The following is a 72089-nucleotide window of genomic DNA, read 5'->3' as shown; positions in this document are numbered from 1 at the left end:
GACTGAGTTGACTTGTTACTATCCAATACAGTGTCCCCCTTAGGCAGTTTGACACCAACCATTTTGGCCTCCATCTGAGTAGCCCATTCCCAGGGGACTTGGGCTCCAACCACGTGTGGCTGGAGGAATAGGGCTCTTTCACATGGCAAGAAATATAACAGCTTTCTGCAGAATAAATCACTATTTCTCAGAAGGGGGCTGTGGGCCTAGAAAGCACTCAAGAGCTTCAAGGGTTTCTCCTTGGAGTCTAACCCTTTCCATGACAACAAAGCTTGAAAACAGCAATTTTGAAGTAAATTGTCTTCTAATATTCCTTGTATTAGTTCTAGACCTGCTGTAATGAAGTACCACAAACTGGATGGCTTAAAACAACATACATTTATTCTTTTACTGTTTTGGAGGTCAAAAGTCTAAAATCAAGGTGTCAGCAGGCCACGCTCCCTCTGAAGGCTTTGGGGAAGAATCCTTCCTTGTCTCTTCAAACTTCTGCTGGCCTCGGGCATTCCTTGGCCTGTGGGAACATAATTCCAATTTCTGCCTACTTTTATCTTCATGTGGCCTTTTTCTCTGTGTGTATTTCTTATGTCCTCTTCTGTCTTTCTAAGAGCATCAGTCATTGGATTAAAACCCACTCCAAGTGAGCATAACCTCATCTTATCTACTTATATCTGCAAAGATCCTATTTCCTAATAAAGTCATGATCTGAGTTCTGGGTAAACATGATTTTTTGGGGGGGGAACTAGTCAACCCACTACATTGCTTTAGTTAAGACTTTTCAGTTGAAAATTGCAAAAAAATACTTGAGGTGTAATATGTTAAAAGAAAAAGAAAAAAAAGAATTTAATTTACAGGACAGAGGAGTGTTTTAAGAATCCCAGGGCAGTAAAGCAGTCAGCCTCAGGGGGAACTTATCAGAAGTATCAGCCCTCCTCTCTTCCTCTCCTTGCAGTTTTCTCCTGCCTTTCAGTTTCATTCATTCTCTAGACTGGCCTTCTTTGCATCTCCATGTTCTTGGCAGGCAGCAGATGGCCAACCCACTGCTCTAGAGTTTACATTTCTGTTCAAATGACAGGTTCAAATTGAATAGTCATGGTCCCAGTTGTAAATTCTCAGGAGAGAGAATCTGGCTCATCTAGGATTAGGTGTTCAATCCTGGTCCCATCAGTTGTGCGTAGGTGGGTGGGGTGTTAGAGTCAAAACAACTGGGCATTGGGAAGGCAGCTCTCAGAGAGATGAATCATTGTGAGATGGGTAGATAACCGTCTAAAAAAGGTCTACACATATCTTGTGCTTTATAGCATTTAGCAGCATACAAAGTTTTCATGTATACTCTCATTTGATTTGTGCAAATCCATCCGGAAAAGGGATATTGGTATTTTGCCCACTTTACAGATCCAGAAACAGACTCAGAGAGATGAGATGACTAGCCTATCAAGATGGTCAGTGTCAGAGACCAGACACATGTCTTCTGACTTCCAGCCTGGCCATTTCATATCACCAAGCAACACACAAAAGTAACTGACTTTGTAGTTTTTATTACAAGCCAATGTCATTTATGCATAGGTTTATTTTCCAAGTTTACAAATGTACCTGCAAAATAAAAATTTAGTGGTCTGAAGATTATGGCCATTTTACTCTTGTCTAACTCATCCAAAGTTTTTCACATCTCTTGTTTTCCTTCTTTTTTCCCAGGTCATAGTTTCTTCACAACTCCAAGCCCCTAAAACACCGTTATCTCCCAGGGTTTAATATACTAAAATAAAAAAGGAAATCATTTTCCTCTTAACATTTAAACTCAAATCTCTCCTCATGTGCATTTTATGATTTCCTTTTTACTAATTCTGGCATCCAATAAATTCAGTGTTTGAGGAAATGGGGCATCTTTGCAATCCTTTTATTCATCTCTTACTTTTTCTCTGGGGCTTGTTTCTCACAGTCACAGATTTGGGATCCCTCTTCTTATTTCTTCACTCATTGGATTTCCTAATCCTGAAGCTACTCAGAAAATTATTTTGCCTCCTGTTTACTAAAACTTCATTAATTATCCTGGTCTTGTTTAATTTCCTTGAACTTTCTGTCTCTATTTTATATTTAACTTCTTTCCATTGTCTCAAGGAAAAAATCATTCCTTTTCTCTTTAGAGATCAAAGTTTTCTCTCTTAAAGCTTCCTAGGACAATTGACCTCACTAATTTCTTCTTTCTACTAATTACATCTTCTTTCTCAAATGCCTCCTTCTCCCTTGCTTTCACTGTTGGCTTCTCTCTTTTCTTTCTCTAGGATTAACAACAATCCCAGCCTTTGCTGGATTTTTCTGTCCCTTTCTGTCTTTGTAGCGATTCTTCTTGAAAAAACAGTCTTTGCCCACAACCTTCATTTTGTTCTCCTCATTCCTTCCCTTTTTTGTCTGGTCTACCTCTCCACTATTCTGTTGAAATTTCACTTTTTAAAAAATGTCTTCTACTTCTCTCCTCACTTTGTTCATGTTTTCATTTAAATAGTCAAACATAGTTATAATAACTGCTTTAACACTCTTGTCTACTATTCCATCCATCTCTATCATTTCTGGGTTGGTTTCCTTTGAGTAATCCTTTTTTCTGGTTATAGGTCACAAATTCCTGCCATCTGGCATGTTTAGTAATTCTTTATTGGATGCTGTACATTGTGGATTTTACATGTTTGAGTGTCTGGATTTTGTTGTCTTCCTTTAAAGACAGTTGTGTTTTTATTTGCACAGGAAAGTAAAGGTACTAGATCCTTTGGAGCTTGTTTTTAAGCCTTTTTAGAGGAGACATAAAGTAGCTTTTATTTCAACAATAGTTTAGTAACACTATTAAATTATGGCCTTTCCAGGGTCTCTGTTGTATCAGTGGAGCTTCTACTGATCAATAATGACTCCTTTAAAGTGATAAACTTCAAATTTACTGATCAATGGTGACACTCCTCTTTGGCTAGTCAGAACCTGAGCAACCCCAGCTGTGTGTACACTCACAGCTCCCCAACATCTCTTTACCCAAAGTTTGGTGTTTTACTGTATTTAACTTAAAATGAGCCCATACAGATTTCTGGAATTCTTCCTTTAGGTTGCTTTCTTCTCTGTGCAACTCTGCCCTACAAATTCTAGCAGCTTCAGCCCTCCTGAACTCTGCACTTCATCATTTCACCCTAATGATATCATTGTGTTTACCATGGGAACTTCTTCCCTGCTCCATGGCCAGGCATGTGTGCTAGGCAGAAAGCCAGGGTGATCTTAGGGCTACCTTCTCTCAGGCATCACAGCCCCACACTACCTGCAGTCCAAAGTCTGAAAACAGTAGTTTCGTATATTTAGTCCAGTTTTCTAGTTGTTCAAGGTTTATTTCAGTTCCAATTATTCCATTATGGCCAGAAGTTGGAGTCTCTGAAACTGCTCTTTAGAAGAACAGTAACTGCTTCTAAGTAATTCCAAAGTTATTCCTCTTGTTCTTGGGGCATCATTTGAGTAGCTGTCTTCTTAAAATTCTCCTTGCTTATAACCATCTTACCTCATTTCCATTCCTTCCCTACTTGTTATTATTTTCTTCCCCAGAGGGCCTCATGATTAGGCAAACTCAACTATAAAGCAGTTCCTAGTGATGCTGATAATTTCCAGTTTGATCAGGGAACATAGTTGCAGGAACATGGCAGTGGTCTCTAGATAAAATTGTCACGGTTAGCATTTAACAAACATTTCCTGTTGACTTTGAGCCCACTATACCTCACCCAGTTATTAGTAGGATGGTTGAGAGTTGATTGTGTTTGACATGTAGGTATTTCAGCATGAATGTTATTATTTTCCATTCTCATTTTGGGAGAATTCTGAAGATTTTCCTATTCTCAAGAAAGTATGGTTAAATACTTTGAAATTCCAATGATCACAACATCTTTGCCAAGTTTTTTGTAATCCATTTTTTTCTTGATTTGTCCCTTTCAATTTGTATGACTTCCCTGCTGGCCTTCCCAGAGCAGACCCAATATTTATTCTTCATTCCTTTGCCTAAGTGTTTCTGTTCTGTGTAGTTTAGCAATAAGCTAAAATTTTCAGACCTTGTTTCTTATTTCAGATAAGATTTTTATGTAGGCTAATATCTTTATTGTAAATTATGTTTTTCCTTCATCTTGGTTAATGATCCCAGGCAGAGGCATTCATAAATTCAAGATGATTATGCTGCCACTGAGACTGAAGCCTCATTTTTGCTCCTGAACACATTTCTATTAATTATATATAACTCCTACATATAGTCAATTTAGAACAAATTTAACTATATTGAAAAGATGTCTGTGATAAACAGAATAAAAAATAATGTAGTGTTCCACATCTGTCAAACGAAAATGACTCAGAAACTCTGATCACTTGTTGTAGCTTTTATTGGTATTAGATGACAGTAAGATAACCAAGCATCAAGTGAAGAATAATTATGTATCTTTCAATTATTCTTCCAACTTTCTTTGAAGAAACTCGTCAACACAGGCTTGATGCCTTGAGAAATAATATCACTTTAAAGGAGTCATTATTAAATTCAAAATGAAAACTCAGTGTTTAAAATCCAGGACAATTAAATATTTGCTTATCCTAGGAGTTAATTTATTGTCCTTGAGACCTCATTTCACCTACTTTAAGAATGTTTAAAAACGGGCAGACTGATGTAAAGAAAATTCCCTCATGGTAATGGTTTACTTAAACAAAAAGTGTTTTTAAAAATCCTGTGTTGTTTTGGATGGCTGCCTATATTTGAAAGAGAATTTAAACTGAAGTGGCATCCACAAATATGCAATTAGAAAACTGATTACAAATAATAGAATCTTTGCCCTAGTTTGTAAAATGATGGTTGAGGCAAGGGTATATGCTAATGTAGTTGGAAAGAGGGGAATACAATTCCAGAGCCCCAGGAATGAGTAAAAAGCAAGTCAATCAGGGATGGAGAAATAGCAGGTACAAAGTGGTACATTAGGGAACTGACTGCAGCTTCATGAAAAAGCATAGTGAATTGCTTGGTCAAACCCTAGGGAATCATGGTGCTCAGGGAGGCCCATCAAAGAGGAAGGGAAAAGAGTTTGTGCTGGCTCCTTTTCACCTACTGTCTTTCTTTGTTCAAAGTGGAGTTCCCAGGGTAATAATTTCCCTGCATTCCTGAAATGTGTAAACCAAGATCCCTCCAGGCAGCCTCTGGAGAAGCCCCGAATGAGGCACAGTGCTGCCTCTGAGTCTGGAAGTGGTGGGAGGAGTCCAAAACTCCCTGCAGCAAGTTGAGCTGGCTTGAGACTCATGGTCCCACTGCAGCTCTCACTGTGTGGGTGCAGTGGAGGCCATGCCTAAGATGGCCCTCACACCAGGGAGGTAAATACCACCAGGCTTCACCCTTTAATGAGCAACTTGGAGGCCAGTGAGGCAAATCTGGGTAAACATATAAAATAGGTCAATATTCTTTTTATTGTTATTCAGGCCCCCATCTCAAAATTCCATTCAGAACACACTTTTTGAGCATCTCTTATTTGTTCCAGGGGCACACAGATCAAGAAAATAAGACCCCTGGCCTCTTAATTAACTATAATTTAATATAATAAATACAAAGACAGTAGGACTTTAAATGAGAGAAATGAATTCTGTTTAGGAGAGATCAAGGAAAGCTACAAAGAAGAGAACATGGATGAGAAAGAAAGCTTTGCTAATCTTGGTAAGACATGTGAAAGGGAAAGGTGAAGACTAGTGAAAGATGTAGAAGATAAGTAGGAATACAGAAATAGGACTATCTATGACTATTTGTAGCAGTTGAGGATGTCTTGCCCCTGAAACTTTCTACTATGGAAGCCACATATAGGTCAATGTGGCAATTAACAAAAAATCCAACTAATCACGATTTAAAGCATAAGGGCACTCATTATTGACTTGGTAACTTCAAGGCAGGCCATCCCAGAATAGTTCTGGAAACAAAACAGTGTCACCAACTACTGCTTTTAATAAGCAAGGGAACTTCCATAGGAGGCTGGTCTTGGGTGACAGAAAGTCTAGGAGATCTCTATACCTGACCACCCAAATCTTAAAAGTTTATATAAAGGCCTTAACTGGATTCAGTTGCATACACAGCCTAGATGGTCACAACAACAGATTGCTTTCTCCAGGTTGTATCATTGAAAAGGCTCCAACTATGAGAATGGTGAGCAGAATGTACATTCCAAGGACAGGAGGGGTGCTAAGAGCTTCTGATTTCCCCAGGGACAGTTTTAAGGTCAACTGGCAGTTATGTCCTCTTGATGACCTCATCTAACACCAAGTACCAATCTTTCTTCTGCTCTGCCATCTTCAACTTAATTGGCTTTCATTCTTAGACTTACTGCCTCCTAATCTCAAAATGATTGCTGTAGCTCCAAATATTACATGTTAATGAGCAAGTTCCATAAAGAGAGGAAGGAAAGGGACAAAAGAAGCTTTCTCCCCAAGCATTTCTGTGAAAATTAATTAAGGTAAACATCATGTACATGGCATCAGGAAGTCTGCAGGAGAAGTTCTCATGTCCCGTACTCCTCGCAAATCTCAGCTCCCACAAGAAGAGATGGGGGCCGTGTTGCTTCAGCTACTTCACCACCCAGCAGGAAGAAGGCAGCTACCTTCTGCCGAGCTATAGCTCAGCCCGTGAGAGACTGTACTACTCAGCCAATGAGAAGCTGTGGACTTTGTTTACTTCAATGGCCTTTTTGCTTGAAAACAGGCATCCTAACTCAGCCATTTTCCTCTATAAAAGAGTGTTCCTTCCCTCTGTTCTCCCAACACACCTATTGTTCTACTGTAGCATGCATGTCCTAGATTGCAATTTTCTGCCATTCCCAAATAAACCCATTTTTGCTAGCAAAAATAACTTTTATTTTTAAGGTAAACACTTCTTTATCAAAGAACTCTTTCCCAGAGGCCCTTTGCAGACATACTTTTATACCCTATTAATCTAAAGTGGTTTGCATGACCCTCTCCTAGATCAATCGGTGGGTAAATAAAGATGGCCATTAATTTAAATCAATCAAGATGTATCCTCTATGGCTGAGTACATTATTGCACATTAAAATTGGCTTCCTTCTTGGTCTTGCTTCTAGCCAGTGTGCTTTCCTAACAAACAAACTGATGATATCACTCTCATGTCTGGAATCCTTTTATGGCATTTCTTTGTGTATAGGGCAAGTCCAAGTTCCATGACCATTCCATTCCTCTTCGTATTAACTCTTCACTTTGATCTTCCACTCTGCAAAGAGCACTCCATTTTGGACACATGATATTACATGAAATTCTTTGAATGCACCATGTTTGGTTTTTCCTCTGAAGTGTTGCCTGTATTTTCCATTCTGGTTTTCCTCATTGTCTTCATAGCAACTATAATTTATCTTTCAAACTTAAATGCCCCCTCCTCAGCACAACTTCCAGGATGTATTTCTTCTTTCCCCAATAGCACCCTGTTTATACCCCTTTTATGACACTTACAGCCTTGTGGTAATTACTTATTTCTTCATCTATCTCCTTAACTTGACTGAAAATCCCCAGGCCATGCCCAGAACGCAGAAGCCACTTAAAAAGTACTGGTTAAATGGAAAATCCCTATGGATGTATGCTATCAATCTCAACTAGGTCTTTGATTTGTCATTTGCTGAATCCTGAATCCTGACTCTGGGAGTGTTAGAAACACTCCCCACCCTCCCATGGCCCACGTACAGTCTTCACTTCCCTCCTCCTCAGCAGGCAATCTCAGCATCTATTTATTTTTTATTTTTTTCTCAGCATCTATTTCTTAGAGTTCATTTATTACATCAAGTTTAGACTTCTTAATCTTCCTTCATGTACCTCAACGATCATTCCCAACATTTAACATTTCTGTTTCTCACTCTCTCCATCCCTCTCATCTGAAAGGAAAAAGTATCTTATCTCCCTAAGGATTTGTAGGGAAAATGGAAGTTCCTATGGCTAGCATCCTCACCTGACCCTAATCTACTCAATGATGTAATTGGCCTACTGCATTGCCAGTTTGCCTGTGTTTGGCAATGGACACACATGGTCCATTAGAGGAGTCCTTGACCAGGCAGGAATGGCCCTCTGCTATTACCCCCACCTCGATCACTGGCTGAGAGCTGTCTGGGAAGACCATAGCCTTGGTGCAAATGCCATGGGGTGGAACCAGAGGTGTGGCACCTGAAGCTGTCAGCTAACAGTGCCCCTCTCAGGAGGTTCTCCCTGGGAATGGAGTGGTGCACCTCCACCACCACCACAAATAGACCATGACTTTGTCTATGGTGTTAAGCAAGATTTATTAAAGGTATCCCTCTTCCTCCCAAAGAGATAGGCTGCACATCTGCACTGAATGAGGAGAATGTGCCACAGTAAATTTTGTTCCTAAGGCCTTAGCATTTATAAGGCAGCTGGTTTAGTCTTTTGTTATTTGTGTCTATATAATACTGGAAAAGAGACTTGTCCCATGTCTCAAATTAAGTGAAGACAAGTTGTTATTATGCATCACAATAAGTCCACAGTTTCTGCCCCCAGAATGTTAATAATATGGACTATAACACATACACACATTTTTTATGACTACCTATTACCTCCACAGGGCATTGGCTACTGGTTAAGGGAACCACCTTCCTATGGAGAAGCTTCAACTCCAGAATCCAAGATCTTTCAGATGTTTGAAGAATCCTCTCTTGGCAAATAATGGAAGGGAAGAGAGGAAATGTCTGATATTTGGTGTCATTTCACCAAATAAAGAGCTCTGCCCAGTGCTTGCAGGAGAGCAGACACTGGAGTGAAGATGAGGCTGGAGCAGAAGCAGACACAGAGATAGACTTGCTGGATGCAGATGTGACTCTAGCACTTGACCTGCCACAGTGAGACTAAAGCTTGGTGTAAACCTTTCTGTGGGTAAAATTGCAATATTTCCAGAATCTTTCACCTGGCCTTAGTGCATCTCCATTTTTGATAGGTGTTTCCAAGGGGTGGAGAGAAGTAGTCCATCTCCATATCAATAGCTGATTACAAGGGCTGGGGCAGAGAGGGCATATCTGGACAAGAGAGGTTTGGTGGGGCCCCTTTTGCAGCTGGGTGCTGAGATACACAGGCGAGCAGAAGTGGACAACTGCTTGCAAATAATAAACAGGTTCTCCCACTTTATTTCTCCCTTTGACTGATTTTGGCTTCAAAGGTTATTTGCCCTGGGCTGGGAACATATTTTCCCCCAGAGTTACACTCCTTCAATGTTCCCCTCTTGTTATTTATTCTCATTGAATTCAGAGTGAACTTGCCCAGAGCTAGGAATCCCCTACAGCCTGGAGCTACAGGATATCATAGCTTCACCCCCTCCTTGGGCCTCCCTCTACAGAATCTTCAATCTTCCCCTTCATATCTGCTAGCACCCCAGTCTCTAAAACACTCCTCAGACTGCTTACTGTTGTACTGCCTTACATCTCAAAATATTCTTGTTCTATCATCAGTGCCTTCAGACCTAGTGGAGGTTGCTAGAACTGGTGGCTCAAATACCAGATACAGCCTCTAGAAGTGTTTCACTTACTCTCACAATGTTTTTAAAATTGGGAAATATCACTTAAAAATAGGATTTTGGTCTTTGTAAAGGTCAGGCAGTTGGCTGCACTGGTCACTCTTTCCACATGGCAACAGTGGTCTGGGTGCAGGTGCTCCTTTTGAGTAGGCATGTGATCACTGGGTTATCACAGTCTCCTCTGACCCCTTTTGTTCACTTCTGCTACCTGTCAGGTCCTTGTAAGCATTTGAGTTTGTAACCCCTGGTGTAACTCCAGGGGGAAGGAAAGCCCAGGGTAAAATACCTCTAAAACTGAAATCAGTCAAAGGTAGAAATAAAGTTTAAACCATTTATTGCTTACAAACTGGAGTCTGGGGCCATCTCTCTTTCCTGCTCTGGCAGAAGCAAACCAGCCTTTCCCCTAACCTCTCAGATTCAGATAAGCCCTCGGTCGCCCAGGTAATTATCCACTGATATGGAGATGGACTGCTGTCTCCACCCCTGAGGATCACCTGGTGATATGCAGTGCACTAAAGCCATTCTAGTCTCCACCCCTGAGGAACACCTGGTGATATGCATTTGCACTAAAGCCAGGTGAGATATTCTGGAAATATTACAATTTTACCCACAGGCAATCCCTCCAGAAATCTCACCTTAAAATTTACTCATTCCCTCTGGGCGAAATATCCCTGGCCAGAAAACTGGAGCATTGTGAGCAGACTAATGACATACAGTAGCAACAGCAATAAAATCATGGTAATCCTCAAGCCAGAGGATTCAGCTAGGTTCAAAGTCCTATGCAGATTAAGTCCAAAGCTCATCCATTTCAGCCATCATGCAGCAGCTGCAGCCAGGGGACACATCAAGGCCACAAGGACTGTAGAAGAAAATACGTACAATAGCAACAGCAATAAAATTATGATAATCCTTAAACTGGAACATTCAGATAGGTTCAAAGTCCTATGCAGATTACGTTCAAAGCTCGTCCATTCCAGCCATCATGTGGCAGCTACAGCCAGGGGGTGCATCCAGGCCACAAGGACTGTAGAAGAAAATAACTGTGATCTTTGGGGGCCATGCTGCTGTTAATTCAGGAATACACACGAGGCCAGCTTATAGGCCTTTTCCCCAAGGTGCCAGAAGGGCCAGCCAACATCAGTGCATGTGTCAAAATGTCCAGGGCCACGTCCATTCAACAGTATCTCCAGGGTTTAATGCAGTAGGGGCTGGCAGCAGGATGCTGCTCTGCTGGCCATATCCTGGCTTCAATAACTCTTCTTTGGTTTGTACATACAGTGTATAGGAGAGGCAGCAAGGTGTGTTAGCATACCCACAGGGCTCAAAGCTCCTTTACATGGTTTTTCATTCAAACACCATAGCACTGCCCATAGGTGAAGTGACCAGTCCATAAACTATTGGCATCTGACTTCAGGCCATATTTCAACAAACTGTTGTACCTCTCTATCATGCCTACCCCAGTAGGGTTATATGGTACATGAAATTTCCACTTTATTCCTAATTGTTGCACCCTTCCTTGTAATGCATGTCCAGTAAAGTGGGTGCCTTGATCGCTCTCAATCACCTGCAGCTGGCCATAGGCTGCAACGAGACGTTTTAGGCCCTCTTGGCGGTTTGCTGATCTGCATGATGTGCAGGAAAAGCAACCAATAGTCCAGTAGCTGTATCCACACAAGTCATGGCATACTGATATCCTTCTGATATGGGCAGAGGCCCAGTAGAGTCTATTTGCCACCTGAGGAGGGCTATTGGCCCCCTTATTATTGTCCCATGTTGCTGAGGGACTTGGTGTAAGTCCCCCTGAGAGCACACAAGACACTCCTCTCCACGGGCTCGGGGCCTCTCCTTGGCCTCCCTGACCTACAGGGCTCTGGCCAGCAGCAGGAGCAGCAGGAGCAGCAGCAGCAGCAGCCTTCAGCTCAGGCCACAGGCCAGCATCGTCTGGCCAGCAGCAGTGGTGGCACCTCCACAAACACAGGAGTGCAGATACACGTCCCTCAGGGCGATCACCACTTCTTCCCATCATCTCTAGGGGCAGCCCACCCAAAGATCACACCCATTATGACAGATTTCGGGTCCAGAGGTCCTGCTGAATACTGCCAGATGTAACTCCAGGGAAAGGCAATCCCAGGGCAAAATACCTCTACAACCGAAATCAGTCAAAGAGAGAAATAAAGTTTAAAACCTGTTTATTGCTTACAAATTGGAGTCTGGGTCCACTCTCTTTCCTGCTCTGGCAGAAGTAAATGAGCCCTTCCCCTAACTTCTCAGGTTCAGATAAGCCCTCAGTCACCCACGTAATTACCCACTGATAGTGAGATGGACTTCTGTCTCCACCCCTGAGGAACGCCTGTTGATATGCAAATGTACTAAAGTCAGGCGAGATATTCTGGAAATATTACAATTTTATCCTCACCCTGCCAGAGTTTTGGTTCTATCCCTATCTTTCATCTGGAAGTGCCTTCTTAAAAGTCACTCATAAAAGATTTTCCAATTATGTGTGTTAAAAGACAAAACTTGACCAAGTAAATTTGAAGATCTAAGTGGTTTTATTAAATGATTCGGAATCAGGCAGCATCCCATCTAGAAAGCAGAGAAATGCTCCAAGTAGTTGTACAAAATGGAGGGTTTTTACAGACAGGAGGCTGTGGCAAAGAAATATCAGCAAAAGAGAAGATTAGGGATTGTTTCAGGTAAGGACACCCTCCCTTAGAAGAAGCAGGGCGGTGGGTCGGGAGGGTCTTATGCAGATGACCTCATTAGTGATCAGGAAATTCCAGAATGACTGGCTTACAAATTCTACTCCTGGGAGAGGCTAAAAGTGCAAGTAAGCCCTGTTTGGTGACTTGGCCTTGGAGAAGTGACCCCATGTTGGATCTATGGTTTTCTTTTTAACATGAGATGCACAAGTGTTTGCTTCCTCCTTACTGTCCTTGAGATTTCTGCATCTTTTACCTCTCTAGCAACCACATCTAGCTTAGCTGCACATTATGTTCCTGGCTCTCTTAGGCCTCTAATGCTGATTTTGCTGGCTGTTTTCCTCCTGAACCCCACACAAAAGCTTTTCCTAAGGTTGGTTCTGGAGTGTTCTATCTAGAACCCCACTCACTTCCATGGGCTCACTGAGTCATGTGACTCTTGCCATCTCCCTCATCATGTGAGGAGCGGCCAAACTTTCTTTTTCTAATGTCTCTTCCTCATGTTCTTTTCACAGATATCCAGTGATCTGGAAATATCCTCCTGGGTGTATTTTTAGTACCTTAGATTTGAGCCATCTGAAACATTACTCATCATCATGACTCCTGCCCTCTTTATCTGACCAGACCAGGTTCCTCCTGACTGGCTCACTGTTGACAGAGTTCTCACAGTGACCCTAACTGCAAAGCACTTTGCCTCTTTTCTTTGACCTCCAAAGTACTTCTTCAAGCCCTCAAAACTCCTGGCCTCCCAACTGGCCTCCCTGTCTTCTGCATCTCATCCCTTCCACCCTGGCAAAATCACTCTTCTGAAACACTGCTTTGATAATGTCTTCCTGCTGCTCTACATTCAGTAGCTGAAAAAATGAGACATATAATTATTCAAGATTCCCATCCCCATTCTTCTCAGTAATCCAGTTACATTTAAACTTGAAAGCAGTGGCAGTTCACCCTCACTACACCATTCTTGGTGTGTCAGAAACTTTAGTTTTTTAAATCACTTGAAGAAGAAAATCCAAAACGTATGACCTTCAGCCATCTGGGTTCAACCAGGTTTCCAAGTTTATTTCCCACCGTTTCCTAACATCTACCTCATGTCACCTAGACAACCTGAAATTCACCAGGTAACTTGAAATATACCTCATGCTTTCTCCCTTTGCTGATGCAGGTCAATTGTTTGGAAGGTCCTCCCAGCATCCTTCAAGGCCCTTCTCAAACGTTTCATTGGTAATGCCACCAGTCACACACATTCTTACACTGTATTTATGGCCAGGTCTTCTCTGGTCCACTACATTGTAAACTCCTTGAGAGTAGGACTGAATCTTTCTCCACCATTTATCCCATCAGAGTGCCCAGCACCTGGCATCCTTTCCATCAACAAGCACTCAGACAAGCCTTCTACAGCAACAGACACTAAGCCTGGTGCTGGCGTACAAAGATGAATGAGGCACAGCCCGATGGGGTTCTCATTCAAACTGGTGAGAATGACATTTAAACACATGACTGAAGGATGATGAGCACAGGAGAAGTAGATACAAAGTAAGAAAGGATTAATTGGTGGAGGGGTAATTGAAAATGAGAAAATGAGGCCTCAGAAATTGTGACATATGAATCAGGCACTAAAGGAAGAATGGTCAGAGAGGCAGGCAGGAAAAATGATGGAAGTGAAACTTGAGTCAGCTCTATTTACAACCTGTTGGCAACTGTGATGGTGGTAAGGTAACAAGGCTGAAGAATTAGCCCAAGTGTATTTGGATTATGTAGGCTTACTTTGGTATGAAACAGATAAGCAGGAGTTAACTATCACATAGGGATGGACTCTACCAAGGGAAATAAGTGGTGAGGAAGCCAGCTGAAGTCACTCTCATTCTTGGCTATCGGGCTCCCTCCAACACATGCATCACTTTGTTGACGGATGAATGTTTTAGACTAGCAGTTATTTATTAGTGATATTTTAAAAAGAGATATATAGAGGTGGCAATCAAAATTTGGTACAGATCAGAAAATAGTAAAAAGTGCCTTAGACAAATCACAAGCACAGTATCTGTGGTCTAAACCGACTTAGACTTTGGGTCTCTTCCAGCCTCTGAACATGACTTGAGCAGCATTATCACCTACCAAAGCTGAAGTCACTGCTCAATCAAGTTTCCTAATACATGGCAATTGCCAGAATCTTTGTCAGAAGACTGACCTTTGGTTTTTTTTTTACTATGATATGCAGCTTTATTTGACTAAGATAAACAAAAAAGCCAGAAACTTCAAATATAACTGGTTTCACTTGATCATGTTAACTGAAATCTCTTCCTACATGAGAAAAGATTCCCCATCAGCAGGTTGCTTTTGAGACATCTGGCTTCAAAAGCTTTTATTGCCTTTCTCCTATTGTAAAAATATTAAGTCAAGCATTTCTGGGGAGGCATGCAGCAAAAACGCCAACATCAAATTAAGTTGGGCTGATTTCCACTGGGACTGTTTCCACCAAAACAAGTATTTGCTATTGTTTTTACAGAAACACCAATAAATAAATAGTTCTAGCAAAACAGCCCATAGATAGTGACCAATAAAATTATTTCTTCATTTTAAAGCCAGTCCTAAAACATCTAGTCCTAAAACACAGAACTACTAGTGGAGAACACTGATAATTAGACTTCAGAAGCAAAAGATTAATAGTCACAGGAGTTTGAGCCTCCTGTGTGCAGCCTTCATGCCTTAGTAGTTTGTCATCCTTTCTCAGAACCTGCAAAGGTATTCAACCATGATCTAGATGATTTAGCCCTGACCGGACTGGGTACTGCCCCTCCATCTCCCACCAAATGCATTCATACCATCAGAATTAAGCACTGGAGACCTGACCTGAAAGGGACGTGAACTGTCAAAAGATGCCTTGTAATTTCAAATCTAGACCCCCTGGTGAAATCAGCATCTGTCATCCAGTGGGAGGGCAGGGGGTCTGTTTACAGGGAGATGGGCAGGGAATGTGAGCCATTGTGTGTCTTAAGTTGCCCTTTGAACCAAATCAATGGAAATCTTTCCTTACCTGTGATAAGTGCCTCCACATGCTGATAAGCACCTTTAGGAAGTCTTCAGCATATTGATAGACCTCACTAGGACACTGTGTTACTGAGTTCTGGGCCCTACAATCACTCTACAATATGCCTCTCAGGCAAACTCCAGTTCCCTAGCTATAGGACCGTAAATAGAAAACTCAGGAGAATTTCTTTTTCTTTCTCTTGATTGCTAGATAACAAATTAGACACATCAGAGGATTGAAAAGACTCTAAGTTGTATGATTTTGTGGGCAGGAGAACAACTGATTAACCAGGTTGAATTCTTTGTACCTGTTTGCTTTTTGAAGCACACTGTACAGATGAGAGTTGGCAGGGCAGCAGAAACAGAAAGCAAGCTGGGTGCAATGACAGTTTCCACTCTTCTCCACAGAGATGGAACCATGGGCCTGAAGGATCCAGCTGTCTCTGGCTCCCAAGGCTGGTATAATGGCTCTGTTCTCACAGAAGTGCTGACAGAACATGACAAATAGAAAACACATATGAACTGACCTTCCAAAAATGTATTTCAGAGCTTCCTAATCTTCACAGGAATCCTTCAGAGTGAGCAATGCCACCTTCAGGCAGTGATGCAAATGGCATTGAAGGAAGGGCTGCTGTTCCTGCCTGGGATCCTCTGGGCATTCCCCCACTCTGTTCCCCTAACCCCACCCTTCCTGCATTGCCCTTCCAGACACCTTTTCCCTCAGAATCCATTTCCATGTGGTCACCACCCTGCATACACTCTTTTCTCTAAACTGTCCCCATACACATACAGTCTCAGCTTTTAGATCTATCACCTTTTACCAAATATGGAGGCCACTTGTCTCCCATTTTTGGATCCATATATGCTTTGAAATTGTCACTGTCACTAGATGCATTACTAGCTGCAAATACTTTTGTGAGCCTAATGTTGGTTTGGAACCGAGTACACAGGACTCTTGCCCACTTAACATAAGTTAGAAATACTGGAATAGCAAGGTACAGAGGCTGACTGGAGAGACAAGTTTTCATTTTCCTCTCTTACTGCCCTCAGGGTCCCTGGCTCTGAGGGCAAAGTACTGCTCCTTAGGTGTGTGAACGTGGGCTTACACCAGGCATGATTCTATGGCTTCCGAGTCACTCTGCTCTTACTCTTTGTGGACTCCTGTCCGCATCCTGAAAGAATCTGGGTGGGATTTCCCAGAGTTTTGCCCTCCTGATGATGGCAATACTTTGCGGAAGACTATCTTCCTTACCAAGTTGTTGCTGACTCACAAGTTATGGCAACATTTTCCCTGAGAAAGAAAGTCACACAAGTGCAAAATGGTGCATACAACTCCCAGTGCCACTGATGAGCAATCAACTACATCACCCCAGTTAATCCCGAATCAGTTTAGCTTCAAAGTCTGAGCACTTCTCAGTGGGCCAAGCCAGCTCTTGCCCTGGAAGTCCAGGCGAGTCCCCTCTGGAGAACTTACAGCATTCTCCTGCTTCCAGACACAGCAGGTCAAGAGACTTATTTTGAAGAAAATTAAATAGAAAATCTGAACAGAAGTGAATAGAGTTTTGGAACTCAAACATTTGAATCTTTTTCTGTTCCTTTGTCACTTGAGACTAAATCAATTGTCCAATTTGTGGGATAATAAAAAAAATGCCCTCTATCAGAACATGCAATTGCTTTGATATTTGAGTTTGGCAAGTGAATAGAAAGTGTCAAATATGCAGTTTGTATGCCTTAGCTTAGTTCAGAGTGATGCTGATTTTAAGAGATGGGTAATATGTCAATTTATGTAGAGTAGATCAATGAGGTTTATGGGTGTGAAATAATTCATGTTATTTCAAAGCTAGTAAATGGTAGAGCAGGATTCAGTCTGGCTTGTCTGTAATAGAGGCTTTGACATTTTTGCATTAAAGGAGTTAGGGGCAGCTGTTGGATGGAAATGTGGGCAGAGCACTTTTCTGGAAGCTGTGTTAGCACAGCTCTCATTGTTTTACTCAGTGTATTTATTTGGATTAGATCAAGTGGGTAATGGAGAGCAGGAGGCCCTTGGCCTCCCCACTGTAAGCTAATTCTCAGGCTGCCATTGGTTTTCTGACTCCGAGATATACTCTTTGAATTAATATACTTGCAATGTGAAATCCCAGGAAGAAAATTTTAAAGACAAATGTGCAATTAGTAGATTATTAGTAGACCCATAGATTTATTAACCCAAAGTTCAATCCTCTGCCTGCTTTTTGAGTTCATTCCATATCACTACCCCTCGCACATTTAGGGTACCCTCGCAACATTATGGGTATATTTTTCGGTCTCTAAGGTCCTGCTTTTCACTTTTAGGTCTGTCTTTCTATGTGCCCATCCCTGTTCCTGGACACTCCCCTTCTCATCCTTGCTTTCTCCTCTCCCTTCACCTACGCTTCCCCCGGAAGAACACATGTTAAGTTTCAGCTTCAATGTCACCTCCTCCCTCCCATATCCTCCTTCCATAACACTCATCATGCCCACCAACTTCAAGAGAGGCACTCAGGAGCCTGACCCTGTGCACTGACATTCTGACTCTGGCTGACCATGCAAGTTCAGGTACTCACTAACCGTCTCCGTGTTTGACTTTTTCACCTTTAAATGTGGACGAGAGTGGCAGCTGAGCTCTGGAGGGAGATCCACCCACGTGCACTGAAAGAATACCTTTCCAGCACTTACAGCAAACCTGACTTCTGGCAAGCCCTCCATCCATACTATTACCATTGTTTACAGAAATAGGGGAGAGACTGTCACTAGGCTGGCCACCACAGCCTCCTGGCACATGGCACAGTGTCTTTGAATATTTACTGGATACATGAAACTCCAGTTGCACACACCAAGCATGTCCACTGCTTCTGATCCCACCACCATCATCTCGTGTCTGGATTCTGAAGTCAGCTCCTGACCAATGCTCTTGTTTCTGTCCTTGCTCACCTCCTGTCCAGCCACAGGGTTCTTTTCCAAACTTTAAACACATCATGTTGCTTTTATGGTTTCCCATCTCACTTAGAAAACAACTAAAGTCTCTGACTTGATTCTCTCTTATCCACCTGTCTTCATCTTCTATGACTGTTCTCTAGGCTCCTCACTTGGTTCCAGCCACATCAGCTTCTCAGGTGATCCTCAAACACACCAGGAATTACTCTTGTATTTGTCAGTTTTACCCTGGCTGCTCCTTCTGCATGGATCTCACTATTTCCAGAGATAATGACTAACTAGCTCCATCTGCTCCTTCATGTCTTCTCTAAAGCCAGCTTCTCAATAAGGCCTACACAGTCATCCTGTTAAAAAGTGCAACCACATTAGAAAAATAAATAAATAAATAAAGAGAACAAAAGAAAACTTCGGGAGATGATGTTTATGGCATAGAGAGTGGTGATGATTTCAAGGATGTTTACAGATCTCCAAACTCATCAAGTTTATACATTAAATATGTACAGCTTTGTATGTATCAATTATACCTCACTAAAGTGCTTTCGAAAAAAAGTAACAGATAAAATTGCAGCCTCATCCGTGCTCACCCCCAGCACTCCCAAATTCCTTGCCTTGCTCTCATTTTCTTTAACTTAACACTCCCAACTCAATACTTCAGTCAACTTACTTATTATTACTATGTTTAATGTTTATTTTCTGACTTTCTCTTCTAGAATGCAAGCACCATAGTGCAGAGACCTTTATTTACTCACTGATATACTTTCAAGTGCTGAGAACAGTACCTGGCACTCACCAGGTGCTTAATAAAGATTTTTGAAGAAATGTTTACAGATGCCTGCATATGTACATAGTACATAGTTTCAATTTATCATTACTATTAGGTTGGTAAGGTTAACCAGGAGGCCAACTCTTCTAGGTGAGAAAAGCAAGGAATTCTTCATTTTCAAGTTTGACATAATGCCCTATATAGATTACATCTAAACGGAGCTTTTCAACAAAGGGACTTTGCCCAAAGCCCTATCATTGCGCAGCGTCAACACTGTCTTTGGCAGTAAGGATGCTCTGCTGTCTGGGTGTGGCCCCACCCATGTGGTCTTGACCTAATGTCCCGCTTAGTTTTCAGATGTGCCTGAGCAGCTCTGAGGAATGGCTTGTCGGTTCAGGTCTCACCACGGAGAAACGTTTCTCATTAGCAGGTATGGAGATCTTTCCTGGGCTGTTTATCCTCCTGCGACTCAAAAAAGCATTCTCCCTCATAATCTCTCTTTGTTTTTTAATGGAAATGTAGTTGATATGCAATCCTTATAGTCTCTTTTGTCAATATCTTTTTCCTTATCGATTGCTAAAAACAAAGTGATAATTTCTTAATTTATGATTATAATGGTGATTTTGGCTGAGTATTTCAATCCCTTTTCAACTACTCTGTGGTACATAAAATAGTTTTTGACTTACTTATATTACAAATAGAAATATGTTACTGTGTAAGTTATAGGACAGTAGATTTGGTCTCAATGTAAGAAGTTTTAACAAATAGACAATCAGGATATAGAATGGGCTGACTCTTATTATATAAATTATCCTAATCATTGGAGACAATTTAACTGAAATGCCCAGAAAAGGCAAATCTATAGAGACAGAGTGAAAATTAGTGGTTGCCTGGGCGTAAAGAAGAGAATGGGAGTGACTGTAAACTGGTTGCTTTCTTTTAGGAGTGATGAAAATATTCTAATATTAAAATAATACAACTCTGTTAGTTTATGGAAAGTCATTCAATTGTACAATAAAACGGGTGACTCCTATGGGGTGCATTCAGTTCACTAGGGCTGCTGTACCAAAGTGCCAAGCCAAGGCGGCAGCTGGGTGGGCTCCCTCTGAGGGCTGGGAGGGAAAGGTCTGTTCCAGGCCCCTCACTGGCCTCTAGGTGGTCACCTTCCTCCTTCATCTCTACGGCGTCTTCACCCTGTACAAGTCTGTGTTCAGATGTCCTCTTCGTATGGGGACACCAGACATATTGGATTAGGGTTCACCCTAATTAACTCATTTTAAATTAATTCCACCTTTAAAGACCTTATTTCTGAATACACTTCCATTCTGAGGTACTGCGGGTTAGGACGTCAACATATGGGCTTTGTAGTTCAGCCCATAACAATACAGGCAGACCTCGGGGATGTGGATTTGGTTCCAGGCCACCCACCGCAATGAAGTGAATATTGTAATGAACTGAGTCAAATGAATTCTTTCATTTCTCTGTGCATAGAAAAGTTACATTTACACTACCCTGTAGTCTATTATGTGTGCTATTAAGTACACTCTTAGACATGGTATCATGTCTAAAAGAAGTTAAATCTTTTATTTAATTATTAATGTTAATTAAGTGATTTAAAAATACTTTATTGCTAAAAAAAACGCTCACCATTATCTGAGCTTTCAGGGGGTCATCCTCTTTTTCCTGGCCTTGTCTCCACGCTGATGGCTGACTGATCAGGGTGGTGCCTACTGAAGGCTGAGACAGCTGGATTAAGTTCTTAAAATAAGACAGCAGCAATGAGGTTTGTCATGCTGATTGACTCTCCCTTTCATGAATGACTCCTCTGCAGCACAAGGTGCTATTTGATAGCATTTCACCCACAGTAGAACTTCTTTCAAAATTAGAGTTAATCCTCTCAAACTCTGCCTCTGCTTCATCAACTAAATTTATGGAATATTCTAAATTGTTTCTTGTTATTTCAACAATTGTCACAGAATCTTTACCAGGAGTAGTTTCCATCTCAAAAAACCACTTTCTCTGCTCATCCATAAGAAGCAACTCCTCATACTTCAATTTTTACCATGAGAGTCAGCAAGTCAGTCACATCTTCAAGCCCCACTTCCAGCTCTAGTCCTTTTGCTATTTCTACCTCACCTGCAGTTCTTTCCACACAGTAGCTGCACAGCATAATAAACCAAAGTGCAGTACAAGGAGACATGCAAATTATATAATAAAATTCTTTAAGTAAAACAACTAATATTAATTGAACACTTAGTAGGTACTATGCTAAATACCTTACATTTATCGTCTAATTTGATCTACTCAATAACACTGTGAGGTAAGTATAATCATGTCCACTTTACCCATGAGGGAAGTAAGGTTAAATAATTTGTCTGTGGTCCTAAAGCCAGTAAGCAGTGCAAACATGATTCAAACCATATTAGTCAGAATAGATAGTCTACACTTTTAATCCCTATGTTAACACCTCCATGTGCTGGGGCGTCAGGTCCTCCAACATCAGTTTTGTAATCTCAATTGAATGCAAGAGAAAACTGAGACTCAGAAAAATTAAGCAACCTGCCCAAGTTCACACAGTCTATAATTGGGCTTTCTCCAAAACTCAAGCCATTTCTAAGTATGATGGTATTTCTCGTTTGATATAACTGTGGCTCTCACCGTTTTGATGGGAGATCTCCAGGGCAAGAAAAAGCCTCTTGACACAGAACAGATTCTCAATAGATAGCTGTGGAATAAAGAGAACATACGGAAAAAGGGCTAGTCTATATTTTTAACTTCACAATGATGGTCAAAGGAATCTGCTCATCCTGGAGACCTGAGCTGCCCCAAGCCTGCAATTCTGGAAACTAATTGGGCAGCAAGTCAGTGGAATCATCTTACATGTAGTTCATGATACAGACCCCAGAAGGTATCTCTGGGCTGAATATGTTTGTATTGGGAAATGGGCATCCTCATATCTGCTGGTACAAGTGCCAACTGGAGTGAACTTTTCATGGGGCAACCTGGCGATGCTTCTCAAAAACCTTACACACACACACGCACACACAAACCCTTATGTCCCAATAACACCTCATCTAAGAATCTGTGTTAAGGAAAAGATTGGAAACAACCTAAACATTCAGTAATAAAAGAGTAATTATGGTATAGTCATAGAACATGGTAATTATGGTGCAGTCCTGATCGATGTTGCTTTTTATTATTGTTCTAGATAAAGGTCATGATATAAAGCAAAAAATAAAACCAGTTACAAGGCAGTTCACAGCAAGAGAAATGCAAGTGGCCAGTAGGTATATGAGAGGATAGTTAATCTCATTCAGAATGTAAAGTGATGCAAATTAAAGCAAGAAAACATTTTTCACTATGTTATTGACAAAGAGTTGCCCAGTGGGTAGGGAAATAGGCACTCTTAAGGCACAGAGTTGTTGAAAGTATAGATTGTGACACATTTTGGGGGCAATTTGGCAATTAAACTTAAATTTTTTAAATATATACCCTGTTTTTTGACCTAGCAATATTACTCCTAGCAATTTTACTCTGTCCTATAGAAATACATATATATACAGATATATTCATTACAGCACAAATTGTGGTAGCAAAAAACTTGGAAAGAAGTTAAATGTTCATCAATAGCCAAATGATTAAATAAATGTTAGAACATTCATGGAACATTCAAACAGTGAAACATAGGCACACCTTTAGTGATGTCAACCTTGATGTGCTTTTTTGCAAAGGTGTTTATATTAGTCAGGGTGCAGCCAGGAACACAAAACTCACATTAGATGTCAAAGGAATTTAATACAAGAATTAACTACAAAAGTTTAGAGGCAAACTATTTTATATCCAGAGGGTGGGGATCCAAGGACACAGGCAGCTTTCAGGTGAGGCACAGGCAGGCAGGGAGTTGGGAGGGCAGGGTCAAGTTTCCTCTGTCCAAGAGATAACTCAAGCATCATTCTCTTATCCCTTTCCTTTGTGGGGCCTTCATAATGCTAGACAATCTATTTTCCTGAAAATTGTCTAGTTATGGTCTAAAGGAAAGATGCTTCAAACAAACATTAATACAAGCTTTATAATGTCTCAATAGAAAGTTATATGCATGGTTACTAATACTAGATTATTCTGTGTTAACTGTCAACTGTGACACTATGTATAAGCTGCCATACAGATAAAGGAACCAGAACAGAATAATAGCATTGATTATTTCTATAATCATCATGATTTTCACAACCCTGAACATGCAATAGAAGTAGACAACAAACTTTTATTTCTGTTAGTAAAGTACTCAAACACATCCCTAAAATATTTAACTTTTGAACTAGACCTTTGAACTAAGCAGAAAGTAAGCATTTGCCCTCTCCCATACCTTAAAAAAACAATATTCATTATATCTACTAGATGAGTGTCGGAATAAAATCCATATTTGTCTCATTCTAGTATATTTATGTCTTTTAAAAGCCCAGAGGGATGTTAAAATATTCCATTAAGACTTTAAGTGACAGAAGTGGCAATTATTAGTCTAAAGTTACAAAAAATCAATCTAGTTCTTAAGTAGAAGTAAGAATGTTCTTGATTGATACTTGGCCTTTGTTATCCAGAATCCCCAGCAACAGATTCTAAGACTTGTCATGTTAATACTTTTAACAGAATTACATACAACATACATTTATCATACCGGCATACATTTTCTGATGGCTGAAGGAGACTTAAAATCACACATTAACTTGTTAAGTACTTCCAACCAATCACTGAAATAAAAGACACATTTAAAGACTTAAGCCTATGACATACCCTGCCCTTCTTTAAACTCCATTTTTTCAGACATTTTTCCTTTCCTGCTCATTTTGGCATCTGGAACATGATAAACCCTTGCTCGATCATTTAGAAACATCGAGGTGCAGGAGTCCAGAAACAGTCAACCTAGTATGAAAAGTTTTAAAAAGCCTTCAATTTATGATTCATTTTAAAGAATCTCTGATGGTCATGTGACTTACATATATCAAAGTGTGGCCTATGGATATCTGGGGGCCCCCAGGATGCTTTCAGGGTTTCTGTAATCTCAAAACCATTCTTACAATACTACTAAGTCATTATTTGACTTTTTCCCACTGTATTGCCATTTCCAAAGATGGTGCAGAAAAGTGTTAGTGGGTAACACTGCTAGTGCCTAAATACAATCATGGCACCAAAACCAAAGTGTGCTAGGAGTCAATGTATTCTTTAGTTCTAAGTGTTTGCAGTTTATTACTCATGAATGTTCCTGATGAAGCAGTAAAAATTATTAATTGTATTAAATCTTGGCCCCAGGGGCTCATGGACCACACTTTGAAAATCAATGATCTAACCAGTGACAGAAAACAGTGCGGGTAAATGTGGCTGAAAGGAAAACAAGATGGTGGCCAGTTGTATTTGTATGTTTCTCTTACAATCAATCTCTCCTCTTCAGTCTTTAGCCCTCTAGCTAATGGCCCACAGTCTCTGGCTGTTTCTTTGAAGAAAATGAATTTTTTTTTTTTTTGTAGATAATTATTTTTTATTGAAGGGTAGTTGACACACAGTATTACATTACATTAGTTTCAGGTGTACAACATAGTGATTCAACATTTATATACATGATAATTCTAGGTACCAGCTATCACCATACCAAGTTGTTACAATATTTTGACTATATTCCTTATGCTATACATTACATCCCGGTTACTTATTTATTTTACAATTGGAAGTGTGTACTTTTTGTTGTTGTTGTTTGTGAGGGCATCTCTCATATTTATTGATCAAATGGTTGTTAACAACAATAAAATTCTGTATAGGGGAGTCAATGCTCAATGCACAATCATTAATCCACCCCAAGCCTAATTTTCGTCAGTCTGAGAAAATGAATTTTAAGTTCTTAACAACTAAACTTCCAGAACACACCTATTTCTAAGTTGGGGACTGCCTGTAATATGCAGTCTTTTCTAGAAATAAAATTGCCTGGAATGGATATGAATATTTATTATTATACAGAACAGACATTAAGTGGAAACATTAGCTATCAATAAAACCTACATCCTTGAGCTATGAACATAAAACTTAATTTGAAATCTTAGTATACCATGCAGTTGAATACAGTACTCCCCACACCTGATTCCCCAAAAAAACCCAGCACTGTATTCAAGTTAGTTCCTAAATAATATTAGCATTTTTATCTCCTACCTGAATTCTGACCAAAAGCCTTTTCTGCTGCTCTCAGAGATTCCAGAAGTTTAAGAAATGTGATACAATCATACTGAGAAAGATACTGCAGCAAAGTTCGTAGTATCTTCAAATCCTGAACCAAGGATTTAGTCTTGGCTCCAAGCTGGTGCCACAAAGGATCCAGATAATGGTGGATTGTCTAAAATAAGGGTAAAATTTAATATTGCTAAAAATATGTTCTACATAGCTATTATTAACACTATAGTCTCAAAAAACATTATCCCTGTGTACCGAAAAATGGTTAAAATAGTAAATTTTATGTTCACATATATTTTGTCACACACATACAAAAAATCCAAAACATTATCTCCCAAGGAGGTGGACAGAAAATTTCAGTTCCTAAGATTCTAATTATATGTTTAATTTTTCAAAAATGAAACAGAGTATCTTATCACTAAAGTCTTTATGATCAGATAGTCAATTCATAATTATCTACATTTACTTTATTGGTCAGGAGAGAAAAGACCTGATAAGAATCAGATAATCAATTGTTTGTTTTTATGAAAAGTCAAAGCAGGTAGCTCAGAAACACTCAATTTCTGCCAAGGTGGGCTGAGATCTTATCCTGGATAGATAAAGATGTGGGATCCAGTCAGAGAGATGATGAAGCTGAAGGCATAAACCAGGGAAACAATGTGGTATCAAATTAAACAACAATGTATCTTAATTTGGTGGCATAAAATATTTGTTAATTTTTTTACCACTGTGCTTCATGGATGGGAAGATATTTGTTAAATTAACAGTGGGCTAAGTTTGAATAACTTTTAAGATCCTAAAAAGTTGCCTAAAACACAGAACAGCTTTTTGTATATACTATGTGGGTTATGTGGGTGTACAAACACACACACACACACACACACACACACACACACACACACACTTCCTGTCCTTCGTAAACTGATTCTGTAATTTAAAAAGATGATACACAACATGATAGGGAAGCAGTATCACTACATGGCATCTTATCTAACAAATTTAATACTGAGCAGGAATAATACTTAGAAGATTTATTGCTCAAAACACAACTCTTGTGAAAATGAAATGCTACTACTAATGATTACTCCAGGACAATAGGCAGATACCAAGGCTGTCTTAGATATACTGGGACATATATTTGCATGCTTGTTTTATAAAATCATCTACAAAAATGAAATTTTCTAACAAGACCCAAGTTGTATGTAGATTTGGTTACTAAAAGTAACTTTGATTTTTACTAGCCAGGGGATGATAAACAGAAATTTAGTGCAAAACATACTAGGCTACATTTTGTTTTTCTAGGAATATACAGTCTATTAAAAGAATGTGAAGATGTGGAGGTTTTTTTTGGTTTCACTATGCCCTAAGCTTTAAGAGTAGAGGAACAAAACACATGAAATTAGTCTTATGTATCATTATTCCACAGTAAAATAATTTTTGGATGAATCAGAGAAATGAGGAGTTACATTTTTCCTCTTCCAGCCACAAAGGGTCGATTCAGAGTTTAAAAAGGCAGGAACCTGTTCTACCAAAATATCTAAAGTAAGTTGCCTGGAATTTTTAAAAAGTCAGCATTTTCAGGATCTATAATTCAATCTTAGACATTTATGTGTCTGTATTAATATTAATCTATGATGAAAAAAATCAGAATAAAAATTCCTTGAACTAAAGTCTTACCATTTTCTCAGTTCGGAATGTACTTTTAGGACAGAGCAAGTTTCACATTCCTCAATAGTGAAAACTCATCCAAATTATTTTTACTCGAAACAAGAGATCATAAATTACAAATGCACTTATGTAAAACTCTTCTACCTGAAGATATCCAAAGGTTGCTTCAGAGCAAAAAGGTATTTATCTTTTTCTTCATTATACGTAAAATGAGAGATAATCACTGTATAACTGCAAAAATTAGAGTCATGCGGATATGCCAATCCATGTATGTCACTATAAATTACTTTCCACTAAACCAAAGAAGCTATACTTTAAATCACTTCCAATTTAATTTTAAAATAACAGCAAATTCCTATTAAGAACATGGCAATACTAAATTAACTTGCATTCTCTACGGTTTTAACAGGACAAGCTATGCTTAAAAGGGAAAAGAAACAGAATATCTTGTCAAAGGATTTTCCAATAGTGTTTTCTAAAGATAAATATTCAACGTCAAGTGACAAGTTACAGCACTTCAGTTCCTTCAAACATGCATTTAAGATGTCCAGTATGGCAGTCTGTATAGCAAGCATGGCTGGTGTCATAGAGACATGAATTTCTAGGACTTCAGGTTTGTGCTGTTCTAAAAATGAGTTTACTGCTACATGGAACCTAAAAAGACAAACATTTTTGAAATATTTTCTAGAGTTTCAAGAGCTGCATATTTCTGGTTTAAAACTCTAATGGTTTCTCTGTAAATGCAATTAAGAAACAAAATGGAAAGCCAAATGGCAATGTTTTCAGGAATACTTTTAATCTCAGTGAATGAAAGTATTATTCAAATAAGGCAGGGGTCTGCAAACGATGGTCTGGGCCAAACCCAGCACCTGTTTTTAGTCTTACGAGAACACAGCTGCCCTCATTGTTTATGTATTGTCTATGGCTGCTTTCTTGCTCTAACAGTAGACTTGAATAATTGAGGCAGATGGCAGAGCCTGCAAAGCCCAAAATATTTACTATCTGGCGTTTTATGGGAAAAGTACGTTGATCCCTGAAAAAAGGTATCAAGAAAGAAAAAAGACCACAATCACCCTTAAATAAAGATACAGTGTAACCAAAACACAAATTAGCATAGGCGGCAAAATGTTTTAAAGTTGAAACCTGTGGCTTTTTTCCTAGAAGTTATATAAAACTTCTTCAAGATCTTTGTTTTTCCATTGTTTTCCAAATGGAAGTGGAAGTCTTAGCCCATATAAATCTGTAGTTCACTGGCCACTGTTGTGTATGTGTCTCTCGAGCCCTGAGGGTTCCACTAAATGTACAAGAAGGAATACAGTGGCTGCCCTTGGAGAGATTTGATGGGATACCAGAAAAAGACTATCAAATCTCTCTCTCCTTTAAAAGAATCACAAATGTGGAACCCATACACTTATCTTTGGAGGCACTTGTTATGAGCCTGACTACCACATGCCAAGCACAATCACAGTACATTTTACCTTACGTTCACTGAAGTGCAAAACAATTACAGCAGATGTGCTCACAGATGTCTGTCACATAATGCTGTTTAGCTTGGCCACAGATACAACTTCCTTACGAAGAGATTTCTCATCATTCTTTCCACATGACAAAAACCAGTGTCAAAGGCGACAGCATTGTCTGTGAAAGCTTTAATGAAGCCACGTTTTATTTTTCTGGCAGAACAGGCGCAAGATGAATGCTTCTTGACAGGACTTGATGATTCTGTGAGCTCTGAACACCAAGATGCCTGAGGGAGGAAGTTATCATTTATTTCACAGAACAGACATGGAATTTTCCCGCTCATGTTCATTCACTAACTTGTCCCATTTTTCTTCAGCACCTGCATAAACTTGGGCAGGAACTGTTCTAGGCTGGGGACACAGCCATGGACAACCAGATGCAAACCCCTGTCCTCATGACACTTACGATAAGCAATATAAAGAAGTACAGACAATATTTGAGAGCATACAAGGTGATGAGTGCTAAGTAGAAAAATTAACCAGAGGAGAAGAGGGAGTATGTGTGAGGTATGATGGTGGGCTGCAACTTTAGACAGGGGGGCCTCACATCTGAGTAGAGGCTTAGGTGAAGTCAAGGAAGTGAGCTGCGGGCCAAGAGGGCTCCAGGCTGAGAAAGCAACAAAGAACAAAGGCCCTGGAGTGGGGAGTGTCTGGCATGGTGGAAGAGAGTTTCTGAAAGCAAAGTGAGTCACTGATTTTCCTTTTATATCTGAATCAGCTGTGGGCTACATAAAACAGCTGCATTTCAGAAGTCCGGGCAACATCTGTGTTGCCTACTAGAATAATTCAGTTATCAGAAGCAGAGTATATTCGGTCGAGAGATAAATTAGTCTACTGAAAGTACTAACCTTTAATGACTACATTATATTTAATACATCTGGTTTTTTTTGGAGATGGTATGACAGTGACACCTTTGAATCACAAGAACAAGCACAGTTATACGTTTCCTTATTTATAAAATGAGAGCCCTCGACCAGATGATGGATCTACCTATCATCTATCGATAAAATGTCTATATAATGTATATATATGTGCCATTTTGGTGCAGTGTGATTAGTGATAAATTAGGGAGAGACATGTGATGATATACAAGTGCATAAAAATCATTTCCAGATCAGAAGTGCAATTATTTATGACGATTCTGTCTTCTGGACTTAAATCAAGCCAGTTACCTTTTACATGTGTGTATAAATGTGCTCACGTGTTTTTGTCCCAGTTCTCATCATTCCTAGGGTTTGGAAAATGACACTAATAGTAATTTATGATTGTTTCTAGTAGTTCAATACACTCAATGCAGATTCTATATTTTGGTGTTTAAAGTTTGGATTGAGAGGATGGAGTTAAAATTTATTCTATCTAAACAAGCTGGTTTCCAAATACAGTAAAAATTAAGAGTGTTACTTAGGAATTTGTAGATAAAGGATTTTGAGTTACCCATTTATATAGCTAATTTCCTACTCAGAAAAGATTTTCTACCCAGTAGGTGGGCTTTTCCAAGCATTGTACTGGGCCACATTTGCTGGCCTGCATTGAAATATTACGTGAAGTTAAAAATAATAAAAATGGACTTTTAAAGAAAAGGAGACCCTTAATTTAAGGAAATGTGCTCTAAAAGGTTGTCATTCTTTTAGAACCCAGAAGGAGGAAGAAGAGAATATTATATCCCAGGCACTGGGTTTGAGTACTTTTACAGTTTTTTATTTTATTTAACCCTTACAATGATTCTATAGGGTAGGTATTATTACGTGACCACGGAAAGACAACTTGATCAAACAACTTGATCAAGGTCATCCAGCAAGTAATGGGAAACCAGAGGTTCCAAATCATGTGCAACTGACAAGCCAGGACCTGCCCTTTAAAATATAAAAATGAAAACACCACAAGCAGGTTATATTTCTGGAGGCAAGCCAAGAGTCCCACAAAAGCATACTTAAATTTTTATGCACCGATCACAGCTCCTATTTCATATTGTAATTACTTCTTGCCATCTATCTGCTCCACTAAACTGCTTGGGGACAAGAACATTCTAACAAGCAGAAATCACACAAATGTTTGCAATGTGCCATGCATGATGCTAAGAATCTGACATGCATTATCTCATCTCACCATCACAACCACCTTAGAAGGGAGGTACTATTACTGTTGTCAATTGACAGATGAGTAAACTGAGTCACATGGAAATTAAGAAACTTGCCCAGGGTCACACATTTAGTTCACCGTGAAGATAAGCTCAAACTCAGGGGCAGCCCTAAAAGAGTTCAACCACACTGTGCAATTTATCTTTGTCTTCAGCACCTACCACATTCCTGCCAAACATGGGACACGTGGTGAACTACATGTTTGTTGAATAAACGCAAAGCCGAATTATGGCATGGTGGGGACAAATCTAACATGAGTTACTTTTTTTAAGTGTCCTATAGAAAGTGTGTTCTGAGTTCTACTTGGAGCTGTAAGGAGCTGTTTTAGGAGGGAAAGCATCCTCCTGTCCCCATTCTTTTCAAAGTACAATCTGGGTAGATACACAGTTCTCTCATTGTTTAGGAGATGTGGTTGACAGGTGCCCCTAGGGTGGACTGGGGGTGGTGATAATGGGTAGTAACAAGGGCAAGTTAGGGCTGGGGACATACAGCACTTCCCAAATGATCCGTGATTTGGGGACTGCTCTTTGGTCTGTAAAAGCTGGGGTGAAAGCACAAATGAGCTCCTGGGACATGATCCCAGGTGGTAGAGAATTTGAAGGAATTCGTTTTTGGCATTCATTTGCATTCTATTCAGCTGAGCAGCAGTGGCAGCTCCAGCTTCATCACTGGTTGGAACTAATCAGAAATGGGCATGGAATCTGGCATTTTTAATCAGGAACTACCCATAAGCTATGGACATTGCTTTGATTCAAATTGCTCTCCGCCTTATTAGGTTGAACTGTTTCTGTATATCTGAGTAATACTGACATCTAGTGGTAGTTTCAACACTTTGTTTTCATTATACCAATTAAAAAACAGCTTATAAGAAAGCAGCAAACAGTAAAAGAATTTACCACATATTAAGATTTCTAGTTACAAAAAGACAATACTTTTTTTGATATTATTTATGAATTGTATATTATGTACCAGGCACCATTCTAAGCAACTGATTTATTTTATCTGTCTTAGTCCTCATGATAACTCTAGGAGCACCTTAATCTCTCAATTTAAGAAATGAGAAAAACGGAGGCTCACGCAATTAGGTAACTTGTCTGTCTGCAGTAGTATTACCAGTCAGAGCCAGGTAAGTCTGACCACACATGCTTGTGCCACAGCTTGTAACAATTAGTGATGTTATGAAAGTATAATGAAACTTTTCCTTCATCAGTTTATTATGAACCATATAAAGCATTCATTCATACATTTGCTTATTAACTATTTCTTCAGGGTCATCTAAGTCTCGGGCAAGAAGATAGATACGGTGGGAAGTACGATTAAGAATTTCATTTTCTCTCTGCCCTCCAGAGGTTCACCAGATCCCAGGATAGCCATGAATCATTCATCCAACAGATATGTGTGTAGTACCTGCTATGGACCAGTTACTTCGTCCAGGATGAGTAAGTTGTTCCTTGTACTTACGAAGCTTATTATCTCACAAGTGAGAGGAGTAAATAAACAGCAAATACAGTGTAGTGTTTTGAAGCACTATCACTAGAGAGAAGCACAAGGTAACTTGAGGTCACAGAAGCAGGGCTCCTGAATTAATTTTAGTTAAATCATCAAAGGTTTCTGAAAGGACAAATAATAACGAAAAATAATTCACGTTCTATGTGAATTCTAGCTAAGATTAAACCATTCTTCTCAAAATAACTAAGCAACTATGTGGTTTAATTTCAAATGAAGGGACAAAACAGTATTTAAAGAGGAAAACCAAATATTTTAGGAAATATACGAAGAATATTTAATAAGTGCTTCAAGTCTGATCAGGTTTGAAAAGCAAAGGCCAGCCAACTACCATGTGTTTACTGGATATGAGCTGAGAAAACAATTAAAAGTCAGTCTCACATTTAGTTACTTATTCAGGCCACAAATATTTATTGAGCATCTAAAATGTGTCTGGTATTGTACTAATGCCTTGGACACACATGGTTGAGCAAAAACGCCTACTGCTACCCACAAGAAGATTCTAGTTTAGAGTAGCAGAGGGGAGAGACACTCCAAAAGCGCAGATTTATATACAAATAATAAGGTTTCTTACCAGTAATTAAATCTGAAGGAATTCTATCAGTCAAGAAATCAACCACGAGTATTCGACTAGTTGCAAATATCACACCGCCTTGTGTGTAACCCTCATAGCGACTGTTACTTGGGATTTCATTTGTTACATGGCGTGGGAGGTGTTCCTTCTATCTTCAGCTGATTGATAAAATATTCCTAAATCAAATCAAACTTGATTAGTAGTTTTAAAACAGGGCAGCTTTTTTAGGGGGCATCATTTGCATTTAAAATGATAGACTGCCCTTTCTCAGAGATAATTCACAAATTAAGTTCCTCTTTCACGGTGATCAACCAACCACTCTGCATTTAACCAGAGCTTTGTTTTTGGGTATGCATTAAGGAAATCATTGCCCTTGAGATTTTACTAGCATTTTAACAACAAAAAAGACTTTTTTTAAACCCTGGGTTCAAAGACTTCTGCTACCTAGAAATACTTCCCACCCAAGCCAGGTTTTGCAGGCAAGCTAGTACTGTGTGAGGAGGTAGTAAGGAATCCTTTTCCCAGGCAGGGTTTAGTCTATTAGTTATCTGTCTCCGTCCACCCTAGAGGGGATTTCATAACGCCAGTGTATCCCCTTTCCGTCCTTCTCAGCGGCTCCATCCTCCTTACCCCCAGGTATCCCACCCCAAAATCCTCAGCTTCCAGCTTCCTTCGATTCTGACCCCGTGCCCCTCTTCCCACAGCCCGGGTGACCTCCTCAGTCCCTCCTCGTACCTGGAGGGCTCGCCCCAGCCTCTGCGGCTCCTTTCACACGTCCCCATTACCCCCAGAGGTTCCTCCATCCCCATCACCGTGCCGTTTCACAGACCCTATCCCTCTGACCCCAGCGAGCCCTGAATACCCGGCTCTGGGATTCCCTCGCTATTCCTACCCACACCCACCTGCAGACAACCCCATCCCTTTCAGGGACCTCCCTTTCTCCCGGCTTCCCTCCTCAAATGACTCCCATGACCCTCCCAGGTCTCCTCCGCCCCTCTCAGCGTCAGGGACCTGCACCCTCCCCGGGACCCTCCTACCCCATCTGTGTCCACGCGCCCTGTCAGGGACCTGCATCTGCCTCACGGACCCCCATTCAACGCCCTCCCGCCCGCGTCAGGCCCGGCCTCGCCCTCAGAGGACTCGCGTCCGCTCAGGAGGCCCCGACGCAGCCGAGGTGACGGCGCCGCAGCTCCTCGGCCGGCTGAGTGTTGAGCACCAGCACCAGGCATGCTGGGCGGCAGTGCAGCCGGAGGAAGTGGTAGAGGAGTCGGTCCGCGCCGAGCACGCGGGCGCACACGGCCAGCCGGTCCGTGCCGAGCAGCTCCAGCACTAGCTGCCGCTCATACTCCAGTAGTGGTGCCATGGCCGTCGGGCGAGCCGGTAGGCCCGGCTCCACTGGCGCCCTTCCGGGGCCGCGGCCGAGCTCAGCCGAAAAGAGCCGAGCCCTAAAGGGGAGAGCGGGCCGAGTTTAGCCGAAGAGAGCCGAGCCCGAGGACGAGAGCCGGCTGGAGGAAGCCGAGACGAGAGTCGTTCGAAGGAAGCCGAAGAGAGCCGAGAACTGGCCGAGCTCAGCCGAAGAGAGCCGAGCCTGAGACAAGCGTCAGCCGAGCCCTAGAGTACCGGGGCTAGCCGGGCACAGCGGAAGAGCAGAGGCCGAGACGAGCCAATGCTTCGAGTCCCTGGGAGGTGCTGGCGCCTCAGACAGGTGTCCACTCCTGGCCTCAGGCTTCGCCCCCGAGCCTTTAGAGAGCCCACCTTGCCTGGTGGCTTGGGGCTGAGATGCGGGCCGCCTAGTCCTAGACCTAAAACGCAAGCTGCCAAAACGCAAGGAGAGGAGAATTAAATCCAAGGAGCTTAATCCTACGAACTTGACAACGGAAAAGCTAATTGTCAATCTTCCAGGTGAGCCTAGAATTAGTAGTACCTGTAGTCTAGGGTGAGATTTGATTCTTACCTTAAGATTGTTTTAAATAAGCAAAGTAGTTTAGTACTTTCAGTTTCTTGTTTCTCTCAAGGTCTGGAATACAGTAAGCTATTTTAAAAAGTCGCCACCAGGTGTCGCCGCAGCAGCCGCATTCCCTCTTCCCCTGGAGGGACACTTTCTAGTACTTGGTCCCCACCACCTAGAAACGCTTGTCAATCTAACACCCAACCTTCATTGTTAGAACGTAGGAAATAAAAATAAGTTAAAATAAAAATCTCTTGTTATTCCATTACACAGTAATAACCACTGTAACATCATGAAATCTGTACTTTTAGTCTTTTTTCCCCATGTACACACACTCTCACAGCAGAGAGTTCTTATGTTAGGAGATAATAAACAACCTTGACTTAAGTCCTGAGTTTGTCACTAACATTTGACAAAACTCTAGACAGGGTATATAATATTATTATACAAAATCCTTTTCTATGGCTGATGACATTTCTGTAATGAGTTTGTACCATACTTGTTTACCTAATCCTTTACTAAGACATTTATTTTGTTTCCATCCCTCACTCCAAGTATTATAAATGATACTTCACTGAATATCTTTGTACATAGATTCAACCATGTCCCTAAGACACACAACTTAGAAGTGTATAATTACTGGGATAAAGAGATCAAACATTTCTAAGGCTGTCTGTTCATTATATTCACAGTGCCACATGGTTGGGAAGGGAGGGATAAGGGGGAAAAAGGGGCAGTACAATTAGTACACATAATGTAGCGGAGCGGGTGGATACGGGGAAGGCAGTATAACACAGAGAAGACAAGTAGTGATTCTACAGTATCTTACTACGCTGATGGACAGTGACTGTAATAAGGTATGTGGTGGGGACTTGATAACAGGGGGAGTCTAGTAAACATAATATTGCTCATGAAATTGTACATTAATAATAGCAAAACAAAAATAAAAATAAAAAAATAATAAAAATTAATGAAAGGCCTTATCTTACAGTAGGGGAGAATATATTTGTAAATGACTCATCTGATAAATGGTTAACATCCAAAATACCTGAAGAATTCATATGCCTCAACACCCAAAAAACAAATAACCCAATAAAAAAATGGACGAAGGAAATCAGGACAATTCCATTCACAATTGCATCAAAAAGAATAAAATACCTAGGAATAAACTTAACCAAGGAAGTGAAAAACCTATGCCCTGAAAACTACAAGACACTCTTAAGAAAAAATAAGAGGACACTAACAAATGGAAACTCATCCCATGCTCTTGGCTAGGAGGAATTAATATTGTCAAAATGGCCATCCTGCCCAAAGCAATCTACAGATTCAATGCAATCCCTATCAAATTACCAACAGCATTCTTCAACAAACTGGAACAAATAGTTCAAAAATTCATATGGAACCACCAAAGACCCCAAATAGTCAAAGCAATCCTAAGAAGGAAGAATAAAGTGGGAGGGATCTCGCTCCCCTACTTCAAGCTCTACTATAAAGCCACAGTAATCAAGACAATTTGGTACTGGCACAAGAACAGAGCAACAGACCAGTGGAACAGAATAGAGTCTCTAGACATTGACCCAAACATATATGGTCAATTAATATATGATAAAGGAGCCATGGACATACAATGGGGAAATGACAGCCTCTTCAACAGCTGGTCTTGGCAAAACTGAACAGCTACATGTAAGAGAAGGAAACTGGATCATTGTCTAACCCCACACCCAAAAGTACACTCGAAATGGATCAAAGACCTGAATGTAAGTCATGAAACCATAAAACTCTTAGAAAAAAACACAGGCAAAAACCTCTTGGACATAAACATGAGCAACTTATTCATGAACATATCTCCCCAGGCAGGGGAAAGAAAAGCAAAAATGAACAAATGGAACTATATCAAGCTGAAAATCTTCTGTACAGCAAAGGACACCATCAACAGAACAAAAAGGCATCCTACAATATGGGAGGATATATTCATAAATGACATATCCAACAAGGGGTTGACATCCAAAATACATAAAGAGCTCATGCAACTCAACAAACAAAAAGCAACTAATCCAATTAAAAAATGGGCACAGGGTCCGAACAGACACTTCTCCAAAGAAGAAACTCAGATGGCCGACAGGCCCATGAAAAGATCCTCCACATGGCTAATCATCAGAGAAATGCAAATTAAAACCACAATGAGATATCACCTCACACCAGTTAGGACGCCACCATCCAAAACACAAACAACACATATTGGCGAGATTGTGGAGAAAGGGGAACCCTTCTACACTGCTAGTGGGAATGTAAACTAGTTCAACCATTGTGGAAAGCAGTATGGAGGTTCCTCAAAAAACTTAAAATAGAAATACCATTTGACCCTGGAATTCGTCTCCTAGGAATTTACCAAAAGAAAACAAGATTCCAGTTCAAAAAGACATATGCACGCCTATGTTTATTGCAGCACTATTTACAATAGCCAAGAAATGGAAGCAACCTAAATGTGGACAAAGAAGAGGTGGTACATATACACAATGGAATATTATTCAGCCATAAGAAGAAAACAAATCCTACCATTTGCAACAACAAGGATGGAGCTAGAGGGTATTATGGTGAGTGAAATAAGCCAGGTGGAGAAAGACAAGTACCAAATGATTTCCCTCCTTTGTGGAGAATAACAACAAAGCAAATCTGAAAGAACAAAACAGCAGCGACTCACAGACTCCAAGAAGCAACTAGGGGTTACCAAAGGGGAGGGGCGTGGGAGGGAGAAGAGGATTCAGGGATATTATGATTGGTGCACATGGTGTGTGTGGGGTCACGGAGAAACAATGTAGCTCAGAGAAGACAAGTAGGAACTCAGTGGCATGGTGCTACGCTGATGGACAGCGGCGGACAGTGGGGTACAGGGGGACTCAATAATACGGGTGAATGTAGTACCCACATTGTTTCTCTTGTGAAGTGTCTATCAACGATACCTTAATAAAAAAGAAAAAAAAAGTTCACATTATACCAATTGACTTTTATGAAAGACTTAAATGCTTTTCCTTTTCCTGTTTCTTTTTCGCTGTCTCACCAACGGGTCTTGTGCTACCTGGTGCCCGCAGCGGCCGCGCTAGTCGAGCTGGCTAGGGGGCCGCCGCAGCCAGGGGGGGGCCTGAGCCGCGAGCCCCGAGCTACCTGCCATTCGCGCGCCGTCTCCCGGCAACGGGAGCGCGCGCCGCCAGCGCACAATTCCCGCCAGCGCATAATGCACGCCCGCCTCTAGCCCCGGCGCGCTAGCGCAGGCAGGCAGTCTGGAGGAGAGAGCCGCGGAAGCCGCTCGCCCGCCAGACAGAGATCGCTCGTAGCTTCAAATGGGAGGAGTTTTGAGCAAGCTCCGCTCCCCGCAGCCCGCCCCCAATCCGGAAGCAAGGAGACGGCGCCCACCCGCGCGCCGGGCCTTCCTCGCAAGCCACCCCCGCCCCACAAGCCCCGCCCCGCCTTCCCCCTGGGCCCGCCGAGATCCCATTCAGCCCTCAGTCCCCAGTCGTTTCGTCGGGTCCCGTCGGAGGCCTTCCCACCGGTAAGACACGCTGACCCTCCCCAGACGGAGGACTTGACTTTGAAAGTTTTTTTTTCTTAAGTCCTCAGTGGGCTCTGTGCCGTTTTCACCTCTTCAAACACCTTGGTGAGCGTCCACCGTGTCCTGTCTCCCTTTAGCCTCTGCTATGGGATGTGCTGCCAGAACTGTTCCCTTCTTTCAGTTCTTTTTTTGGGGTCATTTTTCTATTCCTTTTATTTTTACTTTTTTATTTTTGGGGGGATCATTAGTGTACACTTACATGAGCAACATTGTGGTTACTAGACTCCCCCCATTATCAAGTCCCCCTCTCATACCCCATTACAGTCACTGTCCATCAGCGTAGTGAGATGCTATAGTCACTACTCGTCTTCTCTGTGTGCTATACTGCCCTCCCCGTGCCCACCCCCCTACATCATGTATGCTGATCCTAATGCCCCTTATTCCCCTTCTCCCTCCCTTCCCACCCACCCCTCCCAGTCCTTTTCCCTTTGGTATCTGTTAGTCCACTCTCGGGTTCTGCGAGTCTGCTGCTGTTTTGTGCCTTCAGTTTTTTTCTTTGTTCTTATGCTCCACAGATGAGTGAAATCATTGGATACTTGTATTTCTCTGCCTGGCATATTTCACTGAGCATAATGCCCTCTAGCCCTATCCATGTTGTTGCGAATCCTTCTTTCAGTTCTTAAAGCTCTGAACTTTAATACAGTATGGGTTTAGCAGAATACTTGGTAAATCACTTAAAATACACCTGCTTCAGGTGAGAATTCCATCTGTCTGTTTATTGCAGCACTATTTACAACAGCCAAGATAGGGAAGCAACGTAAGTGTCCATCAGTAGATAAATGGATAGAGAAGAGGTGGCACATATACAAAATGTTACACTATTCAGCCATAAGAAGAAAACAAACCCTACCATTTGCAACAACATGGATGGAGCTAGAAGGTATGATGGTCAGTGAAATAAGCCAGGTGGAGAAAGACAAGTACCAAATGATTTCCCTCCTTTGTGGCGAATAACAAAGCAAATCTGAAGGAACAAAACAGCAGCTGACTCACAGACTCCAAGAAGAGACTAGGGGTTACCAAAGGGGAGTGGCGTGGGAGGGAGAAGAGGATTCAGGGATATTATGATTGGTGCACATGGTGTGTGTGGGGTCACGGAGAAACAATGTAGCTCAGAGAAGACAAGTAGGAACTCAGTGGCATGGTGCTACGCTGATGGACAGCGGCGGACAGTGGGGTAGCGGAGGGAACTCGATAATACGGCTGAATGTAGCACCCACATTGTTTCTCTTGTGAAACCTTCAGAGCAGTGTATATCAACGATACCTTAATAAAAAAGAAAAAAAAAGTTCACATTATACCAACTGACTTTTATGAAAGACTTAAATGCTTTTTATTTTCCTTTTCCGGTTTCTTTTTCGCCATCTCGCCAATGGGTCTCGTGCTACCCGGTGCCCGCGGCGGCCGCGCTGGTCGAGCTGGCTGGGGAGCCGCCGCAGCCAGGGGGGCTCCTGAGCCGCGAGCCCCGAGCTGCCTGCCATTCGCGCGCCGTCTCCCGGGAACGGGAGCGCGCGCCGCCAGCGCACAATGCACGCCCGCCTCTAGCCCCTGCGCGCTAGCGCAGGCAGGCAGTTTGGAGGAGAGAGCCGCGGAAGCCGCTCGCCCGCCAGACAGAGATCGCTCGTAGCTTCAAATGGGAGGAGTTTTGAGCAAGCTCCGCCCCCTTCAGCCCGCCCCCAATCCGGAAGCAAGGAGACGGCGCCCACCAGCGCGCCCGGCCTTCCTCGCTAGCCCCGCCAGCCCCACAAGCCCCGCTCCGCCGGCCCCCTGGGCCCGCCGAGATCCCATTCAGCCCTCAGTCCCCACTCGTTTCCCCAGGTCCCCTCGAAGGCCTTCCCGCCGGTAAGACACGCTGACCCTCCCCAGACGGAGGACTTGACTTTGAAAGTTTTTTTTCTTCAGTCCTAAGTGGGCTCTGTGCTGTTTTCACCTCTTCAAACCCCTTGGTGCTCGTCCACCGTGTCCTGTCTCCCTTTAGCCTCTGCTATGAGATGTGCTGCCAGAACTGTTCCCTTCTTTCAGTTCTTTTTTTGGGGTCATTTTTCTATTCCTTTTATTTTTACTTTTTTATTTTTGGGGGGATCATTAGTGTACACTTACATGAGCAACATTGTGGTTACTAGACTCCCCCCATTATCAAGTCCCGCCCTCATACCCCATTACAGTCACTGTCCATCAGCGTAGTGAGACGCTATAGTCACTACTCGTCTTCTCTGTGTGCTATACAGCCCTCCCCGTGCCCACCCCCCTACATCATGTATGCTGATCCTAATGCCCCTTATTCCCCTTCTCCCTCCCTTCCCACCCATCCTTCCCAGTCCCTTTCTCTTTGGTAACTGTTAGTCCACTCTCAGGTTCTGTGAGTCTGCTGCTGTTTTGTGCCCTCAGTTTTTTCTTTGTTCTTATGCTCCACAGATGAGTGAAATCATTGGATACTTGTATTTCTCTGCCTGGCTTATTTCACTGAGCATAGTACCCTCTATCCCCATCCACGTTGTTGCAAATCCTTCTTTCAGTTCTTAAAGCTCTGAACTTTAATACAGTATGGGTTTAGTAGAATACTTGGTAAATCACTTAAAATATCCCTGCTTCAGGTGAGTCTACCTTCTGTCTGTAAAGTGTAGTACTCTAAAAGGTTTTGTTACTTTTTTATCTTTGGACCAAAAACTTCCTGGATGGATATAACTTGGCTGATAAAGATGATTAGATTAAAAAGACTTGTGTTTTCGTTTAGTCGCAGTTGAGTGATAACAACAAAATTCAAAACTTCGGTGACAACACTAGATCCTTGATAATTACATTTATCTGAAAAGGTGAACATTCAGGTTTTTAAAATGTTTGACTTTGGGTGTATATTTCTGATGACTTAGCATAACAGATTGAAGGATTCTTGTAAAATTTGTCCCTGCACGTCCTTACACACACTTTTCTTCCACTGTAGTTTTACTTGTGTGGGCAGTTTTTCAATTTCCCCCTCAAAGTTGTTGAATCCATTGCAGGGACAGCTGTCAAGTACCTGCCACTTTCTGCCCTTACGTGGAATGGGGAAAGTTGCCATAAAAATGCTGTGTTTTGTGTTGCTTAGAGGCTTAAGCTCTCTGGAAAATAACTGAACCCACATGGTTCTTAAGGAATTTAAACTTTCTGTCATTCTTCTAAGCTGCTTTGATTCCATAATGTGTCTCCCATTCTCCACAGGGTCTGTAGGACTTCACCACACCACTTTGGCATAACACGTCCAAGACGATACCCAGTCCAGCAGGGCCGGTATTCCTGTGTGCTTCCCACGCTGTGCCGGAATGGCGGTCACAGGAAGCGTGTGCTGTCTCGCGGTCATTCCAGAGTGGTGTGCAGGCCTTCGACAGTGAGGATCGCTCCTCCCGGGAGCAACCTGGCTCGTTTTCCAATGTAAGCATTGCTGGAGGAAAAGACTCCCAGTGTGTCCTCTTTATTCTCCTGCAGTTGTTCATCTGAGAGAATAACTAACTCAAAGGAAAGGAAGAAGCTCCTTATGTGAGGGAGAAATCTCAAGTTCCAGTTATTGAGCAGTTTTTTATTTTCTGGGTTTTTCCCAAGACTATAGCTTAACAGCTAAGGGTCATTTGTGTGAGTGTATAAATTACCCTTTTGCTTGTTGGATAGCTTCTGATTTCCAGCGCCTGAAGTTCATGCTATGTAGCATGATGATCAGAATATCTTAATGCTAGAATCCTGTTTTCTGTTACAGAGCAGTGCAGATCCCTAAGGCCCCAGACTCGTGGTCAAAGGAGGCTGTTCTGCTGGCCCTCGAATGTTGGAAGAGGAAGAAAAGGACAGTGGAGGAGGAGGAAGACCAAACATCTGCTGCTGGTCAGGAGGAGAAAAGAAGGTAACATGCCCTGCAGAGTACTCAACGTGCCTCCCACACGGGCTCCTGGGATTTGTTGAGAGAGAGATCACTCCCCAAAAGAATCAGAGGTCACCTCCTGTGTGTGAATGGCAGGTCGCCTTCTTTGGCTTTCATGGAAAAGCTTGGTAACAAGAGCTTTAATGCTATGCCTTTCATTAGGCACAGGTTACATACATTTTGTAATATACCTTTTCCATAAGTACTAGAGAAAAGCCAACAGTTACTGGCCACATCAGCTTCATACTTTTGATATAAATGTGTTAAATTTTATTTTGAGAGAATGCTGAAAGTCTTCCCCTTGTGGTGGTCAGTTATTTGGGTGACCATCAGCTTAGGTGTCATGTTTGTGCTGAAGGAAATACTTAGCAAAGAACAGTGAAGACTGGAGTATGGTAGCTTTATGAGAAATGAGAATAAAACCAGTTTCATTATTTGGTTTTTGAAAATGTAACGAAAATAGAGGAAGCAGTCTGTTTCCTCGATGGAAAGAGAGGAAGTTGATGGTGCTGAGTAAGCTGCAGAACTGCTTGTGGCTTTCCAAGGAGTCAGTTAAGAATTTTCTTGTAATTCAACCAATTCCAAGACCCACCATGTGCCAGAGCCTACTCCAGGTACTGTGGATAGAGCAGTGAGCTAGACAAAGGTCTCCTGGGACTTGGGTAATCAATGAAACAGGGTAATTATAGATTGTAAGTATATAAAGATTTTTAAGAAGCAGTGCTATAAAAGGGCCATGAGAAAGGGGGAGCTCTGTATATAAGGTGGTCAAGGAAACATGCTCTGAGGAGACAGTGGGCCGTACATTTGAGAAATAGAACCATTGTCCTCATCAGTTACACCAGGTTAGCCATAACCTGCAGGTTCACAGCTGGCCATCTTTGATACTGTAGATGGCAACATTAGGTAAGGAAATACTAATAAATGCAAGTGTGTTCATTGGAAGATTGATTGGAAGTAACGTTGGAAGATCAGGTAATGAATACTAGGGATATGCTTTACAAGGGAGCAGTCTGAGCTCATGGCAGCCAACTAAGCAGGAGTGGCAGAGGGAGATGGTGTGTTGGAGGTCAGAGAGAAAATAACTATTCTTATGGTCAAAACAGGTTTGTCATGTTCTCCAGGTTGGTAATTTGTCTAGACCCCAGTGAGCCTATAACTGAGGGCTCTGTGTTGTCTTTCCCGTAATTGGAATAAGCAGTGATTATGTGCACCATGCGCAGGCCCTTATCTGTGACCTGTGAAGTTCTTCTCTTCCAGACTGAACTAAGTGAGAACACTGGGGGATGTGTGTAGGTGGGTGGCTAAAGTGTTTTTTTGTCTTTAGTTTACAGATGGTAGGATATTAAATTTGTGATTGCAGTGCTTTGGTGAGAAGTTAGCAAATAATCAGTACACCTGAATAGTTCAAAAGGTCTTGATGCATTTTTATACTTTTCTTATTAGATTAGGACAGTCCTAGAATAAATTGACCTTCCTGAATCTTTGAGATCTGAGGCAACCTTTTCTTGTCTAGCATGAACCTATGTTCTGTAGAAAGAGTTACGATCCCAGGAATATGAGAGTATGCTTTAAAGGAGAGGTCGTATCATCTAACTGAGGGTTTGTGATTTGTCACAGGTGCCATGACAGCAGTGGGAGTGGCCATTCAGCTTTGAAGCCCGAGGTGGCCAATGGAGTCCCTGCTGCTTTTGTGCCTGAGTAAGTGAGAATCCATCTGGGTGGGGTTTCCTGTTTGGGAAAGTGTCATTATCAGACTTATTGACCTGTAAGTTTTCCTCTTTGAAGTCAGAGAGGAACATTTTGAGTAACTTGCCACAATAACTATTTTGTCTAATTCCTTTTACTATTTTTCTTTAATATGCATAAGCTATGCTAAGGCTAAGAGGGTTTGTAGATACACTGAATAACCAAGTATGTAACAAAAAGATCACAAGGTTTGTGCAATGGATAGAATGCAGCAGTACGAAATTTAAGAAAAATGTGAGATTTCTGCCTTTTAGCTTAATTATATTTGAGGAAGAATTGGCTGGGAGGGAAAAAGGCTGGAAATGTGTGTGAAAAGGCTTGGGGTAAGTTACGTTTTTAAATTGAGTCAGCACTATGATATGGCTGCTAAAAAAGCTTAACATGCTCCTCCTCTGGGCTGATAGCAGAACAAAGACCAGGAGGAGGCAGGTCAGTGGTGGTCCTGAATGCCTTAGTCCTGCTGTCCGCGGAGTGCTGCTGGTTGGCTGTGCTGCCCTGCAAGAGGAGGCAGACACAAACCGAAATTCACTGCGAGAGAGTGAAGCAACTCAAGATGTCACGGGGTGGTGGTGGGTGAGGGGGTTCTAAAGGTACACAAGCACTAGCCCAGAGGAGAAAAACCTCAGGGGTGTAAAGAAATGAGGGAGGGAAGGATAATGGCCTGCAAAAATCTGAAGGACTATCACATGAAAGGAGGACAATTGGCTTGACTTGGCTCCAGATGGGATCCATAGGTGAAGTAAGTGAAAGAGAAAGTATGTTTGCATCTAGTGCAGGGATAAACTGCTCTGTGGTTGACATTCATCAGCCAGGAGACAGTGAGCTGTCTGTGCTGTCACAAAGGTTGGATGACTATTTCACAGGAAAGATGTTTAGGGAATTTCTGTTTCAGTTTGAATCTTAGAAAAAGTGGTTGGTTCCTCCTAATCGTTTTTGAACACCTTTATTGAGGTATAATTGACATAAATAAACTGTGCCTCTTTGAAGTGTACCATTTGTTCAACTTTGACATGTATCCTTATCAGAATTATTGTCCTATAAATTTTCCTCTTTGAAATCAGAGAGGAACATTTTGAGTAACTTGCCACAATAACTATTTTGTCTAAATTTCACACCCACAAAACCAGCACCACAGTCAAGATAATGAACATCACCATCACTGCCAGAAGTTTCCCCATGCCCCGTGGTGAAGCCTTAAAATCTCCCTCTCATTCTGTCCCTGTTGCCAGGCATCCATTGGTCCCCATTCTGTCACTACAGATTTGTGTGCGTTTCCTAGAGTATATATAAGTAGAATCATACATTTAATTTTTTAAATACTGAGCTTTCCCTTTCTGACTTTGTGAGACATGTTTAGATGAATTAACAGTAAAATTAACAACATTATCCTTTTCCATTGCGTTAGAACGATTTTGTGATGGTGGATGAAGCCTTAAAACAATGTTGGTGCCTTTCAGTAGCACATCTGTGTTTTCCCCTTTTATTTCCCTGTTAGGCCTGGGCCTCTGAAGAGAGACCTCAGTTCCCAGAGCTCAGATGGTGAACTGCATAAGAGACCCTGCTCCTCTGCTGTGAGCTGCTCGAAGGGCACGTGCGCATGTGGCATCCGTATGTCCAGCCGCAATGCCATTACCAGTTCCTACACTTCTACTGGAGGCATCTCTCAGGTACACGCACCTGGTGGTGTGGCAGAATTGGGTTCTTTGCATTTATTAGTTGATTGTGCAGTGTTTTCTAGCCACCTTCTGTCAGATGCTGAGGTCACCTCTAAGCTAACAGCAGTTACCAACCCTTGAATGATCGCTATGGACCAGTGGAACAAACTAGAAAGCCCAGAATGCCTATGTGGAAACCTGATAGAAGACAGAGCCATTATTATAGATAAATAGACAGAGGATGAGTAATTCAAAAAACGGTACTAATTTGATTAAAAAGGTAGATTGAGTCTGAATTGCATTGGGTCATAAATTCATCCTCTAGGCACTGGGAATTTAATGAAAGTTTAAAAAATAAGTGGTTATAATTATTTTTAGAAAGGATGTGTAGACTGGAGAACAGAACAAGTTTTGCTACCAGAATGACTTGAGTTCAAATCTTGGCTTTGGCACTTAGTAGCTATAGACTCTTAGGCAGGTAAATGACTTAAACTCTCTTTTTCTCATCTCTAATGGATTGTTATAAAGATTGAAGGTAATGTTTGAAAAGCACCCATTACAGTGCTTGTCAGTAAGCAGGCACCCAATATATAGGAGCTGGAAAAAAAGTAACACATGCGTGAAGGAGGTTTTTGAGAGGAGAAAGAATTTGACATAAGTTTTCATCCATACAGGAGGCTCTTAGAGTAATATAAATGGCACATTAATGATAAATGACAAATACAGGAGATGAAGGCCCCGGGCAAGCAGTTATGGCAATGCAGAGCATAATAGTATGAAGCTTTACCTGGATCTATTCTGCACTAGGCCCTCTGCTGAGCACTGTACACACATTTCCTCAATCAGTGATCACAACAGACCTGACATACATAGTCATTGCCCCTTCTTACAATTTTATGTCAAATGTCATACATACACAAAAGGAAAGAAAAATATCATAATGATCCTCCATGTGGCTCCAGCAGTTAACAGTGTTTTGTCAGTCTTGATCCATCAACAACTACCCAAATTGGTTTTCCTCTTGTGTTTTAAAGTACAAACACGTTGTTTCACCTGTAGGTACTTCAGTGTATTTTAAAAACTTTTTGAACATTAATAACCACAATGCCTCTATTCCTCTGAGTAATAATAACTTAATGTTAGTTATTATCGCCCCAATTTGCCCTTCTTACCCTCCCTGTCTTATTACAGTTACTTTGAATCAGGGACCAAAAATCAACTCATTGTGTTTGGTTCACATGTTTCTTAGACTCTTTTTTTTTGAGCATTAAAGGTATTCAATTAATATGTGTAACAAAAAATCTGAAGGTAAGGTTGTACACTTATGGAAATAATGATTTTGACCTACTTCATAAGATAGTTGTGAGGCAGTACATGTAAAGTGTTCATGCGTCTACACTGTGCATAGTAAGCATTCAAGAAGTGCCGCCAAAGTAAGTACCGAAATTTACATTTCAGGGGACTTAATTCACACTCAGAGCTTCAGACTTAGCATTATACAAGGTTGTATCTGATGGCCTAACAAGCAGACATGCTAAAAATAATCAACTTTTTAACAGGCCTGGGCGGAGCGATGATGCTCAGAGCTGGGCGCCAGGGGCGGGGCGCCGGGACGGTGGGGGTGGGTGGGGCGAGGGACGCGCCCTCCGCCGCCCGTCGGTCCCCCGGGGGCTGGGCTCGCGTTCCCACGGCCCGCCACGCAGGCGCGCGGGAAGCCACCCCCGCGTCACGGGCAGCTGCGGGGTCGACCGCGGCAGGCTCGCGTGCACCGGGGCTTCCGCCTCCCCGGGCGCGCTGCTCAGACCGGCCGGCCCGGCGAGCTCCCCGCGGTGGCAGAACCCCTCTGCGGACCTGGGGCGCGCCAGACACAGCCCCGGGGTGCGCGGGCCCCGCCAGGATGCCGCCTATCCCGGGTGCCGGGCCCTGGCTCCCAGCGCCTCGGCCCGCCCGAGGAGCAGCAGGTGGCAGGTCGCCGGCCTCACAGCGCGGCCTCCCCGGGCGCTCCGGGCCCGCGCGGCGGGCGCCCCCTGGCGGCCTCCAGCTGTCAGGCTTCCCCCGCGGTCTGTCCCCGGGGCTGCTGCCGCCGCCGCCACCGCAGGCGCGGAGCACGCGGGCTGGGGCGGCGGCCGCGCGCGCCCTCCCCCGCAGCGGGGACGTCAGGCCTCTCTTAGACTCAATCAACGGTACTACTACTACGCGTTTTCTTACTTTTGAAAAGTCTGAGTCATTATGTTCTATAGAATTTACTACATTCTGGATTTTGTTTTCGTCATGGTGCCATTTTGACAAGTACTCTATCCCTATTTTCCCTGTAAATGGGCAGTTGGCTCCTGAGGTTTGATGAGTTTCAAGTTCAGTGATTTGGGCAGAGGTGCTGCTGTGCTCTTCTGATCGCATCACATCGGGAGCACGTGCTGTGTGGTTGCCTCCCACTGGGCTCAGGTGTCAGTCTGATCCTTCACTTTATTGTTCCTATGAGCTTTTCACCTGCTGATTTTAGCGGCCATTTTTCGCCTTTGTCTATGTCCATTGTGGCAAAATGGTGATGTTCCAATTCTGTCCTTCCCTCTGCATTGCATTTGTTAACTGAAGGTCTGTGTAATTCTAGATAGAAGAACAAACCCTATCTACTGGAGTGGCAGGATAATAAGCCGGCACTGATGCCTAGTTAACTCCAAAGGTGACCAGTATGATTCTTGCTGTGTTATCTTTATGAACTGATGATATTTTATAAACATTTCATGATCCTCAGTATCTTGATGATATTTTATAAACATTTAATGATCCCCAGAAAGAGTGTAGCTGCTCTTTCTGATGCAACTTTTCCAGCTTTGGCCAATGACAACCCTTTCAAACACTGGCATTTGACTCACTTTTCAGAAGCCCCACTTCACAAAGAAATGATTTTTTAGTCACTTGAAAAGGAGGCTTTATATACAGTGATGGATTAGAGCCACAGAATTATGTTGAAGGTCAGATCCTATGTTATTCCCAAGGGTCAGTCACGTGACTTGTGTTTGGCTTTTAGCTCTGGAAGAGGCGTCCCAGTGCCTCACCCTTCTCCAGCCCAGCCTCCTCCTGCTCACAGACACCAGAGTGTCCAGAAAAGAAGATGAGGTAATCGGTGATTTGCTGTGTGGATTAATGAGAGGGTGGGAAAGGAGGGAAATTTACTTGGCTCTTAGGCTTTCTGAGACTCTGATTTGGAGAATCAAAATGGTTCACATCTAAAGGGCAGAGACGGTGCCGCCCTGAATCGCTCTTGTCTCTTGCAGTCGTCACACAGTGTGACCACACCGGCCTCTGCTTCCCCTCATGCTGCAGCGTGAGGGGCTGGGGCATAAGGGGAAGGGCTTGCATGGGACAGAGTGAACAGAGTGACTGATGGGGGTGCGCAGCAGGCTTCACATTCTAGACCCCAGCTGACCCCCTAGGTGCCTGACTAGAATGCTGCTTTCTTAGAGACAGAGGTGTGACTAGGACTCTCAGAAACTTGGCAGGTTGTATGTAAGGTTCTGAAGATTGTTTTCTGCTTGTTTTAAGACAAAGGTGTCTATGGCTTCTGTGAACTGCCTCCCTTCATTTCTTTAGGAATTTTCTTTGCTTCTTTTTGTTGTCTTGACACACTGAGATCTTAGTCATGGTTGTTCTAGACTTTGGTCAGTTGGTAGTTAGGAGGGTGTAAGAAGTTATCCAGTGCTTTTCTAAACTTAATTGTGCCTCTTCCTCCTACAGAGAAGAGGACGGTCCTCAGGGATCTGGCTCTTCCGCTCCGCCGGTAAACAAGGAGTCCCAGGGAGAACAGAGTAAGTTGATGAACGCGTGGCATGTGTTGGTGGTATTGTATGGAGGGCGCATAGACCACAACCCACTGGAAACACATACTGAGCCTTGATTTGTGTGGGGCTTGGTAGTTACAGAGAGAGATGTTCCTGTCCTTCGGGGTTTATGGTCTGGTAAGGGAGAAAGGTTGCCCAGACTCATATAGCATAACCCAGGCCACCTGGGGGGTTTGGGGTAAGGTAAGCCTAGGTGGGGGAATCCGAGCAGACCAGGCAATTTCTGTCCAGTAAGCAACCATGTGCACGCATTTAGAGCAATGATCATTTCACGTCGTCTTGACTGTTAGAAATAATCTTGCCAACACCATCCAAGCACCCAAACCATAGAAGATAGAATCTCAGAGACACCTAGTGAAAGTTCAGTATTAAAAACTAGGCTGGATAGACAAACCTCTCCATTTCTGGAAGAGAGCAGGAAGAAAGTAAGTCTGATACTTTATTTGCAGATACAACCACATGTAGGGAGAAAGTGTGGGTGACTTCAGAGAGAGGAGTGCCCTGAAAGGTTGGGAAGAGTTGAAGTTATGCACTTAGGAAGTGCAGGTGACCTCAGAGAGAGGAGTGCAGCACCGTGAAAGGCTGAAAAGAGGGAGTTTAAAGTTAAAAGGTTCCACAATTAGAAAGTGCTGGTGACCTCACATAGGAGCACAGTGAAAGTTTGGGGGCTCCCTCTTTTAAGGATTTTTCAGGAATGTGACAGAGGGCTAGGGTGTGGGCTTGTTAAGTGGTCTCAAGTATCTTTGATGAGACATTAAGTTACTCATCAGTCCTCTAAGTAATTCTGCAAAATTAGCTTATCAAGACTGCCTTTCCTCGAAAGTGGGCAGAGTTATTTGTTTGCTAAAGAGTATGTTAAGAATCTTTCTTGTGAAACCTGCTAGTTTTTTTTAAAATACAATTTTGGCTTTAAGGTGGGATCTCCCTGTCTTTACTTTGCTGTTTATAGGTGGGCCTTTTAGCAGGCTAGAGTAAATCATACAGTGGTCTAATGGACACAATGAAGACATGGGCTGTGCTCAGACACTTTTATCTGGGGAATATTCAAACCTTCAAGGCCAAGTTTCTCTTGACCTTTTGAGCTTTAACTGATTAACTCACTAACTCTGAATCTTTTCTGGATTTCTGGATTTAACTGGTTAACCGAGTCCTTTCTAGGGGGCTTTGCTGACCCTGTACTCTTTCCACCCGACTCATATGTATTTCCCTGCCTAACAGCCACGCCCATGGCCCGTTCGCCCCTGCAGACACCTGGCCTTCTGGGCTCTCTTGGCTCTTCACAGTCAGGGCCGCTCCCCGGCCCCTCCCCAGACTCCAGATCCACAGCCTCTTTCTTGGGGCTGACCCCTGCCTCTCCCGCAATACAAGCCAGTGACGCCACCAAGTCACTTCCAGCCTCTCAGGCTGAGACATCTGCCAAACCCCAGGCCCCGCCTGCCCCGGGCCCCACCCTGAAGCCCAGTGTTCTCTTTGGAACGCTGGGCAGACCACCTGCTAACCTTTCTGCCTCGGCAGTTCCTGCTGTGTCTTCAGCACATCCCATGTTCAAGCCCGTCTTTGTGGCTCCATCTAAAAGTGGGAAGGAGGGTCCTGTGCCATCCAGCCGTTCCCAAGTCACAACGGAGGCATCTTCCAGCTCTGTGAACACCCCGACTACCAGCAGACTGCCCCTCCCTTTCAGTCCTGTTTTTAGCAGCACAGGGCTACCTACATCTTTGCCCTTGTCAACTCCTTCCTCCTTCAGTCAGACAACTACTTCAGGCACTAGCACGAATGCCCCTCTGTTCCCTTGCCGGGCCAGTGTCAGCGCCCCCTCCGCAGCGGCTTGGGGGACCACCACAGGCACAGCCGCAGACTCCGCCCAGAAGCCTGTCTTTGGCTCTGGTGTGAGCGATGTGACCAACACTGTGAGCAGCATGACCAGCCCCACTGCTTCCACTGCCCAGCCTGTCCTCTTTGGGTCCCCCCTTGCCTCTGCTGCCAGTTCTGCCCAGCCATGGGCTCCATACTCCAGTTTGGCAGGCTCTGGCCACGCCTGCTCCAACAACAGCCATCACCTTCAGCCAGTCCCTGCCCGGCGCCATCCAGACAGCTGCTAGCAGCACAGCCAGTTTCGGTGACTTCAGTGGCACCCTCACGACCTCCGCCCCCATCGCCCCGAGCCAGCCTGCACTGACATTTAGCAGAAGTACCACCCCAGTCTTCAACATTCCCTTTAGTTCCGGCACCAGGCCCCCCATCCCATCCTATCCCGGAGTCACCCCACAGCACACGTTCGGAGCCACTGACAGACAGCAGTTGTGGACTGCCAGCCAGCACTGGCCCCCAGCTTCGGCAGCTCCTTTCCTTTCGGAAGCCCAGCCAGCCTTTGGCAGCACTGTGTGGTCAGGTTTTCGTGGGTTGAAACCCGCAGCCCCTCTTTTTGGCACCATCTCCAGCAGCCAGACAGCCTTTGGCAGCACCACAGCTGTTTCCTCAAATTTTTTTATTTTGTGGTATCATTAATCTACAATTACTTGAGGAACATTATGTTTACTAGACTCCCCCCTTCACCAAGTCCCCCCCCACATACCCCATTAGTCACTGTTCATCAGCGTAGTAAGATGCTGCAAAATCACTACTTGTCTACTATGTGTTGCACAGCACTCCCCATGCCCCCCCGACATTATACATGTTAATCATAAGGCCCCCTTTCTTCTTCCACCCCCTTCTCCCTCCCTTTCCACCTATCTTCCCCAGTCCCTTTCTATTTGGTAACTGTTGTCCTTTCTTGGGTTCTGTGATTCTGCTGCTGTTTTGTTCCTTCTGGTTTTCCTTTGTTCTTATACTCCCGAGATGAGTGAAATCATTTGGTACTTGTCTTTCTCCACCTGGCTTATTTCACTGACCATAATACCCTGTAGCTCTATCCATGTTGTTGCACATGGTAGGATTTGTTTTCTTCTTATGGCTGAATAATATTCCATTGTGTATATGCACCACATCTTCTTTATCCATTCATCTACTGATGGACACTTAGGTTGCTTCCATTTCTTGGCTATTGTAAATAGTGCTGCGATAAACATAGGGGTGCATCTGTCTTTTTAAAATTGGGCTGCTGCATTCTTAGGGTAAATTCCTAGAGGTGGTATTCCTGGGTCAAATGGTATTTCTATTTTGAATTTTTTGAGGAACCTCCATACTGCTTTCCACAGTGATTGAAATAAATCACATTCCCACCAGCAGGGGAGGAGGGTTCCCCTTTCTCCGAATCCTCGCCAGCATGTGTTGTTGTTTGTCTTTTGGATGGTGGCAATCCTTACTGGTGTGAGGTGATATCTCATTGTGGTTTTAATTTGCATTTCTCTGATGACTAGCGATGTGGAGCATCTTTTCACGTGTCTGTTGGCCATCTGAATTTCTTATTTGGAGAACTGTCTGTTCAGCTCCTCTGCCCATTTTTTAATTGGATTATTTGCTTTTTGTTTGTTGAGGTGTGTGAGCTCTTTATACATTGTTGATGTCAACCCTTTATTAGATCTGTCATTTATGAATATATTCTCCCATTCTATAGGATGCCTTTTTGTTCTATTGATGGTGTCTTTCCCTGTACAGAAGCTTTTCAGCTTGATATAGTCCTATTTGTTCATTTTTGCTTTCGTTTCCCTTGCTGGGGGAGATACGTTCATGAAGAAGTCACTCATGTTCATGTCCAAGAGATTTTTGCTTATGTTTATTCTAAGAGTTTTATGGCTTCATGGCTTACATGCAGGTCTTTGATCCATATCAAATATACTTTTGTGTATAGGGTTAGACAATGATCCTCATTTCCTCCTCTTTTGCAGCCACCACCTCGGACTTTGGAGCTACGACCCAGACCAACAGCAGCGGTGGCAGCACAACCTCATCACACGTCACATCTGGGGTGTCAGCAGGCCCCGCTGCCAGTGGGGACTTTGGGATGAGCATGTCAGCCCCCCACAGCAGCTCCACCACTAGTGCATTCAACTTTGTGGCAGGACGGAGTGGGAGAACTGGTGGCACGGCCCATTTCTGGGGATGCCTGAGTGAGAACTCCCTTGGTGCTGGCCAGAGCACACTGTTTGCCATCTACGTGGCCAGCACACCTCAGAACACGTCTGTGCTTGCAGGTGAGATGTGGAATGGGCTCAGTCTGCAGAGCCAAGTGCTGTTTTAAGTGCCAACATAGTCTACACTCCTGGAGCCCTACGCTGTGGTGAAGAGACAGATGTTATCTGTAAACAGCGTCAGGTAGCAGTGTAACTCATGACAGGAGGAGCTATTAGGTAGGCAGTGGGAGCCTTTCTGAGACAATAGGAAACTGAGGCCATGGCTGTAGTTCCAGAGTTGGGAGCAGGGACAACGGCTGGGGGTGAGGGCATTCCAGGCACAGGAGCAAAGGCCCGAAGTCAGAGATGAGCTTATGTTTTCATGAGCAGAGAAGAACCAGGTGTGGCTAGAGGTTTAAAAAGGAAAGTGGGATAAAATGACGTTAAGAGACAGGCAGTAAGGAAGATCATTCAAGGCCTTTTAAAATGTTTTTTATTTTTTGGTCTTAATCTGCAATTAGATGAATAACATTATGTTTATTAGGCTTCCCCCTTCAACAAGTCCCCCCCACGAACCCTATTATAGTCACTGTCCATAAGTGTAGTAAGATGCTGTAGAATCACCCCTTGTCTTCTCTGTGTTGCCCAGCCCTCACTTTGCCCCCCGACCACATTGTATATGCAATTTATAATGCCCCCTTTCTTTTTTTTCCCCTTATCCCTCCCTTCTCACCCATCCTGCTCAGTCCCTTTCCCTTTAGTCCATTTCAATAGGTAGTCCATTCTTGGGTTCTATGATGCTGCTGCTCTTTTGTTCCTCCAGTTTTTCTTTGTTCCTATACTCCAGAGATGAGTGAAATCACTTGGTGCTTGTCTTTCTCTGTCTGGCTTCACTGAGCATCATATCCTCCAGCTCCATACCTATTGTTGAAAGTGGTAGGATCTGTTTTCTTCTCTTGGCTGAATAATACTCCATTGTGTACATGTACCACATCTTCTTTATTCATTCATCTACTGATGAACATTCAGGTTGCTCCCATTTCTTGGCGATTGTAAATAGTGCTCAGAAAAACATAGGGGTGATTCTGTTCTTTTCAAAATGGACTGCTGTATTCTCAGGGTAAATTCCTACGAGCGGTATTCCAGGGTCAAACGGTATTTCTGTTCTGAGCTTTTTGAGAAACCTCCATATTGCTTTCCACAATGCTTGAACGAATTTACATTCCCACCAACAGTGTAGGAGGGTTCCCCTCTCTCCACAACCTTGCCAACATTGGTTGTGGTTTGTCTTTTGGATGGTGGCGATCCTTACTGGTGTGAGGTGATATATCACTGTGGTTTTAATTTTCATTTCTCTGATGACAAGTGATGTGGTACATCTTTTCATGTGTCTATTGGCCACCTGAATTTCTTCTTTGGAGAACTCCCTGTTCAGCTCCCCTTCCCACATTTTTATTGGAATATTTGCACTTTGTTAAGGTGTGTTAGCTCTTGATATATTTTGGATGTCAACCCTTTATTGGATCTGTCATTTATGAATGTATTCTCCCACGCTATAGGATGCCCCTTTCTTCTGTTGATGGTGGCCTTACCTGTACAGAAGCTCTTAAGTTTGACATAGTCCCATTTGTTCATTTTTCCTTTCTTTCCCTGGAGAGATATATTCACGAAGAAGTCGCTCTTGTTTATGTCCAAGATATTTTCGCCTGTCTTTCTCTAAGAGGTTTATGGTTTCTTGGCTTACATTCGCGCATTTGATCACTTTTGAATATACTTTTGTGTATGGGGTTAGACAATGATCCATGTTTTCTCCTTTTTGCAGCCATCACCTCCAGCTTTGGAGCTGTGACCCAACACACCAGCTGTGGGACCAGTACATCCGGGTTTGGCAACACCATCTCAGCGCCCTTCACATCTATGGTGTCAGCAGGCCCCACTGGCAGTGGGGGCTTTGGGACAGGCATGCCTGCCCCCCACAGCAGCCCTACCACCGGGGCACTTGGCGTTGGGTCAGTGCAGAGTGGGAGAACTGGTCCCAAGAACTCCTTTTGGGGAGCCTTAAAACCGAGCTCCCTGGGTGCAGCTGGCCAGAGCACACCAACTGCTTTCCCTGTGGCCAGCACGCCTCAGAACACTCCTGGGTTTGCAGGTGAGTTTTGGAATGGGTTCGGTCTGCAGTGCCAGGCGCTGTCTTGAGTGCTGACACAGTCTCCGCTTTCGGAGCCGTATGCTGTGGTGAAGATTTAGACGTTATCACAAAAGTTATCTGTGAACAGCTTCAGGTAGCAGTGTAACTCATCACCGGAGGAGTTATTTAGGAATTCAGCGGCAGCCTTTCTGGGACAATAGCAAACTGAGTCCATGGCTGCAGTTCCAGATTTGGGAGCAGGGGCAGCGGTGGGCGGTGAGGACTTTACAGCCACAGGAGCAAAGACCCAAAGGCAGAGATGAGCTTATATTTTCGTGAGCAGAGAAGAGCCAGGTGGGGCTAGAGGGTATAAAGGAATGTGGGATAAACTGACATGAAGAGAGAGACAGAAAGGAAGATCTTTCACTGCCTTTTAAAGTGATTTTTTTTCTTGGTATCTATCTACAGTTACCTTAAGAACATTATATTTATTTGACTTTCCTCTTCACCAAGTACCCCGCACAAACCCCATTAGGGTCACTGTCCTTCAGCTTAGTAACATGCTGTAGAATCACTGCTTGTCTTCTGTGTGTAGCCCAGCCATCCCCGTTCCGCCCCACATTATACATGCTAATCATAATGCCCCCTTTCTTTTTCCCTGCCCTTATCCCTCCCTTCCCACCCATCCTCCTCAGTCCCTTTGTCTTTGGTATCTGTTAGTCCATTCTTGGGTTCTGTGATTCTGCTGCTGTTTTGTTCCTTCAGTTTTTCCTTTGCTCTTATACTCCCGAGATGAATGAAATCATTTGGTACTTGTCTTTCTCCGCCTCGTGTATTTCACTGAGCATAATCCCCCCACGCTCCAACCATGTTGTTGCAAATGGTAGGATTCATTTTCTTCTTATGGCTGAATTATATTCCATTTGCATACATTCATCTACTGTTGGACACGTAGGTTCTTTCCATTTCTTGGCTGTTGTAAGTAGTGCTGCGATAAACTTAGGGGTACATGTGTCTTTTTCAAAATTAGGCTGCTGTATTCTCAGGGTAAATTCCTAGGAGCGCTATTCCTGGGTCAAATGGTATTTCTGTTTTGAGCTTTTTGAGGAAACTCCACATTGCTTTCCACAATGTTTGAACGAATTTACATTCCCACCAACAGTGTAGGAGGGTTCCCCTCTCTCCACAACCTTGCCAACATTTGTTGTGGTTTGTCTTTTCGATGGTGGCGATCCTTACTGGTGTGAGGTGATATCTCACTGTGGTTTTAATTTTCATTTCTCTGATGACAAGTGGTGTGGTGCATCTTTTCATGTATCTGTTGGCCACCTGAATTTCTTCTTTGGAGAACTCCCTGTTCAGCTCCCCTGCCCACATTTTTATTGGAATATTTGCACTTTATTTGTTGAGGTGTGTTAGCTCTTGATATATTTTGGATGTCAACCCTTTATTGGATCTGTCATTTAGGAATATATTCTCCCATGCTGTAGGATGCCCTTTTCTTCTGTTGATGGTGCCCTTACCTGTACAGAAGCTCTTAAGCTTGACATAGTCCTATTTGTTCATTTTTCCTTTCTTTCCCTGGAGAGATATGTTCACGAAGAAGTCGCTCTTGTTTATGTCCAAGATATTTTCGCCTGTCTTTCTCTAAGAGGTTTATGGTTTCTTGGCTTACATTCGGGGGTTCGATCAGTTTTGAATATACTTTTGTGTATGGGGTTAGACAGTGATCCATGTTTGCTCCTTTTTTGCAGCCATCACCACCGGCTTTGGAGCTGTGACCCAGCACACCAGCTGTGGGACCAGTACATCCGGGTTTGGCAGCACCATCTCAGCGCCCTTCACATCTATGGTGTCAGCAGGCCCCACTGGCAGTGGGGGATTTGGGACAGGCGTGCCTGCCACCCACAGCAGCCCTACCACCGCGGCACTTGGCTTTGGGTCAGGGCGGAGTGGGAGAACTGGTCCCAAGAACCCCTTTTGGGGAGCCTTAAAACCGAGCTCCCTGGGTGCAGCTGGCCAGAGCACACCAACTGCTTTCCATGTGGCCAGCACGCCTCAGAACACTCCTGGGTTTGCAGGTGAGTTTTGCAATGGGTTCGGTCTGCAGTGCCAGGCGCTGTCTTAAGTGCTGACACAGTCTCCGCTTTCGGAGCCGTATGCTTTGGTGAAGATTTAGACGTTATCACAAAAGTTATCTGTGAACAGCTTCAGGTAGCAGTGTAACTCATAACCGTAGGAGCTATTTAGGTATTCAGCGACAGCCTTTCTGGGACAATAGCAAACTGAGGCCATGGCCGCAGTTCCAGGTTTGGGAGCAGGGGCAGCGGCGGGCGGTGAGGACTTTACAGGCACAGGAGCAAAGGCCCAAAGGCAGAGATGAGCTTATGTTTTCGTGAGCAGAGAAGAGCCAGGTGTGGATAGAGGTTATAAAGGAAAGTGGGATAAACTGACATGAAGAGACAGGCAGAAAGGAAGATCATTCACAGCCTTTTAAAATGTTTTTTTTTCTTGGTATCTATCTACAATTACCTTAAGAACATTGTATTTATTTGGCTTCCCTCTTCACCAAGTACCCCGCACAAACCCCATTAGGGTCACTGTCCATCAGCTTAGTAACATGCTGTAGAATCACTGCTTGTCTTCTGTGTGTAGCCTAGCCATCCCCGTGCCGCCCCACATTATACATGCTAATCATAATGCCCCCTTTCTTTTTCCCTGCCCTTACCCACCCTTCCCACCTGTCTTCCTCAGTCCCTTTCTCTTTGGTGACTGGTAGTCCATTCTTGGGTTCTGTGATTCTGCTGCTGTTTTGTTCCTTCAGTTTTTCCTTTGCTCTTATACTCCCGAGATGAGTGAAATCATTTGGTACTTGTCTTTCTCCGCCTCGTTTATTTCACTGAGCATACCCCACCTAGCTCCAACCATGTTGTTGCAAATGGTAGGATTCATTTTCTTCTTATGACTGAATTATATTCCATTTGCATACATTCATCTACTGTTGGACACGTAGGTTGTTTCCATTTCTTGGCTGTTGTAAGTAGTGCTGCGATAAACATAGGGGTACATGTGTCTTTTTCAAAATTAGGCTGCTGTATTCTCAGGGTAAATTCCTAGGAGCGCTATTCCTGGGTCAAATGGTATTTCTGTTTTGAGCTTTTTGAGGAACCTCCACATTGCTTTCCACAATGCTTGAACGAATTTACATTCCCACCAACAGTGTAGGAGGGTTCCCCTCTCTCCACAACCTTGCCAACATTTGTTGTGGTTTGTCTTTTCGATGGTGGCGATCCTTACTGGTGTGAGGTGATATCTCACTGTGGTTTTAATTTTCATTTCTCTGATGACAAGTGGTGTGGTGCATCTTTTCATGTATCTGTTGGCCACCTGAATTTCTTCTTTGGAGAACTCCCTGTTCAGCTCCCCTGCCCACATTTTTATTGGAATATTTGCACTTTGTTTGTTGAGGTGTGTTAGCTCTTGATATATTTTGGATGTCAACCCTTTATTGGATCTGTCATTTATGAATATATTCTCCCATGCTGTAGGATGCCCTTTTCTTCTGTTGATGGTGCCCTTACCTGTACAGAAGCTCTTAAGCTTGACATAGTCCCATTTGTTCATTTTTCTTTTCTTTCCCTGGAGAGATATGTTCACGAAGAAGTCGCTCTTGTTTATGTCCAAGATATTTTCGCCTGTCTTTCTCTAAGAGGTTTATGGTTTCTTGGCTTACATTCGGGGGTTCGATCAGTTTTGAATATACTTTTGTGTATGGGGTTAGACAATGATCCATGTTTGCTCCTTTTTTGCAGCCATCACCACCGGCTTTGGAGCTGTGACCCAGCCCACCAGCTGTGGGACCATTACATCCGGGTTTGGCAGCACCATCTCAGCGCCCTTCACATCTATGGTGTCAGTAGGCCCCACTGGCAGTGGCGAACTTGGGACAGGCGTGCCTGCCCCCCACAGCAGCCCTACCACCGGGGCACTTGGCTTTGGGTCAGGGCGGAGTGGGAGAACTGGTCCCAAGAACCCCTTTTGGGGAGCCTTAAAACCGAGCTCCCTGGGTGCAGCTGGCCAGAGCACACCAACTGCTTTCCATGTGGCCAGCATGCCTCAGAACACTCCTGGGTTTGGAGGTGAGTTTTGGAATGGGTTCGGTCTGCAGTGCCAGGCGCTGTCTTGAGTGCTGACACAGTCTCCGCTTTCGGAGCCGTATGCTTTGGTGAAGATTTAGACGTTATCACAAAAGTTATCTGTGAACAGATTCAGGTAACAGTGTAACTCATAACCGGAGGAGCTATTTAGGTATTCAGCTGCAGCCTTTCTGGGACAATAGCAAACTGAGGCCATGGCCGCAGTTCCAGGTTTGGGAGCAGGGGCAGCGGCGGGCGGTGAGGACTTTACAGGCACAGGAGCAAAGGCCCAAAGGCAGAGATGAGCTTATGTTTTCGTGAGCAGAGAAGAGCCAGGTGTGGCTAGAGGTTATAAAGGAAAGTGGGATAAACTGACATGAAGAGACAGGCAGAAAGGAAGATCATTCACAGCCTTTTAAAATGTTTTTTTTTCTTGGTATCTATCTACAATTACCTTAAGAACATTGTATTTATTTGGCTTCCCTCTTCACCAAGTACCCCGCACAAACCCCATTAGGGTCACTGTCCATCAGCTTAGTAACATGCTGTAGAATCACTGCTTGTCTTCTGTGTGTAGCCTAGCCATCCCCGTGCCGCCCCACATTATACATGCTTATCATAATGCCCCCTTTCTTTTTCCCTGCCTTTACCCTCCCTTCCCACCCGTCTTCCTCAGTCCCTTTCTCTTTGGTGACTGGTAGTCCATTCATGGGTTCTGTGATTCTGCTGCTGTTTTGTTCCTTCAGTTTTTCCTTTGCTCTTATACTCCCGAGATGAGTGAAATCATTTGGTACTTGTCTTTCTCCGCCTCGTTTATTTCACTGAGCATACCCCCCCTAGCTCCAACCATGTTGTTGCAAATGGTAGGATTCATTTTCTTCTTATGGCTGAATTATATTCCATTTGCATACATTCATCTACTGTTGGACACGTAGGTTGTTTCCATTTCTTGGCTGTTGTAAGTAGTGCTGCGATAAACATAGGGGTACATGTGTCTTTTTCAAAATTAGGCTGCTGTATTCTCAGGGTAAATTCCTAGGAGCGCTATTCCTGGGTCAAATGGTATTTCTGTTTTGAGCTTTTTGAGGAACCTCCACATTGCTTTCCACAATGCCTGAACGAATTTACATTCCCACCAACAGTGTAGGAGGGTTCCCCTCTCTCCACAACCTTGCCAACATTTGTTGTGGTTTGTCTTTTCGATGGTGGCGATCCTTACTGGTGTGAGGTGATATCTCACTGTGGTTTTAATTTTCATTTCTCTGATGACAAGTGGTGTGGTGCATCTTTTCATGTATCTGTTGGCCACCTGAATTTCTTCTTTGGAGAACTCCCTGTTCAGCTCCCCTGCCCACATTTTTATTGGAATATTTGCACTGTGTTTGTTGAGGTGTGTTAGCTCTTGATATATTTTGGATGTCAACCCTTTATTGGATCTGTCATTTATGAATATATTCTCCCATGCTGTAGGATGCCCTTTTCTTCTGTTGATGGTGCCCTTACCTGTACAGAAGCTCTTAAGCTTAACATAGTCCCATTTGTTCATTTTTCCTTTCTTTCCCTGAAGAGATATGTTCACGAAGAAGTCGCTCTTGTTTATGACCAAGATATTTTCGCCTGTCTTTCTCTAAGAGGTTTATGGTTTCTTGGCTTACATTCGGGGGTTCGATCAGTTTTGAACATACTTTTGTGTATGGGGTTAGACAATGATCCAAGTTTGCTCCTTTTTTGCAGCCATCACCTCCGGCTTTGGAGCTGTGACTCAGCCCACCAGCTGTTGGACCAGTACATCCGGGTTTGGCAGCACCATCTCAGCGCCCTTCACATCTATGGTGTCAGCAGGCCCCACTGGCAGTGGCGGACTTGGGACAGGCGTGCCTGCCCCCCACAGCAGCCCTACCACCGGGGCACTTGGCTTTGGGTCAGGGCGGAGTGGGAGAACTGGTCCCAAGAACCCCTTTTGGGGAGCCTTAAAACCGAGCTCCCTGGGTGCAGCTGGCCAGAGCACACCAACTGCTTTCCATGTGGCCAGCATGCCTCAGAACACTCCTGGGTTTGGAGGTGAGTTTTGGAATGGGTTCGGTCTGCAGTGCCAGGCGCTGTCTTAAGTGCTGACACAGTCTCCGCTTTCGGAGCCGTATGCTTTGGTGAAGATTTAGACGTTATCACAAAAGTTATCTGTGAACAGATTCAGGTAACAGTGTAACTCATAACCGGAGGAGCTATTTAGGTATTCAGCTGCAGCCTTTCTGGGACAATAGCAAACTGAGGCCATGGCCGCAGTTCCAGGTTTGGGAGCAGGGGCAGCGGCGGGCGGTGAGGACTTTACAGGCACAGGAGCAAAGGCCCAAAGGCAGAGATGAGCTTATGTTTTCGTGAGCAGAGAAGAGCCAGGTGTGGCTAGAGGTTATAAAGGAAAGTGGGATAAACTGACATGAAGAGACAGGCAGAAAGGAAGATCATTCACAGCCTTTTAAAATGTTTTTTTTTCTTGGTATCTATCTACAATTACCTTAAGAACATTGTATTTATTTGGCTTCCCTCTTCACCAAGTACCCCGCACAAAACCCATTAGGGTCACTGTCCATCAGCTTAGTAACATGCTGTAGAATCACTGCTTGTCTTCTGTGTGTAGCCTAGCCATCCCCGTGCCGCCCCACATTATACATGCTTATCATAATGCCCCCTTTCTTTTTCCCTGCCTTTACCCTCCCTTCCCACCCGTCTTCCTCAGTCCCTTTCTCTTTGGTGACTGGTAGTCCATTCATGGGTTCTGTGATTCTGCTGCTGTTTTGTTCCTTCAGTTTTTCCTTTGCTCTTATACTCCCGAGATGAGTGAAATCATTTGGTACTTGTCTTTCTCCGCCTCGTTTATTTCACTGAGCATACCCCCCCTAGCTCCAACCATGTTGTTGCAAATGGTAGGATTCATTTTCTTCTTATGGCTGAATTATATTCCATTTGCATACATTCATCTACTGTTGGACACGTAGGTTGTTTCCATTTCTTGGCTGTTGTAAGTAGTGCTGCGATAAACATAGGGGTACATGTGTCTTTTTCAAAATTAGGCTGCTGTATTCTCAGGGTAAATTCCTAGGAGCGCTATTCCTGGGTCAAATGGTATTTCTGTTTTGAGCTTTTTGAGGAACCTCCACATTGCTTTCCACAATGCTTGAACGAATTTACATTCCCACCAACAGTGTAGGAGGGTTCCCCTCTCTCCACAACCTTGCCAACATTTGTTGTGGTTTGTCTTTTCGATGGTGGCGATCCTTACTGGTGTGAGGTGATATCTCACTGTGGTTTTAATTTTCATTTCTCTGATGACAAGTGGTGTGGTGCATCTTTTCATGTATCTGTTGGCCACCTGAATTTCTTCTTTGGAGAACTCCCTGTTCAGCTCCCCTGCCCACATTTTTATTGGAATATTTGCACTGTGTTTGTTGAGGTGTGTTAGCTCTTGATATATTTTGGATGTCAACCCTTTATTGGATCTGTCATTTATGAATATATTCTCCCATGCTGTAGGATGCCCTTTTCTTCTGTTGATGGTGCCCTTACCTGTACAGAAGCTCTTAAGCTTAACATAGTCCCATTTGTTCATTTTTCCTTTCTTTCCCTGAAGAGATATGTTCACGAAGAAGTCGCTCTTGTTTATGACCAAGATATTTTCGCCTGTCTTTCTCTAAGAGGTTTATGGTTTCTTGGCTTACATTCGGGGGTTCGATCAGTTTTGAACATACTTTTGTGTATGGGGTTAGACAATGATCCATGTTTGCTCCTTTTTTGCAGCCATCACCTCCGGCTTTGGAGCTGTGACTCAGCCCACCAGCTGTGGGACCATTACATCCGGGTTTGGCAGCACCATCTCAGCGCCCTTCACATCTATGGTGTCAGCAGGCCCCACTGGCAGTGGCGGACTTGGGACAGGCGTGCCTGCCCCCCACAGCAGCCCTACCACCGGGGCACTTGGCTTTGGGTCAGGGCGGAGTGGGAGAACTGGTCCCAAGAACCCCTTTTGGGGAGCCTTAAAACCGAGCTCCCTGGGTGCAGCTGGCCAGAGCACACCAACTGCTTTCCATGTGGCCAGCACGCCTCAGAACACTCCTGGGTTTGCAGGTGAGTTTTGGAATGGGTTCGGTCTGCAGTGCCAGGCGCTGTCTTAAGTGCTGACACAGTCTCCGCTTTCGGAGCCGTATGCTTTGGTGAAGATTTAGACGTTATCACCAAAGTTATCTGTGAACAGCTTCAGGTAGCAGTGTAACTCATCACCGGAGGAGCTATTTAGGTATTCAGCGGCAGCCTTTCTGGGACAATAGCAAACTGAGGCCATGGCCGCAGTTCCAGGTTTGGGAGCAGGGGCAGCGGCGGGCGGTGAGGACTTTACAGGCACAGGAGCAAAGGCCCAAAGGCAGAGATGAGCTTATGTTTTCGTGAGCAGAGAAGAGCCAGGTGTGGCTAGAGGTTATAAAGGAAAGTGGGATAAACTGACATGAAGAGACAGGCAGAAAGGAAGATCATTCACAGCCTTTCAAAATGTTTTTTTTTCTTGGTATCTATCTACAATTACCTTAAGAGCATTGTATTTATTTGGCTTCCCTCTTCACCAAGTACCCCGCACAAACCCCATTAGGGTCACTGTCCATCAGCTTAGTAACATGCTGTAGAATCACTGCTTGTCTTCTGTGTGTAGCCTAGCCATCCCCGTGCCGCCCCACATTATACATGCTAGTCATAATGCCCCCTTTCTTTTTCCCTGCCTTTACCCTCCCTTCCCACCCGTCTTCCTCAGTCCCTTTCTCTTTGGTGACTGGTAGTCCATTCTTGGGTTCTGTGATTCTGCTGCTGTTTTGTTCCTTCAGTTTTTCCTTTGCTCTTATACTCCCGAGATGAGTGAAATCATTTGGTACTTGTCTTTCTCCGCCTCGTTTATTTCACTGAGCATACCCCCCCTAGCTCCAACCATGTTGTTGCAAATGGTAGGATTCATTTTCTTCTTATGGCTGAATTATATTCCATTTGCATACATTCATCTACTTTTGGACACGTAGGTTCTTTCCATTTCTTGGCTGTTGTAAGTAGTGCTGCGATAAACTTAGGGGTACATGTGTCTTTTTCAAAATTAGGCTGCTGTATTCTCAGGGTAAATTCCTAGGAGCGCTATTCCTGGGTCAAATGGTATTTCTGTTTTGAGCTTTTTGAGGAACCTCCATATTGCTTTCCACAATGCTTGAACGAATTTACATTCCCACCAACAGTGTAGGAGGGTTCCCCTCTCTCCACAACCTTGCCAACATTTGTTGTGGTTTGTCTTTTCGATGGTGGCGATCCTTACTGGTGTGAGGTGATATCTCACTGTGGTTTTAATTTTCATTTCTCTGATGACAAGTGGTGTGGTGCATCTTTTCATGTATCTGTTGGCCACCTGAATTTCTTCTTTGGAGAACTCCCTGTTCAGCTCCCCTGCCCACATTTTTATTGGAATATTTGCACTTTGTTTGTTGAGGTGTGTTAGCTCTTGATATATTTTGGATGTCAACCCTTTATTGGATCTGTCATTTATGAATATATTCTCCCATGCTGTAGGATGCCCTTTTCTTCTGTTGATGGTGCCCTTACCTGTACAGAAGCTCTTAAGCTTGACATAGTCCTATTTGTTCATTTTTCCTTTCTTTCCCTGGAGAGATATGTTCACGAAGAAGTCGCTCTTGTTTATGTCCAAGATATTTTCGCCTGTCTTTCTCTAAGAGGTTTATGGTTTCTTGGCTTACATTCGGGGGTTCGATCAGTTTTGAATATACTTTTGTGTATGGGGTTAGACAATGATCCATGTTTGCTCCTTTTTTGCAGCCATCACCACCGGCTTTGGAGCTGTGACCCAGCACACCAGCTGTGGGACCAGTACATCCGGGTTTGGCAGCACCATCTCAGCGCCCTTCACATCTATGGTGTCAGCAGGCCCCACTGGCAGTGGGGGATTTGGGACAGGCGTGCCTGCCACCCACAGCAGCCCTACCACCGCGGCACTTGGCTTTGGGTCAGGGCGGAGTGGGAGAACTGGTCCCAAGAACCCCTTTTGGGGAGCCTTAAAACCGAGCTCCCTGGGTGCAGCTGGCCAGAGCACACCAACTGCTTTCCATGTGGCCAGCACGCCTCAGAACACTCCTGGGTTTGCAGGTGAGTTTTGGAATGGGTTCGGTCTGCAGTGCCAGGCGCTGTCTTGAGTGCTGACACAGTCTCCGCTTTCGGAGCCGTATGCTTTGGTGAAGATTTAGACGTTATCACCAAAGTTATCTGTGAACAGCTTCAGGTAGCAGTGTAACTCATAACCGTAGGAGCTATTTAGGTATTCAGCGACAGCCTTTCTGGGACAGTAGCAAACTGAGGCCATGGCCGCAGTTCCAGGTTTGGGAGCAGGGGCAGCGGCGGGCGGTGAGGACTTTACAGGCACAGGAGCAAAGGCCCAAAGGCAGAGATGAGCTTATGTTTTCGTGAGCAGAGAAGAGCCAGGTGTGGCTAGAGGTTATAAAGGAAAGTGGGATAAACTGACATGAAGAGACAGGCAGAAAGGAAGATCATTCACAGCCTTTTAAAATGTTTTTTTTTCTTGGTATCTATCTACAATTACCTTAAGAACATTGTATTTATTTGGCTTCCCTCTTCACCAAGTACCCCGCACAAACCCCATTAGGGTCACTGTCCATCAGCTTAGTAACATGCTGTAGAATCACTGCTTGTCTTCTGTGTGTAGCCTAGCCATCCCCGTGCCGCCCCACATTATACATGCTAATCATAATGCCCCCTTTCTTTTTCCCTGCCCTTACCCACCCTTCCCACCTGTCTTCCTCAGTCCCTTTCTCTTTGGTGACTGGTAGTCCATTCTTGGGTTCTGTGATTCTGCTGCTGTTTTGTTCCTTCAGTTTTTCCTTTGCTCTTATACTCCCGAGATGAGTGAAATCATTTGGTACTTGTCTTTCTCCGCCTCGTGTATTTCACTGAGCATAATCCCCCCACGCTCCAACCATGTTGTTGCAAATGGTAGGATTCATTTTCTTCTTATGGCTGAATTATATTCCATTTGCATACATTCATCTACTGTTGGACACGTAGGTTCTTTCCATTTCTTGGCTGTTGTAAGTAGTGCTGCGATAAACTTAGGGGTACATGTGTCTTTTTCAAAATTAGGCTGCTGTATTCTCAGGGTAAATTCCTAGGAGCGCTATTCCTGGGTCAAATGGTATTTCTGTTTTGAGCTTTTTGAGGAAACTCCACATTGCTTTCCACAATGTTTGAACGAATTTACATTCCCACCAACAGTGTAGGAGGGTTCCCCTCTCTCCACAACCTTGCCAACATTTGTTGTGGTTTGTCTTTTCGATGGTGGCGATCCTTACTGGTGTGAGGTGATATCTCACTGTGGTTTTAATTTTCATTTCTCTGATGACAAGTGGTGTGGTGCATCTTTTCATGTATCTGTTGGCCACCTGAATTTCTTCTTTGGAGAACTCCCTGTTCAGCTCCCCTGCCCACATTTTTATTGGAATATTTGCACTTTATTTGTTGAGGTGTGTTAGCTCTTGATATATTTTGGATGTCAACCCTTTATTGGATCTGTCATTTAGGAATATATTCTCCCATGCTGTAGGATGCCCTTTTCTTCTGTTGATGGTGCCCTTACCTGTACAGAAGCTCTTAAGCTTGACATAGTCCTATTTGTTCATTTTTCCTTTCTTTCCCTGGAGAGATATGTTCACGAAGAAGTCGCTCTTGTTTATGTCCAAGATATTTTCGCCTGTCTTTCTCTAAGAGGTTTATGGTTTCTTGGCTTACATTCGGGGGTTCGATCAGTTTTGAATATACTTTTGTGTATGGGGTTAGACAGTGATCCATGTTTGCTCCTTTTTTGCAGCCATCACCACCGGCTTTGGAGCTGTGACCCAGCACACCAGCTGTGGGACCAGTACATCCGGGTTTGGCAGCACCATCTCAGCGCCCTTCACATCTATGGTGTCAGCAGGCCCCACTGGCAGTGGGGGATTTGGGACAGGCGTGCCTGCCACCCACAGCAGCCCTACCACCGCGGCACTTGGCTTTGGGTCAGGGCGGAGTGGGAGAACTGGTCCCAAGAACCCCTTTTGGGGAGCCTTAAAACCGAGCTCCCTGGGTGCAGCTGGCCAGAGCACACCAACTGCTTTCCATGTGGCCAGCACGCCTCAGAACACTCCTGGGTTTGCAGGTGAGTTTTGCAATGGGTTCGGTCTGCAGTGCCAGGCGCTGTCTTAAGTGCTGACACAGTCTCCGCTTTCGGAGCCGTATGCTTTGGTGAAGATTTAGACGTTATCACAAAAGTTATCTGTGAACAGCTTCAGGTAGCAGTGTAACTCATAACCGTAGGAGCTATTTAGGTATTCAGCGACAGCCTTTCTGGGACAATAGCAAACTGAGGCCATGGCCGCAGTTCCAGGTTTGGGAGCAGGGGCAGCGGCGGGCGGTGAGGACTTTACAGGCACAGGAGCAAAGGCCCAAAGGCAGAGATGAGCTTATGTTTTCGTGAGCAGAGAAGAGCCAGGTGTGGATAGAGGTTATAAAGGAAAGTGGGATAAACTGACATGAAGAGACAGGCAGAAAGGAAGATCATTCACAGCCTTTTAAAATGTTTTTTTTTCTTGGTATCTATCTACAATTACCTTAAGAACATTGTATTTATTTGGCTTCCCTCTTCACCAAGTACCCCGCACAAACCCCATTAGGGTCACTGTCCATCAGCTTAGTAACATGCTGTAGAATCACTGCTTGTCTTCTGTGTGTAGCCTAGCCATCCCCGTGCCGCCCCACATTATACATGCTAATCATAATGCCCCCTTTCTTTTTCCCTGCCCTTACCCACCCTTCCCACCTGTCTTCCTCAGTCCCTTTCTCTTTGGTGACTGGTAGTCCATTCTTGGGTTCTGTGATTCTGCTGCTGTTTTGTTCCTTCAGTTTTTCCTTTGCTCTTATACTCCCGAGATGAGTGAAATCATTTGGTACTTGTCTTTCTCCGCCTCGTTTATTTCACTGAGCATACCCCACCTAGCTCCAACCATGTTGTTGCAAATGGTAGGATTCATTTTCTTCTTATGACTGAATTATATTCCATTTGCATACATTCATCTACTGTTGGACACGTAGGTTGTTTCCATTTCTTGGCTGTTGTAAGTAGTGCTGCGATAAACATAGGGGTACATGTGTCTTTTTCAAAATTAGGCTGCTGTATTCTCAGGGTAAATTCCTAGGAGCGCTATTCCTGGGTCAAATGGTATTTCTGTTTTGAGCTTTTTGAGGAACCTCCACATTGCTTTCCACAATGCTTGAACGAATTTACATTCCCACCAACAGTGTAGGAGGGTTCCCCTCTCTCCACAACCTTGCCAACATTTGTTGTGGTTTGTCTTTTCGATGGTGGCGATCCTTACTGGTGTGAGGTGATATCTCACTGTGGTTTTAATTTTCATTTCTCTGATGACAAGTGGTGTGGTGCATCTTTTCATGTATCTGTTGGCCACCTGAATTTCTTCTTTGGAGAACTCCCTGTTCAGCTCCCCTGCCCACATTTTTATTGGAATATTTGCACTTTGTTTGTTGAGGTGTGTTAGCTCTTGATATATTTTGGATGTCAACCCTTTATTGGATCTGTCATTTATGAATATATTCTCCCATGCTGTAGGATGCCCTTTTCTTCTGTTGATGGTGCCCTTACCTGTACAGAAGCTCTTAAGCTTGACATAGTCCCATTTGTTCATTTTTCTTTTCTTTCCCTGGAGAGATATGTTCACGAAGAAGTCGCTCTTGTTTATGTCCAAGATATTTTCGCCTGTCTTTCTCTAAGAGGTTTATGGTTTCTTGGCTTACATTCGGGGGTTCGATCAGTTTTGAATATACTTTTGTGTATGGGGTTAGACAATGATCCATGTTTGCTCCTTTTTTGCAGCCATCACCACCGGCTTTGGAGCTGTGACCCAGCCCACCAGCTGTGGGACCATTACATCCGGGTTTGGCAGCACCATCTCAGCGCCCTTCACATCTATGGTGTCAGTAGGCCCCACTGGCAGTGGCGAACTTGGGACAGGCGTGCCTGCCCCCCACAGCAGCCCTACCACCGGGGCACTTGGCTTTGGGTCAGGGCGGAGTGGGAGAACTGGTCCCAAGAACCCCTTTTGGGGAGCCTTAAAACCGAGCTCCCTGGGTGCAGCTGGCCAGAGCACACCAACTGCTTTCCATGTGGCCAGCATGCCTCAGAACACTCCTGGGTTTGGAGGTGAGTTTTGGAATGGGTTCGGTCTGCAGTGCCAGGCGCTGTCTTGAGTGCTGACACAGTCTCCGCTTTCGGAGCCGTATGCTTTGGTGAAGATTTAGACGTTATCACAAAAGTTATCTGTGAACAGATTCAGGTAACAGTGTAACTCATAACCGGAGGAGCTATTTAGGTATTCAGCTGCAGCCTTTCTGGGACAATAGCAAACTGAGGCCATGGCCGCAGTTCCAGGTTTGGGAGCAGGGGCAGCGGCGGGCGGTGAGGACTTTACAGGCACAGGAGCAAAGGCCCAAAGGCAGAGATGAGCTTATGTTTTCGTGAGCAGAGAAGAGCCAGGTGTGGCTAGAGGTTATAAAGGAAAGTGGGATAAACTGACATGAAGAGACAGGCAGAAAGGAAGATCATTCACAGCCTTTTAAAATGTTTTTTTTTCTTGGTATCTATCTACAATTACCTTAAGAACATTGTATTTATTTGGCTTCCCTCTTCACCAAGTACCCCGCACAAACCCCATTAGGGTCACTGTCCATCAGCTTAGTAACATGCTGTAGAATCACTGCTTGTCTTCTGTGTGTAGCCTAGCCATCCCCGTGCCGCCCCACATTATACATGCTTATCATAATGCCCCCTTTCTTTTTCCCTGCCTTTACCCTCCCTTCCCACCCGTCTTCCTCAGTCCCTTTCTCTTTGGTGACTGGTAGTCCATTCATGGGTTCTGTGATTCTGCTGCTGTTTTGTTCCTTCAGTTTTTCCTTTGCTCTTATACTCCCGAGATGAGTGAAATCATTTGGTACTTGTCTTTCTCCGCCTCGTTTATTTCACTGAGCATACCCCCCCTAGCTCCAACCATGTTGTTGCAAATGGTAGGATTCATTTTCTTCTTATGGCTGAATTATATTCCATTTGCATACATTCATCTACTGTTGGACACGTAGGTTGTTTCCATTTCTTGGCTGTTGTAAGTAGTGCTGCGATAAACATAGGGGTACATGTGTCTTTTTCAAAATTAGGCTGCTGTATTCTCAGGGTAAATTCCTAGGAGCGCTATTCCTGGGTCAAATGGTATTTCTGTTTTGAGCTTTTTGAGGAACCTCCACATTGCTTTCCACAATGCCTGAACGAATTTACATTCCCACCAACAGTGTAGGAGGGTTCCCCTCTCTCCACAACCTTGCCAACATTTGTTGTGGTTTGTCTTTTCGATGGTGGCGATCCTTACTGGTGTGAGGTGATATCTCACTGTGGTTTTAATTTTCATTTCTCTGATGACAAGTGGTGTGGTGCATCTTTTCATGTATCTGTTGGCCACCTGAATTTCTTCTTTGGAGAACTCCCTGTTCAGCTCCCCTGCCCACATTTTTATTGGAATATTTGCACTGTGTTTGTTGAGGTGTGTTAGCTCTTGATATATTTTGGATGTCAACCCTTTATTGGATCTGTCATTTATGAATATATTCTCCCATGCTGTAGGATGCCCTTTTCTTCTGTTGATGGTGCCCTTACCTGTACAGAAGCTCTTAAGCTTAACATAGTCCCATTTGTTCATTTTTCCTTTCTTTCCCTGAAGAGATATGTTCACGAAGAAGTCGCTCTTGTTTATGACCAAGATATTTTCGCCTGTCTTTCTCTAAGAGGTTTATGGTTTCTTGGCTTACATTCGGGGGTTCGATCAGTTTTGAACATACTTTTGTGTATGGGGTTAGACAATGATCCAAGTTTGCTCCTTTTTTGCAGCCATCACCTCCGGCTTTGGAGCTGTGACTCAGCCCACCAGCTGTTGGACCAGTACATCCGGGTTTGGCAGCACCATCTCAGCGCCCTTCACATCTATGGTGTCAGCAGGCCCCACTGGCAGTGGCGGACTTGGGACAGGCGTGCCTGCCCCCCACAGCAGCCCTACCACCGGGGCACTTGGCTTTGGGTCAGGGCGGAGTGGGAGAACTGGTCCCAAGAACCCCTTTTGGGGAGCCTTAAAACCGAGCTCCCTGGGTGCAGCTGGCCAGAGCACACCAACTGCTTTCCATGTGGCCAGCATGCCTCAGAACACTCCTGGGTTTGGAGGTGAGTTTTGGAATGGGTTCGGTCTGCAGTGCCAGGCGCTGTCTTAAGTGCTGACACAGTCTCCGCTTTCGGAGCCGTATGCTTTGGTGAAGATTTAGACGTTATCACAAAAGTTATCTGTGAACAGATTCAGGTAACAGTG

At 43.6% G+C, this 72089-nt stretch overlaps 1 protein-coding gene and 1 long non-coding RNA gene across 7 annotated transcripts; one reads left to right on the top strand and one right to left on the bottom strand.

The window, feature by feature from the left end:
* Positions 1-22484: 22484 nt before the first annotated feature.
* LOC130678999 (uncharacterized) lies at positions 22485-33444 on the bottom strand. Of its 6 annotated transcripts, none has more exons than XR_008991987.1 (5): positions 33334-33444; positions 32599-32774; positions 28384-32051; positions 25175-27514; positions 22485-23899 (listed from the first exon to the last, which is right to left on the bottom strand). It is a non-coding gene; the product is annotated as an uncharacterized LOC130678999 (long non-coding RNA). The 6 variants fall into 6 exon arrangements; XR_008991988.1 differs by lacking the exon at positions 33334-33444 and having other exon boundaries at positions 28384-28607; positions 31926-32129; positions 32599-33325; XR_008991986.1 differs by lacking the exon at positions 33334-33444 and having other exon boundaries at positions 28384-28607; positions 31926-32051; positions 32599-33325.
* A 4238-nt stretch (positions 33445-37682) lies between these two features.
* Positions 37683-55416, top strand: LOC130678976 (nuclear envelope pore membrane protein POM 121-like; the record flags this gene model as incomplete). The annotated part of the gene is made up of 9 exons (XM_057486568.1): positions 37683-38093; positions 41352-41561; positions 41881-42021; positions 43660-43740; positions 45284-45455; positions 48472-48560; positions 49179-49249; positions 53107-53412; positions 55154-55416. Coding segments are annotated over exons 1-9 (1542 nt in total), but the record flags the coding sequence as incomplete, so codon positions are not given.
* Between the last annotated feature and the right edge of the window lie 16673 nt (positions 55417-72089).

Source organism: Manis pentadactyla, chromosome 10 (assembly GCF_030020395.1).
Source record: "Manis pentadactyla isolate mManPen7 chromosome 10, mManPen7.hap1, whole genome shotgun sequence".
Taxonomy (NCBI): Eukaryota; Metazoa; Chordata; class Mammalia; order Pholidota; family Manidae; genus Manis; species Manis pentadactyla.
Note: the sequence above shows the minus strand (reverse complement) of the source record. Positions and strands in the feature narration are given on the sequence as shown.